The sequence below is a fragment of the Vicia villosa genome, unplaced genomic scaffold (genome assembly GCF_029867415.1).
Source record: "Vicia villosa cultivar HV-30 ecotype Madison, WI unplaced genomic scaffold, Vvil1.0 ctg.000436F_1_1, whole genome shotgun sequence".
Taxonomy (NCBI): domain Eukaryota; kingdom Viridiplantae; phylum Streptophyta; class Magnoliopsida; order Fabales; family Fabaceae; genus Vicia; species Vicia villosa.
In genome coordinates, this window is record NW_026705207.1 from 776460 (window position 1) to 848548 (window position 72089).

The following is a 72089-nucleotide window of genomic DNA, read 5'->3' on the forward strand; positions in this document are numbered from 1 at the left end:
ATATATATATATATATATATATATATAAAAGAAAACAATTAAGCTAAGCAACCTTTTGTCAACATTACTAGTAATGAGTACGGGGTATGCCTTATGTTTGGCAGTCATGTTTCCATGATTTATGGCTATGGAGCAAAATAATGTCAATCCATGAACCATGAATATGCATTTCTGCTTTTGAAAAGACTACTTGTTCTAATCTATAAATACATTTAATTTAAAGAAAAAAATAGATTCATTATTCAACGTATTTGGGTATTATTTAGTCGGCAATAACTTGTATAAACTAATTATTAAAAAAAAGCATTTCTATGAAACAGCCTCTTTAATGGACTCTGCTGAAAAGATGAGACAAGTTTTTCGGTAAGATGTGGGGAGTCTGTAACGTACTGAATGTGAATACTTGTTGTCTGAAAACAACATGAAGCTCTCTCTGCGTGATTTCTTATACCACGTTATTCTGTCTGTCATTAAAATGAAAAAAAAAAAATAGTGAAATTAATTGCTCTTGTTAGATATTAAGAATTTTCCGTGAGTACTAGCTCAAACTCATCTCATGTTTGTGGAGAATAGCCAGCTTTGACTAGTTTCAACTTGAAAGATGAGACGAGTAATAAAGAAATCAATACTTTTTATAATTGTAATTTTTTTTATTAATACATTGATATTTTACTTTGTATTTTATCATTTGAAATTCTTGAAATGTATATTTGAAATCTTTTAATATTATTCAAAATTATAATTAATAATGGATAATAATGTTTGTTAGAATTGAAACTCTATTATAGATTTGAAGAAATGATTTATTACAACTATAAAAAGTTGATTATGGTGTAGGGATGAGGTGGGGTAGAATACCCAAACCAATTTGGGCAAATTTTGGACAGGAAATAAATATTTAATCAATATTAAAATTTGGATATTTGAAATGTAAAATTTGTCTCCGTCTCACCTCATTGTTATGCCTATTCTAATATGTATGAATATGATTAAAATTGAAGCTTTAAATGAAATAAGATATAATATTTTTGAATTTAGGAGTTTTATTTTAACAAAAAACCTAAGCGAATTCACACAATGTACTTGGATTAGTTGGTGGCAAATGATGATGTTTCTTTGACTTCTGAGATATCTGAGAAGAGAATCAAGGCACGGGACTCTATTTGATAAAATATCCATCTTTGTGATCCCTTAATCAAGAAAGAATCCAGATGCAAATGGCTTAAGGAGATCAAAATTAGAAATTTTTTCATTCATTCATGAAGTCTAGGTTCTGTCGTAATGGCATAGTCGCCCTAAACTAAGGAGACGCTATGATAGAGGATGTAGAAGGCATCAAGTCTTTGGCTTACAATAACTTCATGGATAGATTTCAGGAGCCAACACCTAGTAGACCATGGCTAGAGGGAGTGAGTTTTAATTAACTTTCTTTAGAAGAAAGTAATAGTCTTTAGGTTCCATTCTCTCTACAGGATATCAATTCAAGGAAGTTATTTGTAGTTTAGCTTGTGACAAAAGTCATGGATCAGACGGTTTCTCGATGGACTTCTTCAAAGCTAGTTGGAAATATCATTAATCATGATCTTTTTGACTGTGTAAATACATTTTTCTTGCAGGCTCATCTTCCAAAGGCAATCATAACAACTTTTTTCGCTTTAATCCCTAAGAATCATAATCCCCAAGGGATGAATGATCGCCCATAGGAAGTATATATAGGATTATTTCAACACTATTAGTTGGGAGATTGAAGAAGATCATTGGTAAGCTCTTATTCCATAATCAGTATGCATTTATCCTAATAGAATTGTGTTGGATGGAGTGGGTGTGATAAATAAACGAGTGGATTTTGCTCGAAGAACTAATAAATACATGATTCTCTTCAAAGTTGATTTTGAAAAGGTCTTTGATTCAATTTATTAGGATTATTTGATGTGTGTTATCAAACGAATGAAATTTGGAAGCAATTGGATTAAATGGATCAAGGCTTGTGTTTTCTCCAGTTCTCTCTCAGTCTTGATAAATGGAAGCCCCCATAAATAATTTTCAAGCAAGAAGAGGGCTTAAACAAGGGGATCCCTTTCCCCGCTCCTTTTCATCCTTGCAGCTGAAGGTATTATAGGCTTGTTGAAAAATACTCGTTCTAGCCTCAGCTTTCATCCACTTAAATTGTCAAACAATCTTGAGTTTTATTTTTGAAAATGTGTTAACGATACGACGATTGTGGATCAGGTGTCTTGGGAGAATATTTGGTCCATTAAATTTGTACTTCGTGGGTTTGAATTGGCATCAGGCTTAAGTGTAAATGTCCAAAAAATAAAAATATTGGGTTTTAATGTTGATTCAGACTTCTTGATGGAAGCATATGATTTCCTACCATGTGAAATCAACCTTTTCCCATTCTCATTTAGAGGAATTCCAATTGGGCCAATCAACGAAGGCGCTCATCTTGGGAACCTATTATCTCAAAACTTCGAAGTAGGTTATCCTCATGCAAAGGTAAATATTTCTCTCTTGGAGGTTGAGTCACCCTCATAAACTCAGTTGGGAATCCAATCCCTCTTTACTTATTCTCCTTCTACAAATATCTAATAGTAGTTGTTCAAGATATTAGTAAGATCTAGAGAGCATTCCTTTGGAATGGCGAAGAGATACGTTGAAGAATTAATTAGGTTTCATGGTCAACAATTTGTTAATCTAAAAATGAAGGGGGTCTAAGGGTTAAGCACAATGAATCATTCAATTTGATACTAATGAGTAAAAAGGCTTGCAAAAAGTCTCTCATATGATAATTCCAATTGGCATCGACTTTTATCCTTCAAATAGTGTGACATCAAGGTATTAATCCTTGATCCTTCTTGGCCAGTTAACACTAGGAAATCTTCATGGTGGAGGGATCTTAGGATTTCATTAGGTACTTGGGGTTAACATTTAAATTAGTTTGGTTATTACATCTCTTACAAATTAGGAAATGGACCGAAAATCGACTTTAGAGGCCTAAATGGCTTGGAGCAGAATCCCTAGGATTTAAACTCCCTGATTTGTTTGATGTAGTGGAGGGTTCCAAAAAAAAGTGAGTGAAGCGGGCAATTGGATTAATGGTGTTTGGAATTGGAGTGTGGGCATGAATTTGGAACTACTTTAGGGTTTACCAAGGATCGATTGGAAGGATCTTCAAAGTATCCAGATTAATGTTAACCTTATTCCTAAAGTGTCTGCTAAGTTTGTTGGTGGCGCAAATCGTCTATTTTTTTTTTGTTAAATGTACTTTTCAAGTTTGAAATCTCTACCTTGTGTAGGATCTCATCCGAATCTTAATCTGCCTTCTTCTTTGAAGAGTGTATGGCAATCAAATATTCCCAGCAATATCCAAGTTTTTGCATGGAGGCTTTAAAGTTGTATGTCTCTAATACATTTAGAGGGATAACCCCAATACGGTTTTGTTGCTTGTCTCTTAAACTTTCATTCCATTATTATTGTTTACTTAGTCTCCTCTTCAATTGTACATCTTTGAATTAAGTTTTTAATCCACTCCTTTTAGTATGCATAATTCAACTGTTTACATTTGAGTATGATCATTGTGTTTTAAGTTAATTGGTTGAGTTAATGGAACAATAACTATATTTGATGTTGGTTCAAGTTGTGTGGGAATTGGAATCTCAAACTCTTTTGAAAAACTTGAAAATTTGAGTTGTCTTGTGTGTGACTCGAATCAACTCAATCAGAGGAGAACAAGAAGGATTTTGTATTTGTGACTCGAAGCACATTTTTCACTTGATTAAAATAATGAAACACTGTAACTCTAATCACAATTTGAACATGATTCGAATCACACATGTCTTGTTAGCCACTGCCCAATTTGATTCAAATCGCCACTTACACATGACTTGAATCACGCAGTTTTTCACACATTCATGTTTAGCTCTATCCAAATTTATTCAAATCAGGGTTTGTAAAAGACTCAAATCATGTCCTTTCATGAATCGAATCATAGTTAAAGTTTGACTCGAATCACAGGAAATGGATCACTTATTTTATATGGATCTTGTTCCACTCTACTTATTTACTTGAATCAAATCACAAATGTTCTTGACTAGAATTCAACTACCATTTTCACCTATTTTTGTGCTTATTCTCTAGCACATATAAATATTTTATCATCTCATAGCCTTCAAAGCTAACAACATAAAAATAACAACTTCCATTTTTGAAAACTCAAATTTCTTGCAAACGAATTACTTTCATCTTCAACCTCATGTTTTGAATTCAGATCTTGATTGAAAAGATGTGTAATTTTTGAGAAATTTTTGTCTTGGAATTAATGTTTCTTTAAAGATTGTGTAAATATTTTCAGGAGGCTTGCAATATTGTGGTTGTTGTGACTAGTGGTGAAAAATTTTAGTGAAAAGAATGAGGTTCTTCTCTCTAGGTTTCATGAGGCTTGCGATATTGTGGTTGTTATAACTAGTTGTGACTAGTGGTAGTTCTGTGTGAAAGCCTACAGACATAGTAAGAGTTCTTCTCAATATTCGGACATTTCATCGCTCAATAAATTGTTGGGATCAATGGGATTTCCACATATAAAGACTTGGAGTATATTCTTGAAGCTGGAAGATTCAAGAAGCAAGAATCGAGTAAAGATTTCACAGAGAATTCGACATCAAGGTTGTATACAAGTCAACATCCGGATAGGAGATTTATTTTCTCAATATTATTATGGATACTGTGAATGTATGAACTCTTGTAATATTAGTGAAAACATATTGTAAGAAATACTTTAAATTATTTTCTAACTCAGGAGATGAGCACTTTAGTTTTTCCTAGCAAAGGGGTGCAAAAATTAATAATTGGGGGTGCTGAAAAGTAGAAATCCAACATAAATCCCAAACATGCACAAAGGAGGATGAGCTACATAAGCCCAATAGGTTAAAACGTATTAGCAACCGATTAGAAAAGCTTGAAACAAATATTTTCATATCAAATTGAAGCTTAACGTGTGCCTCAAGTAAATAAAATACCAGCATTAATAAATGAAAATTCTAGTAACTCACGCTTGATGTCGTACTGGATGTTATGACATCCACAATTACACAGCACCAAATGTTAAAACAGAAAGGCATAAAAAACAATAAAGAACACACAGAATTGTTTACCCAGTTCGGTTCAAACAACCTACTCTGGAGGCTACCAAGCCAGGGAGGGAATCCAATATAAGCAGAATTTATTCGAAGTTAAACTCCCCCGTTTACAACTGCTCACTTAAAACCTACCCAATGTAATTCAAATCTATTCCTAGACCTGAGTATTTCCAATCACTCCCCCTCAATCACAGCAGTGATTACAAATAAACATTAAACAAATTGAGAGAGAAGACACACTTCAAAAACACACCTTGATATGCTTAAAAGCTTCAATCAAGAGACACACACTCGTGCTTAAAATCTTAGAGTGATAAAATACATAAACAACCTATATCATCACAAGACAATTGCTTGGAGTACAAGAGACTAAAGGCACAGCTATAGAACTACGGTTCTTCACAATTAACAATCTTTCTCTCTGCGTTCCAAATTAGGATTGCAGACTTTTTATATGCAGCTCTTGGGCCTTGGGCTTTTTTAGCAACAAATTAGGGTTAACCAAGTTAACCTAATTTACACGCCATCTAGTTGTTACAGAATGTGCTGTCAGCGAAATCTTCTAGACGAAATATTCAGCATACAATAAAAGGTTTCCTAAATTGTAGATTGAGAGAAATTAGGAAACACAATTAATAAAACATAACAGCTCCTGCTGTCAGACAAGGATGTCATGACATCGGTCATGACATTCACTAACAGAACCTGTATTAGCTTAACACATATGCAGCCTGCATAACACAATATAAAACATGTCATGACATTAGTCAAGACATTAAAACACCCATATATGTTTTACCACAAATGCAGCCAACAAGAAAACATCTACAATCTCCCCCTTTGGCAAAATTTGGCTAAAACAACCTGTCACAAAATATCAGAGAAACACTTGCAGCAGAATAAACAACCAAACACAATCAGAGCTAATACAGTACAACATACCACACTATTACCTTCAGTATGCACACATTGCCCACATAGCTAGACCAACCACACCACAAGAGTAGCACAAACAGATCAACAAAAAATAAGCACATCAGAATTGTTGATCACATAAACTCCACATACTTGTTGTTTTGGGGTGACATTACTACTTCTCCCCCTGTTTGGCCACAAAAGTTGCCAAGGCAAACAACTGTCTTCTCCTCAATATTCAAATAGATACTAACAAAACTTAAACAGAACTAAATTGAATAAAATGCAAACAAAACTAAATAGAAGAAATCAAAACAAAAAACAAAAAAAAAACAAACAAAACACCAGCTGCATTTACTGCACAGAGTCAGACCCACTTGAGGTGTCTGCGTGACTTCCTTTCTCAGAGCCATCAGTAGGACTGGCACTTTCTTCTTCTGGCTCTACTTCCTTCTATTGTTCATCTTCATCTGTCATCTCTACAGCATCTGCAAACTCCTCATTCTCATCCATTTCCAGAGTACTTATCATTTTTTCAAGGGATATCTTTCTAGCTTCCAGCTCTTTGCAAGTCTCTTTTAACATTGCTATGACTTCTGCTTTGCTGGATGATGCTCTAGACTTGGATGTTTCAGCCGATGTCATGACAATGTCTGGAACATGCGTACCCTGAAACAGTTTATAGTGGAAAACCAAGGGGATTTCTCTTTTGCAGACTATATCATATTCATTGAGAATGTTGGGATACTAATTCAGAATTATGCCACACAGGAGGGATGGAAAGGCAATTGGACCCTTAATACTGAAGCTTCTAGCATGCTTCATAGTTTGGTCAAAGATATATGTTCCATAGTCAAACTTTGCCTTTGTTCCTACAGCATACAGAAATCTTCCAAGAACAGCTGAGATAGTGGATTTGCAATTTGTTGGCACCTAATTAGTTGCTCCTATCTTGTGAAGTATTGCATACTTGATGCTCAGCTTACTTGTAGTTAGTTTTTCTTTTAGGGGCCAGCCTTTTACCTGCTTAACTGTGATCACTTGACAAACCTTGTTGTCTGTCACTTCAAGCTCAGGTTGAGCTTCATCTGTTCTTTCCAAGAAGTTATTAATCACTGAAGGAGAGAGTGATACACACTTATCTCTCACAAACACCTTTCTGAAGTCCACACTGTTGCTGTTTCCAAAATCTTCAAATAGGTTCACCACGAATTCTCTGACTAGTCTCTCGTAACATTTGGGAAGGTTGTAAACAGTCTTCAATATTCCAACTTCCTGAATTAGCTCGAAGATTTCCTTGTTTTCAAGGGCATTTGGAGCCAATTCCCTTTCAACTGCTAGTCTCTTTTGAAGCACATACTTCCACCTGCTGGCACTAGAGGCATAGTGGAATGACACATTATCAATAGGGACTTCAGGAATACTTGCAGCAAGCTTGCTGGTTGTAGGCTTCTTCTTTGATGGAATGTCAGGGACATCTACTTCAACATCAGACTCAGATTCAACAATTTCCCACTCCTTTCTTTTCTTTGGAACAACTTTGCTCCAGGACTTTGAGGGACCAACCCCTACACTCTTAGCCACATCTTTGCTCTTGATAGGACCAACAGAAGTACTCTTCTTCTTGATAGAGTCTTTGACAAGGCTCTTAACTTCTGCATTCTTTTCAGGGGAACTTAGGGAAACAACTTGGCCTTTTCTTCTAGTTATTAGCCTGTTGGCTACACTTGGATTCAATAAGGCAAGCAATTTGTTGTCGGAATACTCATCTAAGTCCACCACATTGGTAGATGTTTCAGCGTTGTTCTTAGTATGCTCATTGTCTTCAAAAGCTTCAATGTCATTGTTATCTTCTGTGACATTGGTATTCTCAACACCTCCTTGTCCATCCTTATTGAGCTCCCCTTCAGCTGGGTCATGACCAGAAGTGTGAGCAACTTCAGCCTCACTGGTGTTCTTGAGAGGATTAGGAATTATGGTTTGAAGTGGGATAGATATCCCAGGCACCTGATGATTTTCCTCTAAAATGCGTTTAGCAATCTTAGCAATAGAGTTATGTAGATATCTGGTTCCTTCTTTAGTAAGTTCCTCTCTGGTATTAGGTGAAGAAGGTTTGGCGCCCTTGTTTCGAATACCCTCCTTAGGGCGTCTTGCATATGCCATTCTAGGCTTTGTGGAATTTACATCATCACTGCTAATCATCCTTAAAGGTACAACATTCAGAACCCTATTAGGGTTAGAGGACTCATCCGGTGTTGCCGAGTCAGATAAGGGAGAGACTTTCTTTGGAGATGCATCACACGATTGCTGAGACATTCTGAAACTCTTCGAAACAGAACTTGTGTTACGCTTGTGAGAAGAATCGGAACAGTTCAACCTTAATAAGTAGCGAGAAGGACCAACAGGGTTGTTTGCCCGTTTGTAGAAGAATAGGAGTGTGAGGGAGCTTTATATACAGACTGAGTGAGGGAAGTTTCAAATCGTGGATATTTAAAAAGCCCAAAATGTATTCCCCACATATGTTAATTGCTATAATTTGATTTGGTGGTAAATACATAACATGCCCTTTACCTTCACAATATCTTTTGAAGATGTTACAACATTCTCTGTGACATTACATTCAGATAGACTTTCAGAATCATTGCTCAGACTCGACTCGTCAGCACACTTTGAAGACAGGTCAATTGTGGTGCCATACTTATAAGCTTCTGAGGGGGTTGGTTCAGTTTCTTTCAGAGCATTTGTCTTCTTGGGTGCTTGAATGCTGAATCTTGTCTCTTCTAGTTTTCTTTCCCTGTCAGCAATGTCTATCATAAGGCTTACTCTATCTTCTAGCAGGAATCTATTGATACTCCTGTACTCTCGTACTTTTTCACACAGTTTCTCATTCATTAGACATGTCTCAGTAAAGCCAGTATCTAGTTCACTAATGGTGAGTTCTCCAAAATATGATTCTTCATCAGATTCTTGACAGTCAACTTTTATTACCTCTCTGATCATGGAGTAGCCAGAGGGGTAGTTTTGGGTGTTAGGCTTCCATAGGTAGCAATTATCTTTAGACCTAAATCCCTCCATGACTTCTTCATTTTATCCATTAGTGATAAATACACTCTTCTTTAGTGAACCTGACATAGAATCCTTCATCACATAGTTGGCTGATGCTTATAAGATATGCAGCCAGTCCTTGCACAAGTAAGACATTATTTAGATTAGGAACACCCTGACCTTCTGTCTTGCCAACACCTTTGACTTCTCTTATTTCTCCATCACCAAGAGTCACATAGCTGGTTCCCTCAAATTTGAAGTCTACTAGTGAGTTATTTCTCCCAGTCATATGATTTGAGCAACCACTGTCAAGGTACCAATCTTCTTTGGCAGGAATTCTTAGAGAAGTGTGTGCTACTAGAGCAACATTCTTAGCCACCCACCATTGCTTTCTGTTACAAGTATCATATTTATGTTTGGCTTGATGAGTTTGGTTTGGATATCCAACTAGTCTAAAACAGAATGGCTTTATGTGACCAAATCTTTCACAGTGATGACACTTTCATCTTTCGAATTTCTTCTTTTAATGGTTCTTTCTTATGTTTCCTTGATGTTGTGACATTGGTCCTGACATATGGTTAGTTATACAAGTTTCGGGCTTTGATCTCCTGAACCCAGAGGTGAATTCCTCTTTAGCCACAAATCCTACCCCGGACATATCTCCTGTTCTTTGTCCAGACTCCAGAATTTCCTCTAGAATATCAGTTCCATTATTCTGCATTTTGAAGGATTTGGTCATTTGATCAAGCTTGTAGTTCAACATGCTTACTTCACTACTGAGAGAGTCTATGGTTGCAAGATGTATATTCTTCTCTGTTTCTAGCTCTCTTATGATTGTTTCTTGCTTCTCCACTTGTTTGCAGACATCAACATTCTTGATACACAACTTCTTGTATGAGGCAGCAAGTTCATCGAAGGTTAGCTCGTCATCACTGGAATCATCATCAGAGGCATAGAATCTTGTTGGAATTGTGACATGTTTTGCAGTTTCTTCTTTAGACTCAGAGTCTTCATCAAACCAAGTGACAGACAGTCCTTTCTTTTGCTCCTTGAGGTAGGTAGGACATTCAGCTCTAATGTGTCTAGATCCTTCACATCCATAACACTGAACCCCTTTTCCTTGATTGGGCTTCTCCTCAGCTTTGAATCTTCTTCTTGGATCATAGATCGTGCTGATGTCATTGGAAGTGTTCTTGACATTGGATCTGGACTTCTGATAAACCCATTTAATAAATCTATTGAATTGTTTTCCAAGCATGGTTATGGCTTCTGATAAATTTTCATCACTTTCACCATTACTTTCTCTTGAATTATCTTTTGTGTTGGAAACAAAAGCTATGCTTTTGTTCTTCTTTTCAACAAACTCACAAATACTTAACTCGAAGGTTTGTAGAGAACAAATGAGTTCGTCCAACTTCATGTTGCTGATGTCTTGGGCTTCTTCTATGGCAGTCACCTTCATATCAAATCTCTTAGGCAGTGATCTGAGGATCTTTCTTACCAGTTTTTCTTCAGACATTTTCTCTCCTAAGGCTTCTGAGTTATTTGCAATCTCAAGTAAATTCATGTAAAATTCATAAATGGTTTCATCCTCTTTCATCTTGAGATTTTCAAACTTAGTGGTAAGCATTTGAAGTTTAGACATCTTTACCTTGGATGTGCCTTCATGAGATGTTTTGAGAATATCCCAAACCTCTTTAGCTAGTTCATAGTGTTGCACAAGCCTGAATATGTTCTTGTCAATTCCATTGAACAAGGCATCTAGGGCCTTGGAATTGCCCAAAGCTAGCTCTTCTTCAGTTTTGTTTCATTGTGCTTCAGGAATTAGAACAGTGGTTCCATCTTCTAAAACCTTCTCAGGATGTTTCCATCCACTTTCCACAGCTCTCCAGGCCTTGATATCCATAGACTTTATGACTGCTACCATACGAGGTTTCCAGTAGTCATAGTTAGAGCCATCCAGGATGGGTGGTCTATTCCCAAACACTAACAATTCCTTCTCCATAGTACAAGAATTTTGTTATCCATAGATCTCACCCAGATGTAAACATGCTGGGTGCCTGCTCTGATGCCAATTGAAAATTTTAGTAACTCATGCATGATGTCGTACTGGATGTTATGACATCCACAATTACACAACACGAAACGTTAAAACAAAAACGCATAAAAAACAAGAAAGAACACACAGAATTGTTTTTCCATTTCGGTTCAAACAACCTACTTTGTGAAGGATAGAAAAACACTTAGAAAGGGGGGGGTTCAATAAATGTAGTTAAAAACTCTTAAGATAAAAACAATTTGCACAATGATTTTTATCCTGGTTCATTGTTAACTAAACTACTCCAGTCCACTCCCTTGGAGTGATTTACCTCACTTGAGGATTTAATCCACTAATCACACAAGATTACAATGGTTTTCCGCTTAGATAACCTCTAAGTCTTCTAGAGTATTCTGATCACAACCTGATCACTCTAGGAACACAATGCTTAGATACCCTCTAAAACTTTCTAGAGATTCCGATCACAACTTGATCTCCTCTAGTTCTTATAAATAAATGTAAACAAATTCTTACAAGAGTTACAATGCTTCTTAATAAGCTATTATCACAACTGTGATTTTTCTCTTAAGTTTAAGCTTAATCTCTCTAAGATATTACAACAGTAATGAAGTGAGGTTGAAGATGAAGTTTTAGAGCTTTTAGAATTTGACAGCGTTTCTGTATGTTTGCGCAAAGTGTTGCATTCAGCTTCTCATCAGAACTTCTATTTATAGGCGTTTGAGAAGATGACCATTGGGGAGCATTTAATGCGTTGCGTGATCCGTATAGCATTGCATTTAATGTTTCACTCTTTTGTCAACTACCTCGAGCCTTGCTTTTGCTGTGTCTACTGACGTTGCCTTTAATAGCTTCTAACGTTCCTTTTGTCAGTCAGCGTAGCCTGCCATCTTGTACTTGCTTCTGATCTGATGTTTGTGTGAACAACGTTTGAATATCATCAGAGTCAAACAGCTTGGTGCAGAGCATCTTCTTGTCTTTTGACCTTGAATTGCTTATAGCGTGATACCATGAGAACTTCAGTGCTTCTGCTTCTGATCTCAAGTTCTTCTGATGCTTCAATAGACCATGTTCTGACTCTGCTTGACCATCTTCTGATGTCTTGCAAGAGCATGTTTTGATGTTGCATACTTGAACCTTCTGAGTCAGTGCTTCTTGCGCTGATTTTGTGCATACTCTTTATATATTTCCTGAAATGGAAATTGCATAGAATTAGAGTACCACATTATCTCAAGAAAAATTCCTATACATTGTTATCATCAAAACTAAGAATATTGATCAGAACAAATCTTGTTCTAACAATCTCCCCCTTTTTGATGATGACAAAAACATATATAAATAATATGAATTTGCAATCAGAATATCATACGGCTAAAGACAATTATACCGTTATAACATAAGCATATAAACATAGTGTGTGAATATGTCTCCCCCTGAGATTGACAATCTCCCCCTGAGATAAATACTGGAAGAAATTTATAAATAAAGGACTTCCCTGAGTATTTTCCATTTCAGTTGAGACGATCACATATGCTTAGATCTTCAGAACATTAAGAGCTTCTGCTTCTTGCTTCCATAGGACAGCTTCAGAGCTTTGAATTTCTTCTTGAATCATTGCATGCTAGGTTGTATCAGAACATTGTTGAATGTCCCAGAGCATCATCAGAGCATCTTTACATCCTGAAATGTTTCAGAACAAACTAAACGACAAAAGTCAGAGCATGAATGAATCAGAACATAAAATATGTTTCAGAGCATATAGTATGTGTCAGAGCATACAACAAATTGTATCAGAACACATAAAATGCATCAGAACATAAAATATGTATCATAGCACATAGAAAACAAAAATGTATCAGAACATATAAGGAATAAGAATGTGTTAGAGCATATTCTATCACAAGAATATCAGAACATTCTTCCTTCTTGCTTCTGATCTTGAAGCTTCACAGCACTTAGCTTGCTTCAATTTCCATGAGCTTGTTTCTATATAGAATTGCTTTTCCTCGTGTCTTTGCTTCTTATGTTGAGCTTTTTAGAATGTCTTCTTCAATCCTGCAAAACACTCAAAGACATAGAACTTGCAAATTCTGTTAGAAATATGGAGACTTACTCCCAGCAACTGATAATATAAATCAGATCATTTATCACATTTTCTCCCTCTTTTTTTCATAACATCAAAAAGCATAAAAGATTCAGATGAAAAAGACAAACAATGTGAGAGAAAAGAAGATAATTTTCATTTATTTCAACAGAAGAATTATCAGAATAGACAAAAGGAGATGCAAGAAGACAGATGCAAGAACAAAGAGACAACTAAGACACAAAAGACCACAACTAGCCTAGCTTAGACATAATCTTGGCCAGCATGTCATGAATCCCAGCAGTGCTTTCATTCTGCTTCTTCATGAAGTCTCTGAACTCTCCATGTGCTTGATCATGCTTATCCAGGCGAGAAGCAAGAACTTCTTGATTCTGTTGAAGAACCTCCAAGGTCTTCTCCAGACGAGAGGATTCACCAGAAGTTTCACCACCAGCATTCAGTGGAATAGCATGTCCAGCAGAGGCATCCAATGTAAGAACATCTTCTTGAGTTTCTGGAACAGGACTTTTCTCAAAAGATTGATTCTCAGCATCAGCTTCTTCCATAAAGGCATCTTCATCATATTCTGGAGTAGGAAGATCAGAATCGCCATTTTCCAGAGCTTGAAGAATCTCAGCTAGATTCTTTGGAGGAATGGGAGCAGCAACGACTGGATAGTAGACAGCCTCAGAACCAGCCATGGTAGGAGCCTGCTCAGAAGAGTTTGCCCTAAGCCAGTGAAATAGCCATTGGGAATCTTCAGTTAGAATAGGAAACTTAGGCTTCCACACAACAATCTCTCGAGAGTTTGCTTCTGAAGCTTCTTCCAGTTCATCAACAAAAGCTCTTTCTTCAAAACAATGCCTGCCTCCAAGACGACTATGCCATAAGTCTTCATAAGGTCTGAGAATCTTGCAAGGACCTGGGGCTATTGCTACACACTTCTTCTGAAGCTCCAGAAACATAGAATTCATATTTCTTCTAAAAAGTCCTCCATAGATTTCTAAAAGCCACATCATCCATCCTGGATTGATATGCTGCTTTCAAGATATCTAACCCTTCCTGCATCCTAATGTTTAACAATTCAAATTGTGCACCAACAGATAATTCCCGGCGGGATTTGAGTTTTGTAATGGCAGAATCTGGTCTTAGAAAGAAGTAGGGTTGAGGTTCTCTATTGAGACAAAGAGAAGATTATGCTTCATTCTCAGATTCTAACACCACTAACTCAGGTTTAGGACGATGCTTGGGTGTGTAGTGGCAATCACGAAGCAATTGCTCATGTGATGCAGAATCAGGGAGGTCAGAGATGGAGGGATTATTTTGAGTGGGGGATGGAATAGGTTCATAGTTAGCATGAGGAGTTGGTTGAGAAATGGATATATTTGAGTGAGGAGGAAAACAGGTTTGAAGGGTTTGAATATTCAGAATGAGGGTTTCAAACGAATGGTCAGAAGCAACATTGGTTGTGGGTGGAGAGGAAGGAATGAGAACATTTGTGACAGGTGAGGAAGGTGGAGTAAGAACATTGTAATGGGGAGAAGAAGGAGGTGTGAGAACATGGGTGAGTTGAGGTGTTTCTGTTGGAGCTGTTTCTGGAAGAATTTCTGGTTGATGTTTAACCGGAACTTCTGTTGGTACAGATTCTGAATGTAAAACAGATACAGAGACAGGTTCAGAAAGATGTATACCTTTGGATACCTTCTAAAGAGCTTCAAATGCAGCCTCAAGTCTTTTCTGCTTCTTGTTCTTCTTCTCTTCCACAATCTTTGCCTTCCCAAGAGAAATTTCTCTTCTTCTGGCATTATCCAGTCTTTCTTTCTCTCCATCCACAACTTCTAGATTTTCAACTTCTTGCTGATTCACAGCTTCTGGAATTTCTTCTTCATCTGACTCTACTATTATTAGTTTTCTTTTCTTTTTCTTCTTCTTTTCCACATCCTTTCCATCTTCTACATTCTTATTTTTCAGCTTTCTCTTCTTCTTCTTCTTCTTCTCAACACCTTCTTGTTCAACATTTTTATCTTGAACTAAAACATCCTGGATTTCTTCAGTAACAACTTCTTTATCAGCAGCATTCTCCTCAACTACTGCAGCAGCTTCTTCTTGGATTTCCTTCTCCTGACTGACAGAAGGGCGATCAAACTTCCGTTTTGTCCTTCTTTCTTTCTTTCCTGCAGCTTCTGGTGCAGCTTCTGAAACATCTTCTGAAACTGCTAACCTGGAGGTAGAAACTTTCTTGCGACCACCTTTAGCAGGAGCATCTTTGTCTTTATCTTCCTTGAGAGAGTTAAGATAATTAGCCCTAACTCCTGGCAGCTCACTTCTGAAAAATGATTCAAACTCAGCAAGAACAGGATTTCTTCTGCTTCTTGCTCCTGGGAGAAGTTGAGGATTGTCTTTAACCTCTTGAATGAGATTCATCTTTCTCAGAGTGTGAGCATTCAAACAGCTTCCTGAATCAGTAACAAGATCCTTGATAACTCCTTGAGCTTCCAAGTCTTCATTAATCTTGGTATGAATCAGAAGATTGGTGATTGTTCTTCCAAAAGGAATAATAGTACCTTTCTTCTTCCTGAAGGAATTTCTGGAGTCTCTTACAGCATTCCACATATGATTGAATATTATGTAGATAATATCAATCTTCTTCTGAGTGGCAATGCAGTACAAAATATATTGCTGCTCTTTGTTGACAAAATCTGCAGAATGGGTTGCTTTTCTATGATAGAAGCACCCCAGAAGAATCTTGGTCCGGATTTTGTAGAGATTCTTCATGTCTTTGACACGCTTTGTTTTCTTTACATCTGGGTAAAGTTTAGCCAGAACGGCATCCTAATCTGCTCTTTGATCCACTTCATAGACACCTTCAGGGTTTCTCAGATCAAACATCATTCTTAGGATGTTCTCAGTAACAACAACAAATCTTCCATGAACAAACGACAGGATTGATTTAGGGGCAACTACAGCATGCACCCAAAATTCCTTCACTAGTTCTGGGTAAACAGGTCCACAGAACTCTGAGAACAGAGAAGTCCATCCTTGAAACAACATATCCTCTTTCAGATGGAACTCATGTTTTTCAAGACTATCAAAGTCCACCGTTAATTCACAGATAACTTCTAACTCATTTCTGGGAATGGAGCAAGAGATAACTGGAACAATTTGATGTTCTTCTTCTTGCAGATGTAGAGGAACAGAGGAACCCACGTTGAGAGATGATGAAGCAGCCATTGAAGCACTACTGAGATTACTGGAAACTTTTTTAGGTTTGCGTTTAGGGTTTGAGAAAAGGGCAAACAAGTTGCAAAAATGCATGCAAGAAGAGAGACAATGAGAGCGAAAAAGAGAAACGTTATAATATGAAATGAATATATAGGGGTGGATTTGAAAAAGAATGCAATTAATTTATGAGAATGAACAGTTACAGAATCAATTGAAATCAAATGCATTAAATGATGAGTGACGTTAGGTGAGAGAACATGATATTTGAAATGATTTACACAGTTACCTAGGGCGGCGTCCCATCAGTTTCACGCACGCTTTTACCTATAGTGTGAACACGTGTTCACCATTAGAAAACACTTGATGACAACTGTTACAAAAATTGCTTCTGATGAACGGTAGAACTTTTCATCTTCTGATTCTGATCAATTGTTCTGACTGCCATTCTTTAGAAAAGATCTAGTTCTGATAGGATCATCTTTCTTTCCAAGAATGACATCTTCTGAGTGAGCAGAGGTGAGTCTAGAAGATCTTCTGACTGTTGGCTCTTCAGAAATTCTGAGATTCTCTAAAGATGCAGCAACTTGATCTTCTGATCCTTTGCTTCTGAGATTTTCAGCTTCTGAAACTTTGCTTCTTGGTTCTTCAGCTTCTGATATATCAATATCAATATCTGCAAAATTCTCAAACTGCTTTGGCTTTTCAAGACCAAGCTTATCATCAAATCTGATATTGATTGATTCTTCTACAACCAATGTTTCAGTATTGTATACTCTGTAGCCTTTAGAGCGTTCAGAATATCCAAGAAGGAAACATTTTTGTGCCTTAGAATCAAACTTACCAAGATAATCTTTAGTATTCAGAATGAAACAAACACATCCAAAAGGATGAAAATATGAAATGTTGGGCTTTCTGTTCTTCCACAATTCATAAGGAGTCTTATTTAAAATAGGTCTTATAGAGATTCTATTCTGAATATAACATGCAGTATTTATTGCTTCTGTCCAGAAGTGCTTAGCCATATTGGTTTCATTGATCATGGTTCTGGCCATTTCTTGTAGAGTCCTATTCTTTCATTCTACAACTCCATTTTGCTGTGGAGTTCTAGGACAAGAGAAATCATGGGCAATACCATTTTCTTTAAAGAGCTCCTTAAAGAATCTGTTCTCAAATTCACCACCATGATCACTTCTGACCTTTATGATTTTGCACTCCTTCTTAGATTGAATCTGAGTGCAGAATTCAAAGAACACTGAAAGAGACTCATCCTTGTGTTTTAAGAACACTACCCATGTCAAGCGGCTATAATCATCTACGATGACTAATCCATATTTCTTTCCTCTGACAGATGCTGTTTTGACTGGGCCAAACAGATCAATGTGCAGAAGTTCTAACGGCCTACAGGAAGAGACAACATTCTTAGATTTCAATGCAGGTTTGGAGAACTTGCCCTTCTGACATGCTTCACAAAGAGCATCTGATTTTTATTTCAGATTTGGGAGCCCTCTGACCAGATTTAGTTTGTTAATCTGAGAAATCTTTCTCAAACTAGCATGTCCTAATCTTCTGTGCCAGACCCATTGCTCTTCGGAAACAGACATAAGGCAAGTCACCTTCTGCTTCTCAAGATATGAAAGATCAATCTTATAAATGTTGTTCTTTCTCTTGCCTGTAAATAGGATTGAGCCATCCTTCTGACTTACAGCCTTGCAAGACTTTTGATTGAAGATTATGTCATAACCATTGTCACTTAATTGACTTATGGACAATAAGTTATGCGCTAATCCTTCTACAAGAAGTACAATAGATATGGAAGGAGAGTTACCAATACTTATGGTTCCAGAGCCAATTATCTTGCCCTTCTGATCTCCTCCAAACTTGACTTCTCCACCAGACTTAAGCACCAGGTCTTGGAACATAGACCTTCTTCCCGTCATGTGTCGCGAGCACCCAGAGTCCAGGTACCATGACATGTTGTGCTTTGTCTTCTTTGCTGCCAAGGATATCTGCAACAGAAATTATATTCTCCTTAGGTACCCACAACTTCTTGGGTCCTTTCTTGTTAGTTTTCCTCAAGTTCTGATTGAACTTGGGTTTAGCATAATAAACAACAGGAGGTACAGCATGATATTCTTTAGGTTTAGCAGCTTGATATTTTCTAGGTTGTGTCACATGCTTCTTAGTGTGTGTAGCATGAAAGCTTTTGGCATGTGAAGTGAGCCTAATATCATGTGAGTGGCCATATTTGAACTGGTCATACAATGGCTTGTATGTGATTTTCATATCATCTACAGGTTCAAATTTGTGTGGGGGTATCACCCTCATAGCCAACACCAATCCTTTTGTTTCCAGAAACACCATATATCATAGAAGCAAGATGACTTCTGCCAATACTTCTAGATAAGAACTTTCTGAAGCTCGAGTCATATTCTTTCAGAATATGATTGAGACTAGGAATGGATTTGTCTGAGTCAGAAGGAGATCCAATATCTTTGGATAATTTTAAAACTTTTTCCTTCAGTTCAGAATTTTCCTCTTCCAGCTTCTTAGTTTCAGAATCAAATAGCTTTTTCAGCTTTTTGTATTTGATACTAAGATGAGCCTTGAGTTCCAGAAGTTCTGTTAAACTGGAAACTAACTCTTTTCTAGATAGTTCAGAAAATACCTCTTCAGAGTCTGATTCTGATGTAGATTCTGATCCATCATCAACTGTGGCCATCAGTGCAATGTTTGCCTGCTCGCCTTCAGAGTCTGATTCTGATTCTGAATCTGAATCATCCCATGTTGCCATAAGACCTTTCTTCTTATGAAACTTCTTCTTGGGATTCTCCTTATTAAGTTTTGGACACTCATTCTTGTAGTGACCAGGCTCATTGCATAAATAGCATGTGACCTTCTTCTTGTCAGATCTTCTGCTTCCAGAAGATTCTCCACGTTCAGGCTTCTTAGAACTTTTGAATTTCTTGAACTTCATATGCTTGCTCTTCCAGAGTTGGTTTACCCTTCTGGAGATCATGGACAGTTCATCTTCTTCTTCTGATTCTGATTCTTCAGAATCTTCTTCTTCAGCCTGAAAAGCGTTAGTGCATTTTTTATAATTAGATTTTAATTCAATAGACTTACCTTTCTTCTGAGGTTCATTAGCATCCAGCTCAATTTCATGACTCCTCATAGCACTAATCAATTCTTCAAGAGAGACTTCATTCAGATTCTTGGCAATCTTGAAAGCAGTCACCATAGGACCCCATCTTCTTGGCAAGCTTCTGATAATCTTATTGACATGATCAACTCTTGTGTATCCCTTGTCAAGAACTCTTAATCCAACAGTTAGCATTTGAAATCTTGAGAACATCTTCTCAATGTTTTCATCATCCTCCTTCTTGAAGGCTTCATATTTCTGGATCAAGGCAAGAGCTTTAGTCTCCTTGACTTGGGCATTTCCTTCATGAGTCATTTTCAATGATTCATATATGTCATAGGCAGTTTTCCCTGTTAGATATCTTCTCATATTCAGCATGAGAGATAGCATTCAGCAAAACAGTCCTACACTTGTAATGATTTTTGAACTGCTTCTTCTGATCATCATTCATCTCTTGTCTTGAGAGCTTTACACCACTAGCTTTCACTGGATGTTTGTAACCATCCACCAGAAGATCCCATAAGTCACCATCTAGACCAAGAAAGTGACTTTCAAGTTTATCTTTCCAATATTCAAAGTTTTCACCATCACCAAGAGTCAAATAGCTGGTTCCCTCAAATTTGAAGTCTACTAGTGAGTTCTTTCTCCCAGTCATATGATTTGAGTAACCACTGTCAAAGTACCAATCTTCTTTGGCAGGAATTCTTAGAGAAGTGTGTGCTACTAGAGCAACATTCTTAGCCACCCACCGTTGCTTTCTGTTACAAGTATCATATTTAGTTTTGGCTTGATGAGTTTGGTTTGGATATCCAACTAGTCTAAAACAGAATGGCTTTATGTGACCAAATCTTTCACAGTGATGACACCTCCATCTTTGGAATTTCTTCTTTGAATGGTTCTTTCTTCTGTTTCCTTGATGTTGTGACATTGGTCCTGACATCTGGTTAGTTATACAAGTTTCAGGCTTTGATCTCCTGAACCCAGAGGTGAATTCCTCTTTAGCCACAAATTCTACCTCGGACATATCTCCTGTTCTTTGTCCAGACTCCAGAATTTCCTCTAGAATATCAGTTCCATTATTCTGCATTTTGAAGGATTTGGTCATTTGATCAAGCTTGTAGTTCAACATGCTTACTTCACTACTGAGAGAGTCTATGGTTGCAAGATGTCTATTCTTCTCTGTTTCTAGCTCTCTTATGATTGTTTCTTGCTTCTCCACTTGTTTGCACACTTCAACATTCTTGATACACAACTTCTTGTATGAGGCAGCAAGTTCATCAAAGGTTAGCTCGTCATCACTGGAATCATCAAAGGCATAGAATCTTGTTGGAACTGTGACATGTTTTGCAGTTTCTTCTTTAGACTCAGAGTCTTCATCAGACCAAGTGACAGACAGTCCTTTCTTTTGCTCCTTGAGGTAGGTAGGACATTCAGCTCTAATGTGTCCAGATCCTTCACATCCATGACACTGAACCCCTTTTCCTTTATTGGGCTTCTCCTCAGCTTTGAATCTTCTGCTTGGATCATAGATCTTGCTGATGTCATTGGAAGTGTTCTTGACATTGGATCTAGACTTATGATCAACCCTTTTAATAAATCTATTGAATTATTTTCCAAGCATGGTTATGGCTTCTGATAAATTTTCATCACTTTCACCATTAGTTTCTCTTGAATTATCTTTTGTGTTGGAAACAAAAGCTATGCTTTTGTTCTTCTTTTCAACAGACTCACAAATGCTTAACTCGAAGGTTTGTAGAGAACCAATGAGTTCGTCCAGCTTCATGTTGCTGGTGTCTTGGGCTTCTTCTATGGCAGTCACCTTCATATCAAATCTCTTAGGCAGTGATCTGAGGATCTTTCTTACCAGTTTTTCTTCATACATTTTCTCTCCTAAGGCTTCTGATTTATTTGCAATCTCAAGGACATTCATGTAAAATTCATAAACGGTTTCATCCTCTTTCATTTTGAGATTTTCAAACTTAGTGGTAAGCATTTGAACTTTAGACATCTTTACTTTGGATGTGCCTTCATGAGATGATTTGAGAATATCCCAAACCTCTTTAGCTAGTTCACAGTGTTGCACAAGCCTGAATATGTTCTTGTCAATTCCATTGAACAAGGCATCTAGGGCCTTGGAATTGCCCAAAGCTAGCTCTTCTTCAGTTTTGTTTCATTGTGCTTCAGGAATTAGAACAGTGGTTCCATCTTCCAAAACCTTCTCAGGATGTTTCCATCCACTTTCCACAGCTCTCCAGGCCTTGATATCCATAGACTTTATGACTGCTACCATACGAGGTTTCCAGTAGTCATAGTTAGAGCCATCCAGGATGGGTGGTCTATTCCCAAACACTAACAATTCCTTCTCCATAGTACAAGAATTTTGTTATCCCTAGATCTCACCCAGATGTAAACATGCAGGGTGCCTGCTCTGATGCCAATTGAAAATTTTAGTAACTTACGCATGATGTCGTACTGGATGTTATGACATCCACAATTACACAACACAAAACGTTAAAACAAAAACGCATAAAAAACAATAAAGAACACACAGAATTGTTCATCCATTTCGGTTCAAGCAACCTACTTTGTGAAGGATAGAAAAACACTTAGAAAGGGGGGTTTGAATAAGTTTAGCTTAAAAAGTCTTAAGATAAAAACAATTTGCACAATGATTTTTATCCTGGTTCGTTGTTAGCTAAACTACTCCAGTCCACCCCCTTGGAGTGATTTACCTCACCTGAGGATTTAATCCACTAATCACACAAGATTACAATGGTTTTCCACTTAGATAACCTCTAATTCTTCTAGAGTATTCTGATCACAACCTGATCACTCTAGGAACACAATGCTTAGATACCCTCTAAGACTTTCTAGAGAATCCGATCACAACTTGATCTCCTCTAGTTCTTACAAATAAATGTAAACAAATTCTTACAAGAGTTACAATGCTTCTTAATAAGCTATTATCACAACTGTAATTTTTCTCTTAAGTTTAAGCTTAATCTCACTAAGATATTACAACAGTAATGAAGTGAGGTTGAAGATGAAGTTTGAGAGCTTTTAGAATTTGACAGCGTTTCTGTGTGTTTGCGCAAAGTGTTGCATTGAGCTTCTCATCAGAACTTCTATTTATAGGCGTTTGAGAAGATGACCGTTGGGGAGCATTTAATGCGTTGCGTGATCCGTACAACATTGCATTTAATGTTTCACTCTTTTGTCAACTACCTCGATCCTTGCTTTTGCTGTGTCTACTGACGTTGCCTTTAATAGCTTCTAACGTTCCTTTTGTCAGTCACCGTAGCCTGCCATCTTGTACTTGCTTTTGATTTGATGTTTGTGTGAACAACGTTTGAATATCATCAGAGTCAAACAGCTTGGTGCAGAGCATCTTCTTGTCTTCTGACCTTGAAGTGCTTCTAGCGTGATACCATGAGAAATTCAGTGCTTCTGCTTCTGATCTCAAGTTCTTCTGATGCTTCAATAGACCATGTTCTAATTCTTCTTGACCATCTTCTGATGTCTTGCAAGAACATGTTCTGATGTTGCATACTTGAACCTTCTGAGTCAGTGCTTCTTGCGCTGATTTTGTGCATACTCTTTATATATTTCCTGAAATGGAAATTGCATAGAATTAGAGTACCACATTATCTCAAGCAAAATTCATATACATTGTTATCATCAAAACTAAGAATATTGATCAGAACAAATCTTGTTCTAACACTTTGGGGGCTACCAAGCCAAGGAGGGAATCCAATATAAGCATGATTAATTCGGAGTTAAACTCCCCCATTTACAACTCCTCACTTAAAACATACCCAATGTAATTCCAATATATTCCTAGACCTGAGTATCTCCACTCACTCCCCCTCAATCACAGTAGTGATTACAAATAATCATTAAACAAATTAAGAGAGAAGACACACTTCAAAAACACACCTTGATCTGCTTAAAAGCTTCAATCAAGAGACGCACACTCGTGCTTAAAAGCTTAGAGTGACAAAATACATAAACAACCTATTCCGATACAATCATCACAAGAAAATATCTTGGAGTACAAGAGACTAAAGGTACGGCTACAGAACTATGGTTCTTCACAATTAACAATCTTTCTCTTTGCGTTCCAAATTAGGATTGCAGACTTTTATATGCAGCTCTTGGGCCTTGGGCTTTTTTAGAAACAAAATAGGGTTAGCCAAGTTAACCTAATTTACACGCCATCTGGTTGTTACAGAATGTGCTGTCAGCAAAATCTTCTAGACAAAATATTCAGCACACAATAAAAGGTTTCCTAAATTGTAGATTGAGAGAAATCAAGAAACACAATTAATAAAACATGACAGCTCCTGCTGTCAGACAAGGATGTCATGACATCGGTCATGACATTCACTAACAGAACCTGTATTAGCTTAACACATATGCAGCCTGCATAACACAATATAAAACATGTCATGACATCAGTCAAGACATTAAAACACCCAGGAATGTTTTACCACAAATGCAGCCAACAAGAAAACATCTACAATAAAGATTTCACAAAATCTTGAGAAATTGGAGGATCTAACTGATTAAAGCCTTTAGCCAATCGGTTAGGATACTCAAAATGGAAGGATTTTGATTTGGTTTTTGATTAGCACAATCTGCATTTAATACTTTCCAGGATTTCACACTCAAATCCTTAGATAGCACGTTATAAATAGGTAGTCTCTTCTTCACTTTTTCTTGCATCTCATAATTTTATGCTTCCTCTCTCTTGTGAGATTGTCTTCTTGTCATAATATTACCATGGCCTCCTCAAGCCAAAAATACATAAATACACAAAGAACTAACCCTTTCTTTATAATCATAATAAACCATAAGCAAGTAGAAAAAAATTATAATCATGTATAAGAATGTAATCCAACTTAGGTACCTTTCTAGGCTTACCTAAAAAAAGTCTTCACGCAAATACCTGACATGATCTTCCCAAAGTTAGTAAAGGAATTCTACTTAAACCTAAGACTTGTAGAATCGTCTCTAAGGACATTTGTAAAAGGAGTAGAGATTTCTATTCACAATGATCACTTTGGAAGAACCTTTGAGTTATCCTATAAAGGGATGACATACAACCTAGATAAACCAATAGGATTTAAGAACTTTAAGCATTCTACTGCCATCATCCGCCTTGTAATCAACCCCAAGGAAAAGAGAAAATTCTCTTTCAAAACCACTCACCTAAAACCAAAGGTTAGAATCCTTCACTGCTTTCTCACTAGAATCCTCTTTCCAAGAGTCATTAACCATGGCTACATAGTTAGGGAGGATGTAGTACCCTTATGGCTCCTAAATCAAGAAATTAAAACAAATTATGTAGAAGGCATATTCAACCACATGGTCCGGTGCAAGGAAATTCCATATGTTGGACTACCTTATGGGCCTATGATCATACAACTTCTAGCCATCATCAATATTGATACAATAGGAAGACTCAACAAACCATAGGATTTCCTATAATGCCCTCAAGGAAATCAGAGTTCACATCTAGAATGGAGAAATAGAAGAAGATTCATCATTTAAAGAAAAAGAAGAGTATGAACCAACCAGGGACGGGAACACCAAGACAAATAAAATCCTAAATATAGTGATATTTCATTATTTTTACTTGGGTTAAATGACTTCTACTCCCTGCCATATTAGCGTATTTAATGGCTAGAAGTTGGCTTTATAAACATTCATTTTTTCTTTGTATAAAACGATGTGGGACTCATTTTTCCAAATTTCTGACTTTAAGAGTAAAGTTTCAGTTCTAACCATGCATTCTTTGCTGCCAGAACCATTTTCAATTATATTATTCTTAACACATTCAAATTGATATTCTTAACACATTCAAATTATACAATAATGATATTTACTTTCTAATACTCTAGCTACATTTTTAGTGTGATCTACCATTGTAGAAAAAAGTGCTAGTTGTATATCTAACACTTTTCTAATACATCTTGTTAACAATTATAAGTTGAATATCTTAAGTAGCATGGAAAACATAATGATCTACCATTGTAGTTTAAACTAATTTATTGAATCCAACCAATCATATTTAATCTTCATTGTCAGTAAGTTTACCTGTGGTTGTTTTAGTTTTTAGAGGAATATTATCTTAAGTAGCATGAGGAATATTAAGATAAACTTCTGGAAGATAGAATCTCAGATGGTTGGAAGCACTAGAAGGAATTGTAATTGGATGGCCAGACTTGAAATAATACTATTTCATTTCTGTCGATTCAAGCTGCCGCAATACGGGGCAGTAGGATGGATTCAACCACTTAAAATCATCAACATTTTGAACATGTATTGTAGCTTTTCCATGGGGTTTCAAAAGAAACCATTTTGAACATGTATCATAGCTTTTCTATGGCTTCAAAATTGAGTTTATCAGTAATAACGTGAAAAACATGCTTTGGAGGATACTGGAACAATGAATACAAAAACATATTGGAGACAGGTTACTGCAATAAAATTCACTTGATTTTAAATAGTTTGTGCAATTCACTTGATTTTAAATAGTTTATTATATTGGTAGTATTCTATTAATTATATTTTATATTAAAGATTTAGAATAAATTAATTACGATGCAGAGTGGGTGTTGAATTTAACAATAAACTTTGCAAGAATATTATGGTGGTACCATACTGTATAATCAAATGGAATAGTTGAATATAATGCAAAAGCAAAGCAATCCAACACCAGAATAAAGAGGTTCTTTGTTGAATAGTATGGTAGTAGCATACTGTGTGTGTTTATCAGAAGCAATAGGTGGAGTTGAAATTGTTAAGAATCATTGGTAAATTTGATGGTATAATAGTAATCGCTACTGCATTTTATTGACTTGAAAAGAAGTCCCACATTGTTTTTCTAGCAAAGAACGTTAGTGTATATAAAGCAAAAACAAATATAGTGTATTGACTTGTAAACAAGCTGACGCTAAATGGGCCTAAATGGCCATAAGCCTAATATGTTATAAATTAAATTTTTGTTTAAATAATTTTTAAATTTACAAATAAAACGAAAAAATATTAATTAATAAATATTCTGAAAAATAAAATAAAATATATAATTAAAAAGGTAAAAAAAAAATTATAATTTCACGTGGATTTAAAAAATACACTTGGACTGCCACAATGACACAAAATATGCAAACTCAGCGAAACATGTGAAAACGGGTGACTGGAAATGGAATCCGCTTTTTACTTTAATTTTGATGAATCAAGTTAAAGGCAGATGAACAATACATTTTGTTGTCTTCTATTTATAATATGTCAAACCATATATTAAATTAATTACTATTATTTATTATCAAATACTATATTTAATCATTTAAATTGTTGCATTAATTTTAAAAACTAAATGCTACTTAGGGGTGTAAGCGGATCAGAAAAAAATCAATTAAACCGACAATCCAAACCAAAATAAAATCGACTTCTTCTGGTTCGGTTCTAAAACCGAACTGAACCAATAAAAACCGATGTTGTTTGGTTCGATTCTCGGTTATAGTTTATAGGAACCGCCAAACCGAACCAATGGATATAATTACTCTTTAATATTTAATTTCACCCATAATTAAGCCCAAAATTTGTATCGGTTCAACCATTCGCCATTTTTGTTTACATTTCCTTCCTTTCAACAAAACACACATCTAGAACCAAACTTCAAAACATAGAAAGTAGGAACTATAAATCACAAAAAAAAAAATTCACTAAACTAATCTTCATTAATTTTCATACATAATTTAGTTACCTTTTGTTTCTTCTTCATTAATAAAGTTCCTTCTAAAATTATTTGTTGTTATAAAATAGTTTTGATGTGTGTTTGAGTTGTGAAACATGTTAATTGATATGTGTTTTACTGTGTTTTATTTGTTAAGCTTTCAAATCCCTTTCCATCCTTCTAATGTCAAATGACAATTTTAATAATTGATATTGAACTTATGAATCATAACATTGTTTCGTATGAATTAAGAGCAACTTGTAATTTATTTGAAAAATAGAGAATGAAATAAATTACATGAAATGTATTGTTTTTAAAAAAATAACATAAAATACACTGAAAAACATGATAGTGTAGAATACATTGTTGAATATATTTTTTAAAATATTGTAAACCGATCAACCGAACCAAACCGAACCAATCCGGTTAGTTTGGTTTGGTTCTATATTTGAAAATTGTTAAAAATCGAACCAAACCAAACCAATGAAGATATCATCGGTTTGGACTTTTTTTCGACCAAAAACCGGTCCAAACCGATCCAATTACACCCCTAATGCTACTTGATGAAAATGTTGTTTTTTGTTTTTCTAGTGTACTTAAAAATATTGTTGTAGTACCTCAAACTTTATAATTTAGCTTATATTTATTACCGGGATTTAGATTACTATCACAATTTGAGCTTAAGATTTTGAAGTTGCTAAATTTTCTTATTTATTTTTTATTAAGAAGTTTTTTTTAGGACGAGACACTCAATAAACCGTAGCTTTTCAAAACAATTATAACAAAATGAAGATGATTTTTACATATTTAATCATTTCCTTATACTTCTAGTTCTACAATATAAACCAACAAATATTTCATTATCTCATATCTTTTTTTTACCATCATTTGAAGTTTGTTAAGCATATTTGTACTACATCATGGTATTTAAGGGTACGAATTTTGTCTTACAACATTTTCTCTTAGCCATTGTGATTGTAATATTTTTTTACTCCAAAGTATTGTTTTGCAAAAATCCAAGTTATTGGGATTGAAAATGAACGTGATTGATCAATGTTGGAGACCAAATCCTGAATGGAGAAAATATAGACAACAACTTGTGATTTGCTCTGTGGGTTATGTTGGAAAGATGACAAACAACATTGGTAAGGGTCTCATCCATTATAAAGTTATCGACCCAAATGATGGCCCCATAAATCCTAAACCTAGTACATTGAGATATGGAGCTTCTCTAATTCAAGGCAAAGTATGGATCACCTTCCAAAAAGATATGAACATTATACTACCGAAATCTCTTCTCATTGGTAGCTTCACCACCATTGATGGTCGTGGAGTCGACGTGCATATTTCTAATAATGCATGCTTGATGATATTCAAGGTAATCATTAATGAAATTAATTAAACTTTAAAAGAACATTACCACAAAAAATTATAATTGGCGCACAACATGAAATTTATGTTTTTCCTTGCATAATTTTCCTCATTTATTGTAGCCTTTTAATTATGGATTTTATTTTATAATTAGTAAATAATTTATAATATTTTCTAGGCCACCAACATAATCATTCATAACATTAAAATCCATCATTGTAAAGCTCAAGCCCCAGGGATGGTGATAGGTCCAAATGGAAAGGTAATTCATTTAGGTCAAGTAGATAGAGATGCAATTACACTGGTCACCGCTTCAAAAATTTGGATTCATCATAATACACTTTATAATTGTGAAGATGGTCTTCTTGATGTCACACGAGGTTCTACCGACGTGATTGTTTCAAATAATTTGTTTAGAGAACAAGATAAGGTTATGCTTCTTGGGCATGATGATGGATATGTTAGGGACTTAAACATGAAGGTTACCGTGGTGTACAATCATTTTAGACCTAATTGTAACCAACGGATGCCAAGGTAAAATGATCATTTGATTATATTTTTTTGCAAAAGACTTTAAAGTTAAACAATATTCAAATGTAAACTTTTAGGAAATATTGAATATCTTAATTGGTAAAATAAAATTGCAGGATTCATCATGGATATGCACATGTAGCCGACAATCTTTACTTGGGCTGGATGTTGTTAGAACAAGATTTGTTCTGATTAATATTCTTGTTCTGGTGATAACAATGTATATGAATTGTGTATAAGACAATGTGGTACTCTAATCCTATGCATTTTCCATTTCAGGAAATATATAAGGAGTATGCACAATTCAGCGCTAAGAAGCACTGACTCAGAATGTTCAGGATTGCAACATCAGAACATGCTCTCGCAAGACACCAAAAGATGGTCAAGCAGAATCAGAACATGGTCTATGAAGCATCAGAAGAACTTGAGATCAGAAGCAGAAGCACTGAAGTTCTTATGGTATCACGCTAAAGCATTTCAAAGTCAGAAGACAAGAAGATGCTCTGCACCAAGCTATAACTCTGATTCTGATTATTCAAACGTTGTATTCACAAAATCTGAGATCAGAAGTTAGTACTAGATGACAGGCTATGAAGTCTAATATCTAACTGACAAAAGGAACGTTAGAAGCTACAAAAGGCAAAGTCAGTAAAAGCAGAGAAAAGCATGGCTCGAGGTAGTTAACAAAACAGTGAAAACATTAAATGCAAAGTTTTCCAGTCACGCAACGCATTAAATGCATTCCAACGGTCATCTTCTCAAACGCCTATATACAGTGAAGTTCTGATCAGAAGCAGTAACGAATTTTTTGCAAACATACTGAAACGCTGTTGAAATCAAAAGACACGAACTTCATCTTCAACCTCACAATCTACAGTAATATTTAGTGAGTGTTAAGCTTAGAACTTAAGAGAAATATCACAGTTTGATTATAGCTTTCTAAGAAGCAAATTCATACTCTTGTAAACATTTATTTTACATCGATTTGTAAAAGGTTCCTAGAGTGATCAGTGAGATCAGTAGACTCTAGAAGACTTAGAAGTTTCTAAGTGGTGATTTCCTAGAGTGATCAAGGTGTGATCAGTATACTCTAGAAGACTTAGAGTGTATCTAATTGGATAATCATTGTAATCAAGATTGATTAGTGGATTAAATCCTCAGTTGAGGTAAATCACTTTAAGGGGGTGGACTGGAGTAGTTTCGTTAACAACGAATCAGGATAAAAATATTGTGTTCATTGTTTTATCTTAAGAGTTTTTAAAGTTACACTTATTCAAACCCCCCCCCCCTTTCTAAGTGTTTTTCTATCCTTCAATTGGCATCAGAGCACCGGTTCTAGGTGCAAGCACTTAACCGTGTTAGAAAATGATTCAGGGTGAGAAAAACACTAAGTCAATATGGTTGATATTGTTACATCCACTTCTACATCTACTTCAAATGGTCAACACAACAATGGAAATGGAAATGGATATTCTAGACCACCAGTATTTGATGGTGAAAGTTTTGAATACTGGAAAGATAGATTGGAAAGTTACTTTCTTGGTCTAGATGGTGATTTTTGGGACTTGCTTGTGGATGGTTACAAACATCCAGTAAATGCTAGTGGAGCAAAGATGTCAAGATAAGAAATGAGTGATGATCAAAAGAAACAATTTAAAAATCATCATAAGTCAAGGACTATTCTGCTGAATGCTATTTCTCATTCTGAATATAAGAAGATATCAAACAGAGAAACTGCCCATGACATCTTTGAATCATTAAAGATGACTCACGAAGGAAATGCCCAAGTCAAAGAGACAAAATCTCTTGCATTAATCCAAACGTATGAAGCCTTCAAGATGGAGGATGATGTAAACATTGAAACAATGTTCTCAAGATTTCAAACTCTAACTGCTGGATTAAGAGTGCTTGACAAGGGATATACAAAGGATGATCACGTCAAGAAGATCATCAGAAGTTTGCCCAGAAGATGGGGCCCAATGGGGACTGTATTTAAGATTGCAAAGAATCTGAATGAAGTGTCTTTGGAAGAGCTGATCAGTGCCTTGAGGAGTCATGAAATAGAGCTGGATGCTAATGAACCTCAAAAGAAAGGAAAGTCTATTGCCTTAAAATCTTTGAATAAAAAATGCACTAACGCTTTTCAGGCGGAGGAAGAAGATTCTGAAGAGTCGGAATCAGAAGAAGAAGAAGATGATGAATTATCCATGATCTCCAGAAGGGTAAACCAACTATGGAAGAGTAAGCAAAGGAAGTTCAAGAACTTCAGAAGTTCTAAAAAGCCTGAAAGAGGAGAATATTCTGGACTCATAAGATCTGACAAATAGAAGGTCACGTGCTTTGAGTGCAAGGAGCCAGGACATTACAAGAGTGAGTGTCCAAAGCTTCAGAGGGAGAAACCCAAGAAGTTCCAGAAGAAGAAAGGTCTTATGGAAACTTGGGATGATTCAGATTCATCAGAATCAGACTCTGAAGATGAGCAAGCTAATATAGCACTGATGGCTACTGTGGATGCTGAATCAGAATCTACATCAGAATCAGACTCTGACTCAGAAGAGGTATTTTCTAAACTGTCTAGAGATGAGCTAGCTTCCAGTTTAGCTTAAATTCTTGAAATCAAGGCTAAGCTTAGTACCAAATACAAAAAGCTGAGAAAGCTCTTTGTATCTGAAACTAAGAAGCTTGAATTAGAAAATTCTGAACTCAAAGAAAAAGTTTTAAAACTATCCAAAGTTGTTGAGTCATCTTCTGGTTCAGAAAAGTCTATTCCAAGCTTGAACAATATTCTTAAAGAATATGACTTGAGTTTCAGGAAGTTCTTATCTAGAGGTATTGGAAGAAGTCAACTTGCCTCTATGATATATGTTGTTAGTGGAAACAAGAGAGTTGGCATAGGTTATGAGGGTGAAACCCCATACAAACTTGAACCTATAGATGATATGAAAATCACATACAAGCCATTGTATGATCAGTTCAAGTATGGCCACTCCCATGATATTAGGCTCACTTCACATGCTAAAAGCTTTCACATTACACACACAAAGAAGCATGTGACACAAAATAGAAAATATCATGTTGCTCAAACTAAGGAATATCATGTTGTACCTCCTGTTAATTATCATGCTAAACCCAAGTTCAATCATAACTTGAGGAGAACTAACAAGAAAGGACCCAAGAAAATGTGGGTACCTAAGGAGAAGATAATTTATGTTGCAGATATCCTTGACAGCAAAGAAGACAAAGCAAAACATGTCATGGTACCTGGACTCTGGGTGCTCGCGGCACATGACGGGAAAAAGGTCTATGTTCTAAGACCTGGTGGTTAAGTCCGTTGGTGAAGTCAAGTTTGGAGGAAATCAGAAGGGCAAGATAATTGGCTCTGGAACCATAAGTATTGGTAACTCTCCTTCCATAACTAATGTACTTCTTGTAGATGGATTAGCTCATAACTTATTGTCCATAAGTCAATTAAGTGACAATGGTTATGACATAATCTTCAATCAAAAGTCTTGCAAAGCTGTAAGTCAGAAGGATGGCTCAATCCTATTTACAGGCAAGAGAAAGAACAACATTTACAAGATTGATCTTCAAGATCTTAAGAATTGGAAGGTAACCTGTCTTATGTCTGTTAGTGAAGAGTAATGGGTCTGGTACAGAAGATTAGGCCATGCTAGTTTGAGAAAGATTTCTCAGATTAACAAACTAAATCTGGTCAGAGGACTCCCTAATCTGAAATATAAATCAGATTCTCTTTGCGAAGCATGTCAGAAAGGGGAGTTTTCCAAACCTGCATTCAAGTATAAGAATGTTGTTTCTTCCTCTAGGCCGCTAGAACTTCTGCACATTGATCTGTTTGGCCCAGTCAAAACAGCATCTGTCTGAGGGAAGAAATATGGATTAGTCATCGTAGATGATTCTAGCAGATGGACATGGTTAAAGTTCTTGAAACACAAGGATGAGTCTTATACAGTATTCTTTGACTTCTGCACTCAGATCCAATCTGAGAAAGAGTGTAAAATCATAAAGGTCAGAAGTGATCATGGTGGCGAATTTGAGAACAGATTCTTTGAGATTTATTTCAAAGAAAATGGTATTGCCCATGATTTCTCTTGCCCTAGAAATCCACAGCAAAATGGAGTTGTAGAGCGAAAGAATAGGACTCTACAACAAATGGCCAGAACCATGATCAACGAGACCAATATGGCTAAGCATTTTTGGGCAGAAGCAATAAATACTGCATGTTATATTCAGAATAGAATCTCCATAAGACCTATTCTTAATAAGACTCCTTATGAATTGTGGAAGAACAGAAAGCCCAATATTTCTTATTCTCATCCTTTTGGATGTATATGTTAAATTCTGAACACTAAAGATCATCTGAGTAAGTTTGATTCTAAGGCACAGAAGTGTTTCCTTCTTGGATATTCTGAACGCTCAAAAGGCTACAGAGTATACAATATTGAAACATTGATTGTTGAAGAATCAATCAATATCAGATTTGATGATAAGCTTGGTCTTGAAAACCAAAGCAGTTTGAGAATTGTGTAGATATTGAAGTCTCTAACTCAGAAGCTGAAGAACCCAGAAGCAAAGTGTTAGAAGATCAAGTTGCTGCTTCATTAGAAAATCTCAAAATTTCTAAAGAGCCAACTATCAGAAGATCTTCTAGACTCACCTCTGCTCACTCAGAAGATGTTATCCTTGGGAAGAAAGAAGATCCTATCAAAACCAGATCATTCCTTAAGAACAATGCAGAATGTCAATTTGGTCTAGTATCTCTTATCGAGCCAACTTCTGTTGATCAAGCTTTGGAGGATGTTGACTGGATAATTGCCATGCAAGAAGAACTCAATCAGTTTACAAGGAATAACGTATGGGATCTTGTTCCAAGACCAAAAGGATTCAACATCATTAGAACCAAGTGGGTCTTCAGAAACAAGCTAAGCGAAAAAGGAGAAGTTGTAAGAAACAAAGCCAGACTGGTTGCTCAGGGCTATAGTCAGCAAGAAGGCATAGACTATACAGAAACCTTTGCACCAGTGGCCAGGTTAGAATCTATTCGCTTATTAATTTCTTTTGCCACTCAACATAACATCATTCTATATCAGATGGATGTTAAGAGTGCCTTCTTAAATGGTTATATAGATGAGGAAGTATATGTCTTCCAACCTCCTGGTTTTGAAGACTCTAAGTCTCCAGAACATGTTTTCAAATTAAAGAAATCATTATATGGCCTGAAGCAAGCTCCTAGAGCTTGGTATGAAAGATTAAGTTCTTTCCTTCTGGATAATGGTTTCACTAGAGGACAAGTGGATACTACTCTTTTTTGTAAAACCTTTAACAAGGATATTTTAATTTGCCAAATTTATGTTAATGATATTATCTTTGGAACCTCTAATGCTACACTTGGAAAGGAGTTTGCTAAGTCTATGCAGGCTGAGTTTGAAATGAGCATGATGGGAGAACTCAAGTACTTCCTTGGGATCCAGATCAATCAAACTTCTGATGGAACATATGTTCATCAAACCAAGTACGTGAAAGAACTTCTGAAGAAGTTTAATCTTTCAGAAAGCAAAGAAGCAAAAACTCCTATGCATCCAACGTGTGTCCTAGGTAAGGATGAGGTAAGTAAGAAGGTAGATCAGAAGCTCTACAGAGGTATGATTGGATCTCTTCTATATCTTACTGCTTCTAGACCTGATATTTTATTCAATGTTTGTCTGTGTGCAAGATTCTAATCAGATCCTAGAGAATCTTGCTTAACAGCTGTTAAGAGAATTTTGAGGTATCTGAAAGGTACTACTAATATTGGTTTAGTCTACAGAAGATTTGAAGAATACAACTTAGTAGGATTTTGTGATGCTGATTACGCTGGAGATAGAATTGAAAGGAAAAGTACTTCTGGAAGTTGTCAATTTCTTGGAAGTCAGTCTCCTGGTATTGCAAGAAGCAAGCTACCATTGCCCTCTCTACAACAGAAGTAGAATATGTTGCTGCTGCTGGATGTAGTATACATATGCTATGGATGAAGAGGCAGCTAGAAGATTATCAGATATATGAGAGTAACATTCCTATCTTCTGTGATAATACTTCTGCTATATGTTTATCTAAGAATCCAATCTTACATTCCAAAGCTAAACATATTGAGATTAAACATCATTTCATTAGGGACTATGTTCAGAAGGGTGTTCTATCTTTAAACTTTGTTGATACAGACCATCAATGGGCTGATATCTTTACAAAACCCCTTGCTGAAGATAGGTTTAAGTTCATTCTGAAGAATATCAGTATGGATTTATGCCCAGAATGAGAAGATGAGAAGTTCTGATATATGGACTAGATTTGAAATGATCATTTATTTTCTTTTATAAGAAGTTCTGATTGTTAGTCAGTTAGATATTCTGATTTTGTTATTGCTAACGTTTCATATGTCTAAGTTGGTTCAGAATCTCTTTTAAAGCAAAACAGATGTCACCAGCTTTTCCAGAAGATGAACACATATTCACTCTAAAGGGACAAGCATGCGTGCAGTTGATGAGACGCCGCCCTAGGTAATTGTGCAAATCATTTCAAATATCACGTTTTGCCCTAACATCACTCAACATTAAATTCATTAATTTTCTGCATTTCGTAACTGTTCATTCTCAGAATTTCATTGCATATTGTTTCAAATCCGTGTCTATTTAAACCGCCATCATCACATCTTTTTCTCTTTCCACGCATTCATTCTCTCTCTTGTGCATGCATTTCTGCAATCTCTTTGCTCTCTTCCAAAACCATAAACCCAAAAATCTCAGAAAAGTGTCAATGGCTGCTTCTTCATCATCAAATGTTGGTTCTTCTTCTCAACAACAAGAACAAGAACAAGAACAAGAACTCATTCCAATGATCACTTGTTCTATTCCTCGGGATCAGTTGGAGGTTATATGTTAACTGATGGTGGATGTTGATAATCTAGAAGAACATCAAATCCATATCAAAGACAACTTGGTTTTTCAGAAATGGTCGTCTTTGTTTCTTGAATCATGTGGACCATTATATCCAGACCTAGTGAAGGAGTTCTGGGTTCATGCTTTTGTCATCCCTAAAGCAATTGTATCGTTTGTTCATGGAAGATTTTTTTCCATCACTGAAAACACATTAAGAATGTTGTTTGATTTGATGAATGCTGAAGGAGAGACTGAAGCAACTCTAAGAACAAATTGGGATGCAGTCTACACTGAAATCTTTACTGATGGAAAGAAATCAACTAGAGTGAAGGATCTGAAGAACATATACAAGATATGGACAAAGATTCTTCTAGGTTGTTTTTACCACAGGAAATCAACCAGTTCTTCTGATTTCGTCAACAACAATCAATAATACATCATGTACTGCCTTGGTACAAAGAAGAAGATGGATGTCTCTTACATAATTTTCAATCACATGTGGCATGCTGTAAAGGACTCAAGAGATGAGAACAGAACGAAGAAGAAAGGAAATGTTATTCCTTTTTGGAGGATTATTACCAATCTTCTGGTTCAAACCAAGATGGTTGAAGAGTTGGAAAATGCTGGAATAGTCAAAGATCCTTATACAATCATTGGGAGTGTTTTGAATGGTCATACTTTAAGAAAATGGGTCTTATTCAAGCTGTTGATCCTGCTCCTAAACTAGATCCAAATGTTAGAAACAGAAGAGGTCCAGTTCTTGCTGAGTTTGAGTTGTTCTTTCTTAATGAACAGCCAGATATTAAGGTTCATTACCTTAATATTCTCAAACAAGATGGTTCTGTGGATACTAAGGTTGGGACAAGTAGGCATAAGCTTCCGTCTACCAAGGATGGTGAGATAGAAGTATTTCTAGAAGTTGCTACCCATAAAGAAAGAAGAACCAAGAAAAAGCTAGACTTTCCTTCTGTCAGTGAGGAGAAGAGAAGTGAAGAGAAAGCTGATGAAGAGAAAATAGAAGCTGTAGTTGAAAAGGAGAATAACAAAGAAGAGAAGATTGTTGAAAAGAAAAGAAAGAAGAAGGATGATGAGAAGGACGTAGAGAAGAAGAAGAAAAAGAAAGATAAGAAGAAGAAGAAAAAGAAGGCTGCTGAAGCTGAAAAGGAGAAACATGAAGAGGAAAATAAAGAAGAAGCAAGGAAGAAAGAAATTTCTGCAGGAAAGAAGGATGAGATTCAGAAGAAGAGGAAAGAAGTTGAAGCTGATTCTAAAAGGCCTACCAAGAAATCTAAAGGTGTGTCTATTTCTGAACCTGGTTCTGTTCCGATTGTTAAGACTGTACCAACAGAAGTTCAAAAAACCTATCAACTAGAAATTCAACCAGAAAAAGCCTCAGCCAAATCACCTTCAACCACCAAAGTTCTCACCCCTCCTTCCTCACCCAAAACCACTCTTGCTTCTGACCATACCTTTGTTGAACCTATTCTTGATGTTCTACCCCTTCAAACCCTCTTTCCCCCTCACACAAATATCTCCACCTCTTAACCTCCTCCTCATTCAAACCATGAACCTGTTACCTCCCTTGTTCCCAACAATGCAAATGCATCAGAATCTCCAAATTCTGATTCTTTACATGCATTATTCCGTGCCTGCAACTTTACTCCCAAACCTCGTCCTGACCCTGACTTTGTCAACCTAGAATCTGAGGATGAAGCAGAATCATTGCTTTCTCTTGATAGAGAACCTGAACCCTACTTCATTCTGTATCCAAATTCCTCTTCCACCCAATTCAAAACCCCTAACCTTGAACTATCTGTTGGTGTAAGTTTTGAATTTCTGAAACAAAAGGTGCAAACAGGACTAGAAGCCTTGAAGATTGCACATAATTCCAGGACGGATTATGCTGCTACAAGAGGTCTCTGGAAATCTTTCAGAAGGGAGATCAATTCTGACCTTCTGAAGCTTCAGAAGAAGTGTGAAGCTGAAGCTCCTGGCCCTTGTGAGTTCCTAAGGGATTATGAATACTGCTATTTCTACCCCATCAGGAACAGGAATTCTCTTGAAGAGAAGGAATTCGTTGATGAGCTCGAGGAAGTGCATCCACTTGCTATGGTTGTGTGGAAGCCTCAACTCCATGTTCTAACTGGAGACTTTCAGTTCTTATTCAACTGGCTAAGGGAGAATCCCTCTGCTAAGGCACCAAATATGGTATATCAAGAAGTTGAATATCCTTCAGAACCTGCTGCTCCTACACCTCCTCAGAACTTGGCTGCAATTCTTCTAGCTCTAGAGAATTCAGATTCTAAAATCCCTTCTCCTGTGTTTGCTGAAGATGCTTCATAAGCAGAAGCTGATGTTGAGAAACAAGCTATAGAGAATCATCCTGCTATGAAATCTCCTCTTAAGGAAAATCAAGTTGATGTTCTCATGGTCGATGCTGCTGCTGAGACTCCTTTTCTGGACAATAGCTTTGATGCTTCTTCTGTTGGACCTTCTGTTCTGATGAACACCATGAAGGCTCTTCAACAGAATCAAGCTGATCTTGCTTCTCGTCTGGACAAGCATAAGAAACTCACAATGAGTTCAGATCTTTTATAAAGATGCAGACAAAAAGCACTGCTGAGATTCAAAACCTTCTGGCCAAGATAACTTCTAAGCTAGGCTAGTCGTAGTGTGTGTTGGTCTTAGCTGTTTTCTTGTTTCTTGCATTTGTTTCTTACATCTGCTTATATTCCTCTTGTATACTCCTGATATATGTTGTTAATCAATAAAATATTATCTTCTTCACTTTATTATGTCGTTTTATCATCTGAATATTTTATATGCTTTTTGATGTTATGACAAAAAGGGGGAGAAACATGATAATTGATTTCATTTATTATATCAGTTGCTGGGATTAAGTCTCAACATTCCTAACATTATTTGCAAACTCTATGTCTTTGAGATTTTTTTGCAGGATTGAAGATATTCTGAAAAAGCTAAACATGAGAAGCAAATACACGAGGAAAGGCAATTCTATAAAGAAGCATGCTCCTGAAAAATTGAAGCAAGCTTAGTGCTGTGAAGCTTCTGAAGGATAGAAAAACACTTAGAAAGGGGGGGGGGGGGTTGAATAAGTGTAGTCTAAAAACTTGAACGATAAAAACAATTGGCACAGTTATTTTTATCCTGGTTCGTTGTTAACTAAACTACTCCAGTCCACCCCCACGGAGTGATTTACCTCACCTGAGGATTTAATCCACTAATCGCAACAGATTACAATGGTTTTCCACTTAGCCCACGACTAAGTCTTCTAGAGTATCCTGATCACAACCTGATCACTCTAGGAACAAATGCTTAGACACAAGCTAAGACTTTCTTAGAGTATCCTGACCACCACGTGATCACTCTAATTACAACTGCTTAGACACAAACTAAGACTTCCTAGAGTATCCTGATCAACACTTGATCACTCTAGTTACTTACAACTTAATGTAATCAATTCTAAGAGTATTACAAATGCTTCTGAAAAGCTATAATCACAACAGTGATATTTCTCTTAACGTTTAAGCTTAATCTCACTAATATATTACAACAGCAATGTAGTGAGCTTTGATGAAGATGAAGTTTCTGAGCTTTGATTTGAACAGCGTTTCAGCAAGTTTTTCAGAATAAGTTCTTTTTAGAATCGTTTTTTTTTCTTCTCATCAGAACTTCATATTTATAGGCACTTGAGAAGATGACCGTTGGGAGCATTTAATGCTTTGCGTATTCCGTACAACATTGCATTTAATGTTTCACGCTTTTGTCAACTACCTCGAGCCTTGTTCACGCTGTGTCTACTGACGTTGCCTTTAATAGCTTCCAACGTTCCTTTTGTCAGTCAGCGTAGCATGCCACCTGTACTTTCTTCTGATCTGATGTTTGTGTATACAACATTTGAATATCATCAGAGTCAAACAGCTTGGTGCATAGCATCTTCTTGTCTTCTGACCTTGAAGTGCTTCTGAGCGTGATACCATGAGAACTTCAGTGCTTCTGCTTCTGATCTCAAGTTCTTCTGATGCTTCCATAGACCCATGTTCTGATTCTGCCTTGACCATCTTCTGATGTCTTGCCAGACCATGTTCTGATGTTGCATGCTGAACCTTCTGAGACAAAGCTTCTGAGCGCTGATTTGTGCATACTCTTTATATATTTCCTGAAACGGAAATTGCAATGTATTAGAGTACCACGTTATCTCACACAAAATTCATATCCTTGTTATCATCAAAACTAAGAATATTGATCAGAACAAATCTTGTTCTAACAATCTCCCCCTTTTTGATGATGACAAAAACATATATAAATGATATGAATTTGCGATCAGAAAGAGCAGACGGCTAAAGACAAATTACACAGCTATAGCATAAGCATGTGAATGTGTCTCCCCCTGAGATTAACAATCTCCCCCTGAGATGAATAATCTCCCCCTGAAATTAATACTAGAAGAATTTTATAAATAAAAGACTTCCCTGAGTATTTCAGTTGAGACGTTCACAGTGCTTGATCTTTAGAACATTCACAGCTTCTGATTCCTGCTTCCATTTGGACAGCTTCAGAACTTGAATTTCTTTGATCTTCAGAACATTCACAGCTTCTGATTCCTGCTTCCATCTGGACAGCTTCAGAACTTGAATTTCTTTGATCTTCAGAACATTCACAGCTTCTGACTTCTGCTTCCATCTGACAGCTTCAGAACTTGAATTTCTTTAGATCTTCAGAACATCCACAGCTTCTGATTCTTGCTTCCATTTGGACAGCTTTAGAGCTTGAATTTCTTCTTTCATCACTTCATGCTAGATTGTATCAGAACATTGTTGAATGTACCAGAGCATCATCAGAGCATCTCTACATCCTGAAATGTTACAGAACAAAACTAAACGACAAAAGTCAGCATGAATGAGTCAAAAACATATAATATGTTTCAGAACACATAATATGTATCAGAGCCATATGGAATGTATCAGAACAAATAGACATAATGTTTCAGATCATATTCTATCATCAGAATATCTGAACATTCTTCCTTCTGATTCTGATTCTGAAGCTTCATAGCACTCAGCTTGCTTCATGAATCCAAGAACTTGATTCATCTTGTTGCTTCTAATGTTGATCTTGAATCTTCAATTCCTGCAACAACACAACTTAAAGCATAGAACTTTGCAAGTTCTGTTAGTAATGTGGGGCCTTTTTACCCGGTAACTGATAATATTAATCAGATCATTTATCATATATTTTCTCCCCCTTTTTGTCATAACATCAAAAACATAAAAGATTCAGATGAAAAACAAAAGGAAACAGATGGAAGAAAAAGATAATCTTCATTTAGGCTCAAGAAGACAGAAGTACAGAAGTACAAGAGGATAAGCAAGAGAAGATGCACAAAAGAGATGCAGCAAAAGCAAAAACAAAACAACTAAGACTCAATCTAAGATGACCATAGCTTCGACAAGATCTTGGCCAGCATATATTGAACCCCATTGTTGTGCTCATTCTGCCTCTCCATGAAAGCTCTAAACTCAGCATTGACTGAGCTTTGCTCATCCTGGTTCTTCTGAAGAACTTCCAGAGTCCTTGCAAGACGGGAAGGTTCATCAGAAGAAGCTTCACAGCTTCTATCCAACGGGATGGCATTGTGATTTGTAGCTTCTATTGATAGATCATTTTCAGGGATTTCCTCAACAGGAACTGATTCAACAACATGATCTTCTACATCTGCTTCTTGCATAGAAGCATCTTCATATTCTGCAGCCGGAATCTCAAAATCTCCATTCTCAAGTGTCTGAAGAATGGCAGCTAGATTCCTAGGGGCAGAAGGACCTTCAACCTCTGGTGGGTCAACAACTTCTGGAATGACCAAGCTTGGGTCTTTCTTAGAAGGGTTTTCCCTCAGAAAGTCAAAGAGAGTCTTGAAGTCTCCGAGCAGAACAGGATATTGAGGTCTCCAGACCACAATTTCCCTGCAAGGGTTAGCTTCCATTGCAGCAGCAAGTCTTACTTCTTCCAATTCATCCACAAACTGATTCTCCTCAGCAGCAACACAATTTCTGAGAGGATGGTAGTATATACCATTATCACCCTCCAGAAGGTAACCAGGGTAACCAGAGGCAGCAGCCACTAGTCTTTTCTGTACTCCTATTGCTTCTACTTGAAAATCCTTGCGAAAGCTTTTCCAAAGATTTCTTGTAGAAACATCATCCAGACCATTTAGAAAGGCATCCTTCAGAAGGTCTAGACTGCTAATCACCTCATGTCTGAATAGTTCCAAGTAGGTATAGGGTTCAGGTTCAGGAGGATTGAAGGTGAATTTGTAGTCAGGGTAGAGAAGACAGTAGGGTTTGGATTTTCTGGTAGGTAAGGGATGGGATATAGAAGGTGGAGGTGCGGTAGATGAGGAAGAGGGGATATCTGAGAGAATGATTGATGAGGATGGGATATCAGAAAGGATAGATTGAGAAGAGGATGGAGTATTTGTAAAGGGAATTGGTGAGAAAGATTTATCAGAAGGAGTTGGGGGAAGAATACTTAGAGGTGTGGGGTTTAGAATGGGAGAGGAAAAAGATGATGGAGAAGGATTTGGTAAAGTGAAGTTTACTTTTGGTTCAGATGGAGGTGATTGGAGAGATGGTTTAGGGACAGAAGGAGGTGGAGTAAAAACTTTCCTGGAGACGTGTTCAGAAGAAGTATGTGAAGATCTGGTTCTGTGAAAGGAGTCTCTGATCCTTTTCTCCCTTCGTTCTTCAGAGTCCACCTTGTCAGGATCATAGGTGACCCTCAACTTCTTGGCTTTCATAACCTCATCTTCTCGGGCCTTTCTTTTTAGCCTAGCCTTTTGTTCCTTCTGATCCTTCTTCAGAAGATCAGCTTTGGACGGAAGTACTCTACCACGGATCCAAGCAGGATCAATATCTGATTGCTTCCTAACACAATCTTCCAGGTAAAGCTTAACAACCTGATGCAGTTCTTTATGAAACAAGGAGACGAATCCTTCAACAGCAACTCTTCTTGACAGAATGTCAGGAAAACTTGTGCACACAAAAGGTACATTCTTAATAAGTTCCAGTCTGAACAAATCAACACCATTGAAGATGGGACCTTGAGCTACTCCAAGAAAATGAGATGCATTGAGTTTTCTGATGGAGTCCAGCACTTTGCTTTCAATCAGAATGTCTGAAAACATTCTTCCGAACGGAATAGTCGTTCTTGGAATATGAGGGTACTTCGCCCTTTCATCTTCTCTTGACTCAAAGATAGAAGTCTTCAGATTCTCAAACAGAATATGAGAGATGTTAATCTCAGTCTTTTTGCCAATGCAGAAAAGAGTATACTTGTGATCCGGACTGATGTAGGAGGAGGAGAGCATCCTCTTTCTATGGTGAAGGGAACCCAGAATAATCTCAGCCCATACTTTATAAAATGGCCTTAAGGTGCCCGTGTTATGAGAATCAATTCCAAAAGCCAGAGAGATTTGTTTTTCAACTTTAGACCAGTCAACTGTTGCATGTTGAAGACCAGACCAACCTTCTTCATCATTCAGATTGTACAGCTTCCTGATGAGCTTTTTAGTGATAACCACTTCATGCCCTAGCACGAATGAAATGATGGCAGTTGGAGTAACCGTTGCATGTACCCAGAAATCTTTCACAAGTTCAGGATAAATTGGACCAACCAATCTATCAAGATATTTAGACCATCCTTGCTCAAAGACTCTTGCATCACACTTAAAGCCATTTGCTTTTAGGTTGTTGATGTCCACAGCAGATTCACAAAGAACTTCCAGTTCTTCCGTGGGTATTAAGCATGTTTTTAATTGAGCATACTCATATTTGCGTAGAAGGATTTGTGTAGAAGTGAGTCTTTCTTTAGAATTTGATGAACATGAAGATGAGTTCATGATGATTATGCTTTGAGATCAAATCAAAAACTAGGGTTTGAAAAACAGATGCAACGAAAAGGGATGCAAAAGAGAGAGAGAGAGAGAGAGAGAGAGAGAGAGAGAGAGAGAGAGAAAGAAGGAATGAAGGTGAAGCGGGTTATTTAAATGATTTGAAAATAACAAAATCATTATGCATTTAATGAGAAATGACATTAGGAGAGAGAACACGGTAAATGAAATGATTTAACACAGTTACCTAGATCGGCGTCTTTTCAACTGCACGCTTTTTACTAACCGTACATACACGTGTTCACCATCAGATAATAGATGACAGCTGTAAATTTTTTAATAGAGTTTACGCCTTCTGATTCTGATCACTGCTTCTGATATATCAATATCAAAATCTGCAAAATTCTCAAACTGCTTTGGTTTTTCAAGACCAAGCTTATCATCAAACCTGATATTGATTGATTCTTCTACAATCAATGTTTCAGTATTGTATACTCTGTAGCCTTTAGAGCGTTCAGAATATCCAAGAAGGAAACACTTTTGTGCTTTAGAATCAAACTTACCAAGATGATCTTTAGTATTCAGAATAAAACATAAACATCCAAAAGGATGGAAATATGAAATGTTGGGCTTTCTGTTCTTCCACAATTCATAAAGAGTCTTATTTAGAATAGGTCTGATAGAGATTCTATTCTGAATATAACACGCAGTGTTTATTGTTTCTGCCCAGAAATGCTTAGCCATATTGGTTTCATTGATCATGGTTCTGGCCATTTCTTGTAGAGTCCTATTTTTTCGCTCTACAACTCCATTTTGTTGTGGAGTTCTAGGACAAGAGAAATCATGGGAAATACCATTTTCTTTGAAGAACTCCTCAAAGAATTTGTTCTCAAATTCACCACCATGATCACTTCTGACCTTTATGATCTTGCACTCCTTCTCAGATTGGATCTGAGTGCAGAATTCAAAGAATACTGAATGAGACTCATCCTTGTGTTTTAAGAACTTTACCCATGTCCAGCGGCTATAATCATCAACGATGACTAATCCATATTTCTTCCCTCTGACAGATGCTGTTTTGACTGGGCCAAACAGATCAATGTGCAAGAGTTCTAACGGCCTTGAGGAAGAAACAACATTCTTAGACTTGAATGCAGGTCTGGAGAACTTGCCCTTCTGACATGCTTCACAAAGAGCATCTGATTTGTATTTCAGATTAGGGAGTCCTCTGACAAGATTTAGTTTGTTAATCTGAGAAATCTTTCTCAAACTAGCATGTCCTAATCTTCTGTGCCAGACCCATTGCTCCTCAGAAACAGACATAAGACAAGTCACCTTCTGCTTCTCAAGATTAGAAAGATCAATCTTATAAATGTTGTTCTTTCTCTTGCCTGTAAATAGGATTGAGCCATCCTTCTGACTTACAGCCTTGCAAGACTTTTGATTGAAGATTATGTCATAACCATTGTCACTTAATTGACTTATGGACAATAAGTTATGCGTTAATCCTTCTACAAGAAGTACATTAGTTATGGAAGGAGAGTTACCAAGACTTATGGTTCCAGAGCCAATGATCTTTCCCTTCTGATCTCCTCCAAACTTAACTTCTCCACCTGGTTTAAGCACCAGGTCTTGGAATGTAGACCTTCTTCCCGTCATGTGTCGCGAGCATCCAGAGTCCAGGTACCATGACATGTTGTGCTTTTCCTTCTTTGCAGCCAAGGATATCTGCAACAGAAATTATCTTCTCCTTAGGTACCCACAATTTCTTGGGTCCTTTCTTGTTTGTTCTCCTCAAGTTCTGATTGAACTTGGGTTTAGCAAAATATTTAACAGGAGGAACAGTATGATATTCTTTAGGTTTGTCAGCATGATATTTCTTAGGATGTGTCACATGCTTCTTGGTGTGAATAGTGTTAAACTTCTGTGCATGTGAAGTGAGCCTAATATCATGTGCATGGCCATATTTGAACTGATCATACAATGGCTTGTATGTGATTTTCAGATCATCAACAGGTTCAAATTTATGTGAGGTATCACCTTCATAGCCAAAACCAAACCTTCTGTTTCCAGAAACACCATATATCATAGAAGCAAAATGACTCCTGCCAATACTTCTAGATAAGAACTTTCTGAAGCTCGAGTCATATTCTTTCAGAATATGATTCATGCTAGGAATGGATTTTTCAGTTTCAGAAGGAGATCCACTATCTTTGGATAGATTTAAAACTTTTTCCTTCAGTTTAAAATTTTCCAATTCCAGCTTCTTAGTTTCAAATTCAAACTGCTTTTTCAGCTTTTTGTATTTGATACTAAGATGAGCCTTGAGTTCCAGAAGTTCTATTAAACTGGAAACTAACTCTTCTCTAGATAGTTCAGAAAATACCTCTTCAGAATCTGATTCTGATGTAGATTCTGATCCATCATCTTCTGTAGCCATCAGCGCGAAGTTGGCCTGCTCTCCTTCAGAGTCTGATTCTGATTCTGATTCAGAATCATCCCATGTTGCCATAAGACCTTTCTTCTTATGAAACTTCTTCTTGGGATTCTCCTTCTGAAGTTTTGGACACTCGTTCTTGTAATGTCCAGGCTCATTGCACTCATAGCAGACAGCCTTCTTCTTGTCAGATCTTCTGTCACAAGAAGATTCTCCTCGTTCAAATCTCTTTGAACTTCTGAAGCCTCTGAACTTCCTTTGCTTGCTCTTCCAGAGTTGGTTTACCCTTCTGGAGATCATGGACAGTTCATCTTCTTCTTCAGATTCTGATTCTTCAGGATCTTTTTCTCTAGCCTGAAAAGCGTTAGTGCATTTTTTAACATTAGATTTTAATGCAATAGACTTACCTTTCTTCTGAGGCTCGTTTGCATCCAGCTCGATTTCATGGCTTCTCAAGGCACTGATAAGCTCTTCCAACGAAACTTCATTCAGATTCTTGGCAATCTTGAATGCAGTCACCATTGGACCCCATCTTCTGGGTAAGCTCCTGATGATCTTCTTTACATGATCAGCCTTGGTGTAGCCTTTATCCAGAACTCTCAATCCAACAGTTAGAGTTTGAAATCTTGAGAATATCTTCTCAATATCTTCATCATCCTCCATCTTGAAGGCTTCATATTTCTGGATTAGAGCAAGAGCTTTAGTCTCCTTGACTTGAGAATTTCCCTCATGGGTCATTTTCAATGACTCATATATATCATGGGCAGTTTCCCTATTAGATATCTTCTCATACTCAGCATGAGAGATAGCATTCAGCAAAACAGTCCTACATTTATGATGATTCTTGGAAAGCTTCTTTTGATCATCATCCATTTCTTGCCTTATAAGCCTTACGCCACTGGCTTTCACTGGATGTTTGTAACCATCCATCAGAAGATCCCATAATTCACCATCTAGACCAAGAAAATAACTTTCCAGTTTATCTTTCCAGTATTCAAAGTGTTCACCATCAAATACTGGTGGTCTAGTATAACCATTGTTACCATTGTATTGCTCAGCAGAGCCAGATGTAGATGCAGGTGGATCTGTTGGAATTTCACCATCCATCTTTTACTGAAGCGTTTTTCTCTTCCTGAATCTTTTCTAAACACGGTTAAGTGCTTGCACCTTAGAACCGGCGCTCTGATGCCAATTGAAGGATAGAAAAACACTTAGAAAGGGGGGGTTTGAATAAGTGTAGTCTAAAAACTTGAACGATAAAAACAATTTGCACAGTTATTTTTATCCTGGTTCGTTGTTAACTAAACTACTCCAGTCCACCCCCACGGAGTGATTTACCTCACCTGAGGATTTAATCCACTAATCACAATAGATTACAATGGTTTTCCACTTAGCCCACGACTAAGTCTTCTAGAGTATCCTGATCACAACCTGATCACTCTAGGAACAAATGCTTAGACACAAGCTAAGACTTTCTTAGAGTATCCTGACCACCACGTGATCACTCTAATTACAACTGCTTAGACACAAGCTAAGACTTCCTAGAGTATCCTGATGAACACTTGATCACTCTAGTTACTTACAACTTAATGTAATCAATTCTAAGAGTATTACAAATGCTTCTGAAAAGCTATAATCACAACAGTGATATTTCTCTTAACGTTTAAGCTTAATCTCACTAATATATTACAACAGCAATGTAGTGAGCTTTGATGAAGATGAAGTTTCTGAGCTTTGATTTGAACAGCATTTCAGCAAGTTTTTCAGAATAAGTTCTTTTTAGAATCGTTTTTTTTGCTTCTCATCAGAACTTCATATTTATAGGCACTTGAGAAGATGACCGTTGGGAGCATTTAATGCTTTGCGTATTCCGTACAGCATTGCATTTAATGTTTCAGGCTTTTGTCAACTACCTCGAGCCTTGTTCACGCTGTGTCTACTGACGTTGCCTTTAATAGCTTCCAACGTTCCTTTTGTCAGTCAGCGTAGCCTGCCACCTGTACTTTCTTCTGATCTGATGTTTGTGTATACAACGTTTGAATATCATCAGAGTCAAACAGCTTGGTGCATAGCATCTTCTTGTCTTCTGACCTTGAAGTGCTTCTGAGCGTGATACCATGAGAACTTCAGTGCTTCTGCTTCTGATCTCAAGTTCTTCTGATGCTTCCATAGACCCATGTTCTGATTCTGCCTTGACCATCTTCTGATGTCTTGCCAGACCATGTTCTAATGTTGCATGCTGAACCTTCTGAGACAAAGCTTCTGAGCGCTGATTTGTGCATACTTTTTATATATTTCCTGAAAGGGAAATTGCAATGTATTAGAGTACCACATTATCTCACACAAAATTCATATCCTTGTTATCATCAAAACTAAGAATATTGATCAGAACAAATCTTGTTCTAACAGCTTCAAGATCAGAAGCAAGAAGAAGAATGTTTTGATAGTCATTCGTAGAATGCTCTGATGTTCTTGATTGAGAATATGCTCCGATACATTTTCTTCATCTTATATGCTCTGATGAATGCTATTCATTAAGAATGCTCTGATACATGATAATTATCAAGAATGCTCTGATACATTCATGTTCTGATATTTTTTTGTCTAGTATGTTTCTGAAACATTTCAGGATGTAAATATGCTCTGATATATTCAAGAATGTTCTGATTCAATCAAGCATGCTATGACAACTAAGAAGAAATTCAAAGCTCTGAAGTTGTCCCATGGAAGCAAGAAGCAGAAGCTATGAATATTCTGAAGTTCTGGGCGAAGTGAAAGTCTCTGTTGAAATGAAAAATACTCAGGGAAGTCTTTTATTTATAAATTCTTCTAGTATTTATTTCAGGGGGGATTGTTAATCTCAGGGGGAGACATATTCACAAACTCTGATTATATGATTATGCTATATCTGTGAAATTGTCTTTTGTCATCTGATATTCTGATTGCAATTTCATATCAATTATATATGTTTTTGTCATCATCAAAAAGGGGGAGATTGTTAGAACAAGATTTGTTCTGATCAATATTCTTGTTTTGATGATAACAATGTATATGAATTTTGTATAATACAATGTGGTACTCTAATCCTATGCATTTTCCATTTCAGGAAATATATAAGGAGTATGCACAATTCAGCGCTAAGAAGCACTAACTCAGAAGGTTCAGGATTGCAACATCAGAACATGCTCTCACAAGACATCAGAAGATGATCAAGCAGAATCAGAACATGGTCTATGAAGCATCAGAAGAACTTGAGATCAGAAGCAGAAGCACTGAAGCTCTTATGGTATCACGCTAAAGCACTTCAAAGTCAGAAGACAAGAAGATGTTTTGCACCAAGTTGTAACTCTGATTCTGATTATTCAAACGTTGTATTCACAAAATTTGAGATCAGAAGTTAGTACTAGATGACAGGCTATGAAGTCTAATCTCTGACTGACAAAAGGAACGTTAGAAGATACAAAAGGCAAAGTCAGTAAAAGAAGAGAAAAGCATGGCTCGAGGTAGTTGACAAAACAGTGAAAACATTACATGCAAAGTTGTCCAGTCACGCAATGCATTAAATGCATTCCAACGGTCATCTTCTCAAACGCCTATATAGAGTGAAGTTCTGATCAGAAGCAGTAACGAATTTTTTGCAAACATACTGAAACGTTGTTGAAATCAAAACACACGAACTTCATCTTCAACCTCACAATCTATTGTAATATTTAGTGAGTGTTAATCTCAGAACTTAAGAGAAATATCACAGTTGTGATTATAGCTTTCTAAGAAGCAAATTCATACTCTTGTAAACATTTATTTTACATCGATTTGTAAAAGGTTCCTAGAGTGATCAGTGAGATTAGTAGACTCTAGAAGACTTAGAAGTTTCTAAGTGGTGATTTCCTAGAGTGATCAAGGTGTGATCAGTATACTCTAGAAGACTCAAAGTGTTTCTAAGTGGATAACCATTGTAATCAAGATTGATTAGTGGATTAAATCCTCAGTTGAGGTAAATCACTCTAAGGGGGTGGACTGGAGTAGTTTCGTTAACAACGAACCAGGATAAAAATATTGTGTTCATTGTTTTTATCTTAAGAGTTTTTAAAGTTACACCTATTCAAACCCCCCCTTTCCAAGAGTTTTTCTATCCTTCAGATACAATATGCCATCGGTGGAAACATGGGGCCTAGCCTAAAAAGTGAAGCTAACCTTTTCATAGCACCGAAAGTTAGGAGTAAAGAGGTAATTAAATTTAATAAATTGAGTTCAAATATCAACGTTTATAAAATAAAATTATTTTCTTTTCCTAAAATGTTTTTGATATGTTTTTACCAAACATTCCATTAATTATATAATGTGTGTAGGTAACATGGAGAAAAACCGGTCTTACAAATGAGGACAAATGAGAATTTCATTCAGTAGGAGATGCATTTGAAAATAGGGCCTCCTTTACAATAACAAAAGGAGGACGTCTGCCAAAGTCGTATTATAGCAAAGAACAAAGTTTTAAAGTTACTGATGTCAAATCAGTTAGATCATTGACACAGTCATCAGGTGCATTTCAATGTAGCAGGACCTCTATATGTTGAACAAAAAAAATAGAATAGTGATTTTGAAACAAAGTGTGCATCACTAGTATGGAATTGAAACCAAAAAGGATGATTCTATAACTATAATGTGGAAACTCCATTGTATCACAGACTTATATTATTGATTTTTGTAAGGGTTAATACCTATTTTCCCCCCTGCCATATAGGGGTCATTTGAAAAACCTCTGCAAAAAAAAAGTTGCAAGAATTTTCCTAACATTTCAAAATTCTCTCATTTTTTACCTTCATCACATCCAGTCAGCAAAAAAGCTGATGTGGCATGTTTTTTTTTTTTTCTAATGACGTGGATGCCCAGGTGGCTTTTTAATTTATTTATTTGTTAATTTTAATGCCACATGTATTTTATATTATTTTTATTTTTGGTTAATATAAGGTTAAAATAAGAAAACATGATAAAAATTTGTTTGAGGTGGGAGGTGAACCCACTCCCTTCCAATTCAATGTGCAGCGCCTCTCCCTTCCAATTCAATGTGCAGCGCCTGACCACTAGGTTGAAAGTTCCAAGATGTTATATGTTTACATTTAATTATTGTTATAGTATCCAACTAATTATTTGCATTTAATTAATAATTATATACAACTAATTATATACTAATTATATTAATTTAATTTAGTTTATATTTTCTAATTAATATTAGTTTAATTTAATTTAACGTTTATGTTTAATTTAATTTAATTCATTTTATTTAATATTATTTTACTATTAACGTTATATTTAAGTTAATTAATTTAATTTAAACAATTTATATTAATTTAAAGAATAACGTTATATTTTTGTTATAATTATTACTATTTTAGTTTATATTTTTGTAATAACGTTAATAGTAAATTAAATTAAATATAAATATTAATATAAATTGTTTAAATTAAATTAATTAACTTAAATATAACGTTAATAGTAAAATAATATTAAACTAAATTAAATTAATATAAACAAATATTAATTAATAACGTTAACAGTAAAATAAATTAAATTAAATTAGATATAAACATTTATATAAAATCTTTAAATTAAATTTATTAAGTTAAATATAACGTTAAAATTAAAATAACATTAATTAAATTAAATTACATATAAACCTTAATATAAACATTAAATTTAATTAAACTAATATTAATTAGAAAATATAAACTAAATTAAATTAGTATAAACAAAATTTAATTAATAATGTTAACAGTATAATATAAACTTAAATAGTATTAATTATAAAATATAAATTAAATTAAACTAAATATAAACTTAAATAGTATTAATTATAAAATATAAATTAAATTAAACTAATATTAATTAATTTAGTTTATATTTTATAATTTAATTAATTTAAACAGTAAAATAAATATTAATTATTATTTTATAATTTAACTAATATTATTTAATAACGCTAACATTAAATAATAAATATTAACTAATTACTAATAATTATTAACTAATAATATTAGTATTAAATAATAATTAAAATAGTAATTAAACAAAAAGTAATAATGAAACGTAAACAGTATCTATTATATACTTGTTAAGGGAACTGTATGTCATAAAACCAACCACAGTGCAGTGGTAAGGTGGTTTACTTGGATGCTATGGTACATGGGTTTAACACCCCATGGGACCAGTTTTTTAAACTTTAATATTTAATATTTTAAGAACTAAACAATATAATAATAATAAAAATGCCACATAGAATTAAATTAAATAAAAAATAATAATAATGCCACATAAGCCAGCCACGCAATTAAAATAATAATAATAAATTAGAAAAAAGTTGCCACATCAGATTTTTTGATGATGTGGCTGGCTAAAGGTCCAAGTTGAAACTTTTAAAATTTGTTAAGGTAATAATTGCAACTTTTTTTTTCGCAGGGGGGTTTTTCAAATACACCCCATATGGCAGGGGTGAAAATAGGTATTAACCCTTTTTGTAATTTAAATACATGAGTGTGTATATTATTGTTGTTGAACTGAAAAGTTAGTTGAGGTATTGAATAATAGGTCTTAGTGAAGATATTACCATCCCAAAACACTAAAAGGTGGGTGGCCTCGATTGATAGACACAGATACCATATTTAACCTAACATATTCTTATATAGTCAGATGATGATTATTTTCACATATAAACTCATATTTAGGTCATCTTTCAACCAATGTGGGACTTTTGACACATTTCATCACACAAATGACTAAACATATGGAGTGAGATCCAACTAATCTAGCGGAAAACTGATAGCAAATAACCTAAAGAATCTTGGACTGACTTTGATATCATCTTATAACTTTTAGTTAGGCTGAACTCAACCTTAGAAAACCTACTTGTAAGGTGGGGGTGCATTACTTTGTAAACTATAATTTGGTATTATCTTTAATATATGAGACTTGATTTTTTTTTCATTAAGCTCTCTCATGTCCAATACTATAGGGCTTGGTGGGTGTGAGGTATATCTATTAATAAATTATTATAAGGACTTTTTTAAGCGGAGTTTAAAACTTCCCCAACACACATAAATGATGGATGACCTCGATCTATAGGCTTTGACACCATGCTTAGTATATCTTATCCCTATAAAATCAATATGTTAGGTGATGATTGTTGTCATTTATAAACTTATGTTCAAGTCATCGCTCATCCAATGTAGGACATTTAACTCAACCTTACAAAATCAGTTTGAAAGTCAAATGGTGTCTTGATTTTTATACTTCAATCACGTGTTCTCTTTAATATATCTGAACAAATATGGATCATCCCACAAATAACCTTAAGCATCATTATATTTTGTTCTTTGCTTCCATGTGATAACTTCTGGTTCTGTACTTGAGATTTATTGTTCGAAATTTTAGAAAACTTGGGTCTATCAAAAATCACGAACAACTTATCATCTTGAAACTCTTCTTTTATGTTTCTTTCTTTGCCTGTAACTTTTGAGTTTTCCAATCTTGACCGCTACTAATTTTTTAGCTCCTTTCTTATCTTGAATCTCATGATAAAATTCTTGTAATAACATGACCCACCTCAGTAAACAAGGTTTTGATTATCATTTACTCAGAAAGTGCTTCAATGTTTCATGATTGGTAAAAACAATAACTTTGGACCAAATTAAATTAGAGCGGAATTTGTTTAAGTGTGAATATTATTGCAAACAATTCTTTTCCAGTTGTTGAATAATTGACTTGATTTTCAATAATTAATTTACTTGTATAATATATTTTATGAAAAAGATTTCAAATTCTTTTGACTAATAACCGCTCCAATAACATAATCATTGGTATCCCACATAAATTCAAAATGCGATTCCTAATTTGAAGTTATGACCACATGTATAGTTACCAAATTATTCATTATAAAAATGAATGGATTTAGACAATCTTTATCAAATTTAAACTCATTTTCCTTCACTAACAGATTACATAAAGGTTTACCAATTATTGAAAAATATTTCATAAACGCCTATAAAATCTAACATATTCTAAAAAACTTTTAACTCCCTTTACATTTACGGAAGTGGAAATTTTTCTATTACATTAATCTTAGCATGATCCATCTTAATGTATTTTGAAGAAATTAAGTGTCTGAAGATAGTCCTTTCGATTATCATAAAGTAACATTTTCCCAGTGTAAAATCATATTTGTCTAAATTCATTTTTTAATACAACATCAAAAAATGTAAAACATGCACCTTTGAAATGTGCCAAGAGTGTGTCAAAAGTGAATTGACATCTTTCTATATGCAAAGACTCTAAACGGACATATGAAATCCTCTTGTTTAATAAATCCTTCATAAATTTTGCAAATACCGACATTTTCTCTAGATATTCTCCAAAGGAAAAGCTCACTTGAAGTTTAGTAAATGTTTCCATGAATTTATAAATCGTTATTCTTTTTCCTTTTTCTTCTTCAGATAAGGATATGACAATCTCATATACATATATGATTTCTTTCTCTTCTTTTTCATCCTACTTTTCTCTCTCTTTTTCAACTACTCATCATATTTCTTTTCAACCATTCTTTAAGGACCCTCTTTCTCACCTTTTTCGAACTAATATTCATAATGATTCCCCTACTCCTTAACTTCATAGTTTTCATAGTTTGGCAGCTCTTATATACTCTTTCCTATTCTTTATAAACCTTAGGAGTGATGAAATTTTCTTTTGAAAATTCAACTTATTAAAGATTTTCCTGAAGAGTGGTAAACTTCTCTAATTCCTAAAGTTATGATTTTGTTGTTAGTTCTAATATGTAGGAGTGTAATAATATGAAATTTTATCGTCTCTCTGATATCCACCCATAAAATTTTATTTTTCTTCTAAGAATCCATCAGAATCACTGATCGTTCTCATGGCCACCTCCATAGTAGTCACTCATAAGATCTTGCCGTCCACGTTGTTGTTGGGTGACTGGATGACCTATGACTATTGTGTCCATTTGGATATGCATGCCACTAAAATTAGCTAACATATTTTTGTATTATTCTCGAATCAAATTCTAATCTTCCAACTTCTGCTACACATAAGTCAAATAACATATACATTTAGTAGTATCAAGAAGGAAAAAATATAATAAAATTATACTCGTGAAATACAATGAGGGTAACCACAGTTATGAAGATGATTCCAAAAGGGTCAATATGCTTTGAATATGTGAGTATTGAATGTGAAAAATTAGTGAATCCCAATCCTAGGGTTTGGAATATATATAACCAAGTCTACGAGTCGTGTAAAGGGATGGAAGACGTTTTCCCTTAACTTCTCAGCGAGAACGTGGGAGAGTACTTCCTATTTTTTGTGCATCACCTAAACTATCCCTTTCAAGGACACCCCATCTATCACATATTGGAGAGGCAGACTGACAATGGACACGAATTCAAGTTAGGCGACCTGATGCATAGTTGGGTCACCCGAGGTATTGCTTATGCAACTTCTTTAATGGGCATTCCATGATTTTTTTAGGCTAAATAGGTCGCATGATATTTTACTCTAAGACCCGATGAAGTTCCTCAAGCATTACTTGGGTCAAGTCCCTCAAGCGTTGGTTGGGTCAGTTCCTTCAGGCGTTGTTTGAGGTGAGTATCTCAAGCGTTGATTGGGTCGAGTCTGTCAAGTTTTCATTAGGTAAATTCCCTCAAGTGTTACTTGAGGCCATACATACATCATTAAATGCTCTGTGATGATGAGTTTATCTCCAGAAGGTACAATTGTTGTGAACATTTGATCTTAGTACATGCATAAAAAATGAGTCATATTTGGCTTTATTCCTTAATTTTTGGTGCGTACCAATGGTATGGAAGTAATGTCATACACGACCTAGGTAATTGGATCTATAACAATGGGATTTTGACCGCTTTCTTATCCATGTTATCTCCAAAATTTCTATATTCTCTCAGTGCAAAGTTCTTCTTAGGTTCTTCTGATTCAACTCCATCCTCCCTCTTTCGTCATCCCAAGTGTAGGTATTTAATTTTTCCTTCCCTTCATCCTTTATATTCTTGGAACTTAGAATTTTCTCCTACTGTCGATCTTCTTCTATTTATACGGTACCAAGATTGCTAGCAAAGGAGGATGGGTCACCGTGGATCCCTTCCTTGTATGGTCTTATTCACCCCTCACTAGAACAATTACATTAACTAGAAAGATATGTTTGTAAGAGTGAGGGGACGAGATAGTCATTCTATGGTGATGTTAATGGCACTGGCGAAGGCCAATTTCTATTTTACTAAACTAAGGACCCTATGGCGATAAATGGTTCCAGCTATGATTTTTTTATTGTAACAGAAAGAGAGGTCCTTGATAAATTTGGATGAATTATGCATCATGAGCTCTAAGGACATGGTATAATTTGATAAGATTGGTGATGGTTCTAAGGAAATTGGGAGATTATTTGCATAAGTTTAAGGTCTATTTGGGTGTTCATAGTTTAGAGGTCCTTTCCCATTTGAGTTGTCAAAGTCAAAGCTGGTGGGGCTAGAAGGGTTTAATGAATCAAAAACTCTATTGAAAATTTTTCCATTAACAATCTCTCGACTAACGATTGGCGAAAATCAATTAGTGATTTTTTGGAGAATCCAACAGGGGTGATAGATCGAAATATCAAATATAAGACATTGAGTTATGTTACTATTGGGAGAAAATTATTTAAGAATGTAAGAATAATATTTGATTGGCCTTTAGTTTTGATGATAATAATACATTGTTTCTTAGAGAATAATTGTGTACCCTAATGGTTTATGTTTAGTGTATATATTTTTCTTATAAGTTCTGACTCTGATAGAATGGCGTGTGACGTCATCAGTTTCTAGAATCAACACACTCTGATTCTGAAGAGATAACAATGTGCTATTTACAATGAATAGTCTATTTCTTAAGATTTTCATACTCTGATTCTGATAAAAGGACTTCTTAAGATTTTCAAGCTCTAACTTTTGGCACAAGTTCTAAAGACTCTGAAGACAAGGTTCTTGAGAACAAGTTCTGAAGACTCTGAAGACAAGGTTATAAAGACTATATTAAAGCTTTTTATCCTTCTAAACAAGTTCATTAACATGTTTCATATCTTGCTCTAAACACTATTGTGTTATATCATTGTTTTTATTTTGTGTAATCTACTTATCAAGAAGCATCTTTGTAAAACACCTTTGTATTTCAACTTGTGAGTTGATAATTTTCCTTGAGAGACTATGGTATAGTCAGAAGTCTCAAGAAGATATTGACATTAGTTTTTTGTGTGTAATCAGTTTGGTTATAATGGATTAAGTCCTTGTGAGAAGGCAAAATCACCTTGGCAAGTGGACTGGAGGTAGCTTCGTTAACATCAAGCCATAATAAAAATTATTGCGTCATTATTTTTATTCCTTTCTCCTTGCTTGTTTGTGTTGGTTAAAGAAAAAATTTTCATTCTTGAAACCTAATTTAAACCCCTATTTCTTGTGTTTCCTTTACCTTCAAAGAAAACTCTTAATGGAATCTTGCTTTAATGTGTTAGTGGGAGTGAAGCTTATTTGGTAAATTCTCCTATCCATAGTGGGTCTTGTGGTGCTCATCAAGTAGTCCACATGATCAAATGGTTGCTGTTTCGACAAGGTTTGTATTGGCCAACTATGTTGAAAGACTGTGTCGAATATATGAAGGGTTGTCAAGAATGTCAGAAGCATGCAGGTATTCAACATGTTCCTGCAAGTGAGTTACACTCTATTTTTAAGCCTTGGCCATATAGTGGTTGGGCTTTATATTTAATTGGTGAAATTCAACCTACATCATTCAAGGGTCAAGATCAAAATAGGAGATTTATTTTCTTAGTATTATTGTGGATACTGTAATTGTATGAACTCGTGTAATATTTGTCAAAACATATTTGAATAACCAACTTCAATGGGAAACCATTAGAGAGTGGAGTAGGCTCCTGCGAGGACGATAGAGTCGAACCACTAAACATCCCTTTTCGTAGGTTGTTGAATGTTTAGGTAATCGTTTCTTAGTGTAGTTAATCGTCAATTCTTGTTGGTGGCGATTAATTATATAAGTTTAAGTTTTTGTTAGACTTGAAACCTATTTGTGTTTTAGTGTTGATTAAAATCTGCAGAATGTAGTGTTAGAATTATGTAGAAATTGGATTTTGTAAAGAACACGTCTCGTGTAGTTTGCAAAGTGTCAATTCATTATAGTTTGTAACTCTTTGGATATAATCTCTAATCAATATGTTATAGTTATTAATTGTGTAACTGTATTCGTGATTAATTTCCAATTCAAGCATAAAGTATTTATTTTTTGCTATAAGACTTCCGCATCGAAAAACTTTGATATTTCATTTTGAAAACTGAACAAATTTTTAAAAGGGTTTGCTCACCCCATCTAGACTATTCATCTACTCCATATTCTCACCCAACAGACTCTCCTAATTAGGCTTCAAACGAGAGATGAACTAACAATACTGATAATTATTAGAGGCGCGCATAATCCTGTATGCCCTTTGTGCCTAGGGCTAGAAGAATCACACTTACATCTTTTCTTTTTCTTTTTTTATATTGTGACTGAGTCTATTTGGTTTCAAGCTCTTGATTGGAATAGTCTTTGCAGGTTAAGCTCTTGTACGACCATCTTAGACCATTTGTTGGCGTTTCAGACTTTGATGAAAGGAAGGATTTATAAAAGGTTTTGCATGCTGCTCCACAACAATCATTAGTTCATTTGGATAATTAGTAATGTAACTCTTTTTTAGGGAGGGCATAAAAAAGAGTATTTTTTGGATTGGTTTAGATTAAGATCTAAAGGTCATCTCGTGTGATATGAAAGATTAACTATTAAATCCATTAGGTTGTTTTCATTAGTCTAGTTGTATATCCTCAATGTAATCTCTTTTTTTTTTTTTTTAAGGTTTAATTGTAACTTTGGTCCCCCTATTTTGTCTTTTTCTCGATTTTAGTCCCTCCATTTTTAAAATTACGATTTTGGTCCCCCTTTTGAATTTTCTATTGAAAAAGAAACAGAAATAGAGACTAATTTTGCAGAAAAAAACAAAATAGGGGGAAAAAATTACACATAAAACTTATAAAAGGGACTAAAATAGTGATTTTTAAAATAGAGGGATCAAAATCAAGAAAAAGACAATTCTCCTGTTTATAGAAAAAAACTATCAATAAAAAAATTTATATATATCTATTATAGGAGTTAAACTAATATTTTGGTGAAGTTTGAGTCAAAATTTTTATCAACCGAGTCTATTTTTATTATGTGTTTAAATTTTGTTAATTTTGTTATTGATAGTAACTTATAATTTGTTGTTGTACTAAAAACATTTGAGAAGGAATATTTTTGCTTCTAAAGTCGTTTAGAAATTATTTTGATTATTTTCAAAACTACAAAATAATACTTGGTTGTTTTTGAGAAATTTGTTGATAATTAAATATTTTTAACGTTTTTTTTTTTTTACACTAAAATTTTTTTAACGTTTTAAACTAACACGTGTTGTTTTTTTTTCGAATCAAGTGTGTTTTTGCTTAATATAGAAAGTGTGTATTAAGCTGGATTCCTATAATTAATTTGTGTCTTATGATTTGGTGTGTATCTTTGATTGGATATATGTATGATGTGTCATGCTATGCTAAATATTATGCGTGAAATGGGTTTATATATATTAAAAATACATGCTCGTGCATGCATACATGGAGTTTGTGATGCTTATTGTAGTTCATTATCCTGATAAGGATCTGGTGTTGTGATTGTTGTTAACAACTTCACGGTTCTTTCAAAAAGGTATGTGATTGGATATAACTTAACCTGTGATGTCACTTGGATAAGACCCACCACCTTCGTGAAAGGGAGGAGATATTCCAAAGTTATTCACACTAACATGTAATTAATAATTGCACTTAGATTTGATAATCTTGTGTATTTTTCTTGCAAGCATAGAGTGTGTAGAACATGAACGAGATAAACGAAGGTGAGAAAAAAAATTTAAAAAATAAAACAAATTTGAATTGTGTTGAATGATTTTAAAATCTTGGTTTGCTTCGTATGAAATTCAAACTAGTCATAAGTGACAAATAATAATAGAATGAAAGAAAGATTAAATATATATAGTTTATTCTAGTTCACTCCTTAAATTTGGTTTCCTTATTGTTATTTTGAAAGAGTGTTTTTTAAAAGAAGAAACAAACAATACATGTGAACTTTATGCAAGAACGATTAAGAGCTAAAATTTGAAAATATCTGTCATTTAGAAGTATTATTTTATGTGTCAAATATTGAAGGGTTATAGTGTAGTGTCATAGCCAAGTTGATCTTAAGGTTGCATGGCAAGATGAATGTTGTAAGCTGATGATCATGTGCCAGGTTAAATTTTTGAGAACTTGTTTTTCTATGTTTCGGTAGGTGCTTGTTGTGTCGAGGAGTGACTAATTAGAGGTTGTTTATTTAAAATTTGGCTAAATTATCTTCAGGTTCTTTTAAGTTATTTAATTGTAACAAGTTAGTTTTTTATGTTTTTTTTATATGTGTGAGTCCTTTATGTTAACTTACGTCTACACCGTTGATCTTTTTTTCAAAAACGCTGAAGTGACACTAATGGTACTGATATGTCACTTAACATAGGCCAGAGACCATCATAGGATCATATAATAAAATTTTCAGAATTTTTTAGTGCATAAAACTATTTTTAAACTAATTAAAATGCACGCAAAAGAATAAATTAAAGAAAAATAGTAAAACAAAATAAAATTTTCATAAAATTACAAGATTTGTAAAATGAGAAGAAATCTTTTTAGGAATTTTTTCATAATTTTTTGATCAAAACGGATTTAATATGAATTTTATAAGTTAAAATAAAATTAATTGAACAAAATAAAGCAGAAAAAATGTCAACGGTAAAGACGTTAGTTAACATAAAGGATCCACGTGTAACAAAAAAAATATAAAGAACTAACTTGTTACAATTAAAATAACTTAAAAGACCGAGTAATTTAGTCTTAAAATTATTTATAGTTTGTTGATGAGACTTCTAATTGGTGTTGGTCAGTAAGAAAAAAAATAGGAATATTGGAGAACAGTCAAGAGTGAGGACTTGTTAATAGAAAACATTGTAATTAAGTGCTATAACATGTTAATATGGGGTGTAATGGATAACGGTTCATAGAAAAGCACTTTTGGACAAGAAAAAAAATAGTTTTGGAGTTGCCTTAACCGCTTAACGAAAACTTAAATTTGGTTACATCTGACATTGAGTTTTTATGATTTATGTCTGCTGTAATCAGTTAACAGTTTGTGTTAACCGATTACAGTTCCGAGTTTTGGCTTCTTCTTTTTTTTATTTTGTTGATATGTTTTAGGTCATAATCATTTTGTAATACTTATATAAATATTTTGGAGGCATCCTCATCATTGATTAATGCAAATTATCATTTTCACCCTTAATTATCTCTCTCTATTTCTCTTCTCTCTCACGACCTCTTTCTCCACTTACTCTATAATTCATCAATTATGTGATTTTATGTTCTAACATCTATTTGAGGTTGAGGAAGAAGATGAAAACACATCAAAAGATGAAAGGAAAAGTTAGAATTTGAGATTTAAGAAAGAAAAAAATGAAAAAATAAAATAAAATCTTTTGATGTTTTACTTATAAAAGATCAAAGATAAGGATGAAATCTTCACACCAGTTCAAGGGAGAAAAGCATTGAACCTGCATGATAATTAGTAGAAAAAACAAAAAATGAAAAGGAAATTTTTATTAGCTTTTCTTAATTATTACAAGATGGACTCTTGGTTTATATAGGCCCATTTTACAAGTTTGTTAGAGAAAAAAAGCCCTTAGTCTAATTCTATAACTAACAATTAACTAAAAATTAATTACTTAACAACTAGCTAATAAAAACATATTACTTCATTCTAAATTATAAATTATTTGATAAAAAAATTGTAAATTATAAATTACTTTACAATTTCAATATAATATTAATAAAATTTAAAAAAATATATTATCTTTTATTTACTATTTTTTTCTCTCCAAAACTTTAAATTTATCCTTATATATTTAATAACGAGTAAAATGATACATAATTTTTTTTCTCATCCAAAATTAATAACTCTTGTTATTCGAGTTAATTTATGGCAAGAGAGTAGAATTGTCAAATAGGTCATTTCAGCTCAACCTTCCTTAGGCCAGTGGAATAAAACATATAAATAAATTGAAGTGGATCCGTTTGATTATTTAATAAACTATTAAAAATGAGTCCGACTAAGTTTTTAATGGGTCATGCGGTTTGATGAGCAAATCTGGCCCATATTTTAATTTTAATTTTATAAAAATGAATATAATGGACAAAAGCTTGATAACATAAGTAGAGAGTAATATTAGATTTAGTTAAGTGATATGTAAAATATTCATCAAATCAACATTCATATATATATATATATATATATATATATATATATATATATATATATATATATATATATATATATATATATATATATATATATATATATATATATATATATATATACACACGAATACTACAAAAATATTTATGTAAAATTAGAAATTAACTTAATATTATCTTTAATACTTATTAAATTTTCTCTTCATCTAATTAAAAGAAAAAATCATCATCTCACAGTCATTTCTTTAATTACATCGTCTTAAGAATATATTTTTATTTTCTTATAACTTTTTAAATTTAAAAATACACTTATACCATCATATCTTAACTCAAATTTTACCCAAAATTAATTAAAATTATTTTATAAAAAAAAAAATTATTGTGTCAATCCAAAACCATCTTGACCAACCTAATCCGACCTTTAAAATATATAGGCCTGATGAATGTGCTAAAAAAAGATAAGGCCGTATTTTTTTTTAAAAAAATTTACGACTCAATCTACCATAAATTATAGGGATTATGGATTGACATGATAGATCAAGCACATTTTTAAAGTTCTAGAGAGTAGTTAACATAATTTAACTCTTTATGTAATAAAAAATTATGCCATTTATCTAATTATAATATTTTTTATTTTATTTCGTATGAGTGTTTGTTTTATTGAATTGTATTTAAAAAAAAAAAATCTTCAGTACCATGATAACTAATTAGATATAAGTATAGGTGAAAATATGTCAAATCAATAATAGAACTTAAGTATAGGTGAAAATATGTCAGATCAAATTTTTTTTTACAAATAGAGAAGGCTCATATTTTTTAATAAGTCTATTTGGGCTATGTATAATGGAGGTGTTGAATAATCTACAATATAAGAAAATCAATTGCTCTGGAAAGTACCATTATACCCTTCTGCTTCTACAATGTGCCACATGTCTAGCTTCTCTATTCTCTAACTCTTACTTTGCTACCTCACGTGAAAATGCTGATAGTATTAACACAATTTTGTTTTTCAATTGTACTTATTGCATTTAATGCTCTTTAGTAACTTTTCATATTTCCACATATTTTATTAACCTCATTTCAAATTAACTGTGTCTTTTTCAATGCAATTTAACTTTTGCATTTTTTGTCTTTGATTTTCCAATACATTGTTTCTTTTTGGTTCTTTTTCTATCTAACTTACTTTTTCTTCTTTTTGCTCATACAAGTCTCTTTTTTATTTTCTCTTCTTCTGGGATCTCTCTCAAACCTCTCTTTACTTTTTTTTTTCTTTTTCACTTATCAGTTTACAACTGAAGACATCATCTTCTTTATCAACTCACTCATCATCAATTGAGTAAATTTTATTTTACAAACCTTTATTTATTTTGCATGTTTTACTAACTAACTCAGTTTTTGTTTTTATGTTTTTCAGTTTCTATTCATCACTCTTCAGTGAATATTTATCTTCTCTCATTCATCTTTCCAATCTGAAATGACTTATGGCGGAAACACTAGATCTCAAATCAAAACCACCGAATCCACCGGATTTGAAATCAAAATCTCCATATTTAAAATCAAAATGGTTTGTTGATTATATATTTTGGGCTTTGATTTTCGGACAGGTTTTGTTCTATTTATGGAGGATATTGTTTATCTTCTTCGTCTAACTCTGAAAGGTATTTTTAACTTCTTGATAAAAATCACTTCTTATTGTTATATATTGGTCAAATCTCATCTTTATTTTCTCTTTTTCACCTTATTGTGCACATACTTTTCCTCTTATTTTATTTTAGGTTTTCAACAGATCTGGAGAGTCGTAAGAAAAAAAAGATCTTAAAAATATGAAGTTTCAGAAAAGTTTGGTATTGGTTTTTCAAATCTAAAGTTGTATCTTTCAACCAAAATATGATTTATTGTTAATTGAACAATGATTTGTTGATTAAATATTTGGTGTTTTGAATTTCTGACAGATTTTATTATGCATATGGAGGATATTGTTCATCTTCTTCATCCATCTCAAAGGTATGTTTATCTTTTCTTTTTTTTCTATTTTTTTTTAAATCACATCTTTTTGTTATATTAGTCAAATCTTGTCTTTATAGTTCTTCTATGGTTGATTTATAGTAAAAAAAATAGGGCTTACACATTTAGTTAAATGTTTTTCTTTTTGGATTTACATAAAAATGTTAGCTTTTTTATTATTTTACTCACCATCCTCTTTATTGTTATATATTTTTTAATGTTATTTTTTATGGGTTTACTTATAAATTTGTTTTGGTGTGGTTTCTTTTTCTTTGAATTTTCTCCAACACAGGAAATTACATCTATTTCAGCCTGTATGCAGTTTGAAACCGGTCAAAAGAATTGATAGCTTCTTGCTTTTTTGAAAATTCTGCAAGCAAGGGTTAACTCATCATTAATTGTGACCTGCTACCTTTATCAGCTATGACAATTGGCGGTTACTTTTTGCATGATTTGACTTCTGCTTTGCGACAATTTAGGTCTGTTTTGCTTCAGGACATCATGTAAAACAATAATAAATAAGTTACTCTTATATTGCTTAAAATCTTCCTTTTATTATGAGTATTTAGTTCAACTTTTTCTGGGAGGTAGAACATGTAAAAGTCTTTTTTAATAGGGTCCTGCTAACCATAACCAGTGCCCGGGGGCACTAGATAAGGAGTATTAAATGAGGTTTAATTAAATTGTTATTGTTTTAAAATAAATGCAATAAACGTTTATTTGTGACAATAATTAGAATGCAATAAATTTATTGATAAAAATAATCTGCGACATTTTAAATACGCTAACAAATTAAGTTACTTTGTGTCTACAAATTAAGTACAATACATTTGAATAGAATGAGTATACACATGAACCGATGAATATGATTCCATCATAATTTAAATATGCAGTTTTCTTGCCATAACAAAAATGTTCTTTTATTTGTCATTAAAAGAAAATTAGTAGGTGTAATACTATTATATTTTTTTCTTCTAATTTTTAACATTATTTGCCATTTTTAATTATAGTTCATTCACAAGAATAAAATAGATTAAAAATATTATCTTTGTAAATTTTTCTTTTTTACCATGTGAATAAATATTTATAAATGACGTGCAAAATCTCTCTTTAATTTTTTTCATTAATATTGGTTCATAATCATAATAGAATTTCTATAAATAACTTAACAAAACTAAAAAAACTTTTCTATAATATTTTGTCACCATTATCACTTTTTCATATTAGTAATTGTATAAACCTTGTGTTGGAGGATAGTTATGGAATTAAATGTAGTTTTTAATTATTAGAATGTCACAATTTTTTTCAATATAAAAATACTATAAAAAAATATTATATCAATATATGAAATCATAAAACTACATTCAGTGTATGTCTTTTAAATTTTATTTATTATTATTAATTTATAATTTATGTATTAATTATTATAGAAAATATAACAATAGAAATTTTTATTTTTGGTTAAAATCTTTAATGTGAGATATCAAATCAATTATTTTCAATTATCCATTTATATGTGTTTTTAAAATGGATAATGATATTTGTCGCGAAGCAATTTGCTCACGAAAGCATCACGACAAATTATACGTGTATAAATGGTGGGACTTTTTTATTGTTATCATATCATGTATTTAATAAATAGCATTATGTGTATATATGGTGGGACCTCTTTATTTTGATCAAAACATTGTTTCAATAAATGACACACAATCCAAAGGTTATGGTTTATTCGTGATGTTTTCGTGAATTTTATTTTCGTTATAAATAGCATCACTCTTTTAAAATATTGATGAAATTATTATGTTAATTAAAATAATATAAAATCAACCTGCAAGAACATATACTACATAGATGTCAAAATATAATATATTAGAGATGATCCATTATAACACGTTTGTTCATTAAAATAAAATACAACATCACCTCATTTTTTTTCATACTGTTTTAATTTATGTAATATTTATTCTTTTACTTATATTACTACAAAAGAAATTATTTGTTTTCTAACAAAACTTTTTCATTTCATATATCATTGTATACTAATTCATTATTAAATTAATTTATTATTGCATTTTACCACTACTTCACACGTTTCTATTTTTTTTTATATTACATTACTAATAAATTTATTTATTTATCTTTATTTCATCACAATGTTTTTTTTTTTGTTTTTTTGGCTTTATACCCGATCGCAGTTGCGGGGATCGAACCGTGGTTCTCCCTACCAAGTCCAGCACCAATCATCACTGAACCAACTAACGATTGGTTCATCACAATGTCTTTTTTAGTCTAATTATGACTTACCGTATTTTCATTATATTTTTTAATTAACTTTTTATAAATTTTTTATATGAAATTAAAAGATGATTTATGGTTTGAGTGTGTTAATTACTTTTCTTTAAATCTTATCAGTAAATATTACTTTATGAGCCTATTAAAATCTATTAAAATGTGTCTACAACTGTTGAGAAATAGATATTGGTAATAAAATGTATATAAATTTAAAATTAATTATTTTTATTATCATAATAAAGTGTGTCTGTTTCAATGTTGAAGCTATTTCAAAATTTATTTAATCCCCAAGTGTATATTAATCTAAAATTAATTAATTTTTATTACTATTATTATATATAAATATTTTAGAACAACTATAGAAAAATACCCTTTTATATATGAAAAAAATTAAAGAAAAAAAGAAAGAAGTAAATAAAATTTGATGGAATATTTATTTATTGACTAAAATGATGGTAAAAAAATAATTGAGTTTAATAATAGAGTATTAGAGAGAGAAAACAAAGTAGTGCAGAGTTTAACTAATGTACACGTTAAATAAAATTTAATAGAGTGTTACAGCGTTTTTTCATAAGTGTGACCGTGTAATTTACTATGTCATTTTTATTATGTTTGCAATCAAGATCTTTTTTAAAAAATAATATATTATATTATATTAAGAGTTAAAAGGTAGTGCACTGACAGTGTAAAACTATTTTACACTGTCATCCAATAGGGAGTCATGAATGTGCCATGTCATTAAAATTTTTTTTAAATAAAATAATGTTTTAATTGGATGCATGGTGGTGATTGATTGACAGTGTAAAAATATTTTACACTGTCAGTGCATAACCTCTTTTCTCTTATATTAAATAGATACCACAAATATTCAATTTAAATATTTAAATTTAAATAATATTTATGATCCAAGTATTTTTTATTCAAAAATGGTACACGAAAAAATATATATTATTTATTTAAATATTTTTATATATAAAAATTTACTATTGATCCAAATAGTTTTTTAAATTATACCTAAACAAAAATAATATTTGTATATGAAAAAAAATCTATTATTGATCTAAATATTTTTATATACGAGAAATGGTATTTATGATCAAATATTTTTTATATAAAAATAATTTACAGCGAAAAACTTATTATTTATCTAAATATCTTTATATGCAAAAAATTTATTATTGATCTAAATATTTTTCTTCTTCTTTAACTTTGTATTTAAAATAAATATAATATGTAAACAAATGCCCGTAACAGACCAAAACACGTGCGTATGCACGAGTTTTTTAATAATACATACAAAAACAATATTTTTATACGAAAAAAAATATTATTGATCTAAATATTTTTATATGCGAAAAATTTATTACAGATCTAAATATTTTTCTTTTCTTTTTTAATCTTATATTTAAAATAAATATATTATGTAAACAAATGCGCGTAACACATCCGAACACGTGCGTATGCACGAGTTTGATACTAGATAAAACTCGTGCATGTGTGAATAAATTTGTGCATAGCATAAAAATAAGATGGAAACATTAGTTTCTCTATAACTACATAAAAACAAGATGAAAAAAATTATTATTAATCTAAATATATTTATATAAAAAATAGTATTTATGATCTAAATATTTTCTATCAAAAAATGATATACAGAAAAAATTCTATTATTGATCTAAATATTTTATATACAAAAATTTACTATTGATCTAAATATTTTTGATAACACTGTCTAAATAAAAATAATATTTGTACACGGGAACATGAAGTTATTGATCAAAATATTGATTATTAACGGGAACATGGAGTTACTGATCAAAATATTTTTTTATTAACTATACATTTAATTATTAACAAACCCGTGCAAACGCATGGGTTTGTTACTAGTTTTTTTAATAGTTGAATGCTTGCAATGAGGTGTTGAATTGAGTGTTGAAAGTGAGGTGGATTAATTGGTGTTGAAAATATTCAACATGTTGAATGGGGAGGGAGTGGGACCATATAAAATATTTTGCAAATTCTTATTGGTTTTTGTGAATATTTAGATTTTTAGTGTGTTGTGAATGGTGGTGGAGTAGAGTGTTGAATTTTATTAAACAAAACCAATGTAATGAGTAAAAATTGAACATGTGTTTATTAGGTGGAAGAAAGAGAAGATGATGTAAAATATAAAAAGTGAAAAAGGAGAGTGTTGAATTTATAAACCATTGTTCATAGTCTTAGTTTAACAGTTAGTTTAACAGTCTAGATCAGGGACTAAAAAAAAGCTTTTTACTTAAACAAATATGAATAACTGTATTAATATTATTATATGATGTTTGTATGTTAGATTAAAATAAAAAAATAAAGTTTAGTTGTCTAGAAGGACTTATAAAAATAAGCAAAAACAAACTTTTTAAATAATATCATAAGTTGTTTTCATAAATTCTCTCAAATAAAAAGTATCACAAAACATATGTTAATAGGTAAACTTCAATAAATCAATGCAAATAAATATTTAATTTAAATAATCTTTAATTTGTTCCTCTATTTTAACAATAGTTGAATTGCTTATTTGAATATGTTGAAATAAAATAAACTTTTATGTAGGCTATTAAATCAATCAGGTCTTCAAAGAGACAAGACTCGGGTCTAAAAACAAGTCTTCGATAGGTCAAAAGTCAAATTTAAGCTTTGAAATTTTAAACAAATCAGACTCCAGTTTGGCAAAACCTAATTCAACCCAACCTATTTTTATCCCTGAATACAAATACAAGTGACGTATCATTGAATAATAGTATTTGATTGAACAATGATACTAATATCCAACTAAATTAAAAGGTATCATGGTGTTCATTAATAAAAAATGTTAAATTTTACTTAACATTTTGAACCTGTAAGTTCTTTAAAAAATTCATTGTGCAAAAGCACTACAATTATCTGATGTAGAACAAACAAGAGATGAGAACACAGAACACATGATACATACTACACCAAAAGTTCCATGTTGAATTCTTCATGCATTGATTTTGACACCCCATACCTTACCCGTGATCACTGACACCCCCATTACCTTTCATTGCTTTCAATACTACTACCTACTATTCAAAATTAAATTACTGCAATAAAGTACCTGACACACACAAACTTTCCACATACATGTCCATTCTCATTAATCATTTCACACACCAAACACCAATATCTCATCAACCCTTTCCCCACATTTATCCTCATTTTCCAATACCTTTTCACTCAACTCAAAACCTTTACCCAGTTCCAAGCTAACCAATTCCTAACTCAATAAAATAGTACTACTACTATAAGAAACACCAACACACACCATTTAGAAAATTGTGTGTATCTCCCATTTATTTTTTATATTCATATACAATTTATTTACAAGCAAAAATGATTTTACATAATAATAGTATCTCTCAAACTATTCAAAACCGCACGGACAACAAATCAATGCTACCATGTCATTCAATGGGTCCCATCATCACCCATTCATTTCCAGCTGTACTCCACTAATTCTTCTTTATATTTATTATTTACATTTATTCTTTTCCGATGTGTGTGAATCTATCTATGTGTAAAATTCCAATATTCAAACCTATTACGTGTCAAAATCTAATTGGCGTGAAACCCTCGAACTCCTATAAGACCTACCCAGCTTCTCACTCAAAGAATGTAACACCTGCCACGTGGCATCCCCTTCCTGGACCCTACTATTAAAAAGCAGTGCTTTCCTTGTCCGTGGGTCCCACAACTTCCTCTGAATCAAGCTTAAATTACTCGCTGCCACATTTTCCAATATCTCCGCTAGCCTCCAAACATCCTTTTCCGCCACCGTAACTGAAATCTCCGACCACTTCACGGCGGAAGGAAACGGTAACCGAATCCCATCCGCTATAATAACCGGCACACAGCCCAACGCAACAGACTCAACCAACCTCGGACTCCATGGGGCCCACCCCAAAGGACATAAACAAAACACCGAACGAGCAATCTCCGACTGATAACCGGCAAATCTCCGCCGTTGAAGATAAAACCTCCGGTCGCCGTTGAAATTTTTCCATATCACCGTCCTCACTTTCCTTCAAGGACAAAACCGTAAATTCAATACAAAATCCACTAAAAAAATAAGCATGCAAATTAAAATTTTGATTGGAGATTAAAATTGATTACTTGCTGTAAAATCTTCCACTAACATTCTTAGGATGAACTTCCATTTTCCCACGGAAGAAAACCCAAATATCTCGCCGTCCGTTCACCGGAAAATTCTTCAACGTGTTAACTATACTTCCCGGTGAAACAAACGGCGGTATCACAACATGTTCAACCTTCTGACAAGGATGATCATAGGTGACGCCAAACGTTTGTAACACAATTGATCTCTTCATGATTTCAGGTACACCATCTTTGATGGCCACGTCCTCCTTCAAAATCCAAAAATAAAATCTACCATTGAAAAATATACATGTATAACTATAACAATTAACAACATAGCATAAACTAATATTAATATTGAGTTGTTTATTTCTTTACCAGGGTATGGAAACAAGAGCCGAAATCATGGGAAGCTACAAAAACATGGTCGGAGCCTCTGCTTCGGTTCCAGAACGGGTAATCAGATGAGATGAGATGAACTGCAGAAGAAATTAAGGAACGCGCGTGACCGATGGCAGGGAAGCCATTAACGGTGCTGAAGTTACAGGAAACGTAAACGGGTACGAAGAAAAAGTCAGCGTCATAAGGGTCAAAAGTTCGAGAATCGCTTGTTAACAAAGCTTTATGGATAGCAACTTCTGAAGCAAATAAATGAGTTTTGCATCGTTGGTTTGTGAGCCAAA

The 72089-nt window shown here is 34.1% G+C and overlaps 1 protein-coding gene, 2 long non-coding RNA genes and 1 pseudogene across 3 annotated transcripts in view; 3 read left to right on the forward strand and 1 right to left on the reverse strand.

Annotated features, from left to right (window-relative positions):
• The first annotated feature begins 28369 nt into the window (after positions 1 to 28369).
• Positions 28370 to 51084, forward strand: LOC131628240 (putative pectate lyase 17; annotated as a pseudogene).
• A 13012-nt stretch (positions 51085 to 64096) lies between these two features.
• Positions 64097 to 65497, forward strand: LOC131628241 (uncharacterized). Its single transcript, XR_009291701.1, has 4 exons — positions 64097 to 64619; positions 64737 to 64805; positions 64914 to 64965; positions 65258 to 65497. It is a non-coding gene; the product is annotated as an uncharacterized LOC131628241 (long non-coding RNA).
• Positions 65498 to 70603: 5106 nt separating this feature from the next.
• LOC131628250 (probable glucuronoxylan glucuronosyltransferase IRX7) overlaps positions 70604 to 72089 on the reverse strand; it is a 1820-nt gene continuing 334 nt past the window's right edge. The window contains exons 1-3 of the mRNA XM_058899111.1: positions 71785 to 72089; positions 71425 to 71675; positions 70604 to 71333 (exon numbers count right to left, since the gene is read on the reverse strand). The exon at positions 71785 to 72089 is cut by the window's right edge and continues 334 nt beyond it. Of these exons, the coding sequence (XP_058755094.1) occupies positions 70853 to 71333; positions 71425 to 71675; positions 71785 to 72089 (1037 nt within the window). The 3' untranslated portion in view covers positions 70604 to 70852. The remainder of the gene's footprint in view (positions 71334 to 71424; positions 71676 to 71784) is intronic.
• Positions 71510 to 72089, forward strand: part of LOC131628251 (uncharacterized) — a 1324-nt gene continuing 744 nt past the window's right edge. The window contains exons 1-2 of the long non-coding RNA XR_009291708.1: positions 71510 to 71647; positions 71788 to 72089. The exon at positions 71788 to 72089 is cut by the window's right edge and continues 744 nt beyond it. This is a non-coding gene — a long non-coding RNA (uncharacterized LOC131628251). The remainder of the gene's footprint in view (positions 71648 to 71787) is intronic.